Source organism: Pongo abelii, chromosome 5 (assembly GCF_028885655.2).
Source record: "Pongo abelii isolate AG06213 chromosome 5, NHGRI_mPonAbe1-v2.0_pri, whole genome shotgun sequence".
Classification (NCBI taxonomy): domain Eukaryota; kingdom Metazoa; phylum Chordata; class Mammalia; order Primates; family Hominidae; genus Pongo; species Pongo abelii.
Window position 1 is genome coordinate 166,947,964 of NC_071990.2, and position 72,089 is coordinate 167,020,052.

The 72,089-nt window shown below is 37.9% G+C and overlaps 1 long non-coding RNA gene across 1 annotated transcript; it reads left to right on the forward strand.

The window, feature by feature from the left end:
• Positions 1-24,692: 24,692 nt before the first annotated feature.
• LOC129060134 (uncharacterized) lies at positions 24,693-33,702 on the forward strand. The gene is made up of 3 exons (XR_008526561.2): positions 24,693-24,902; positions 33,324-33,382; positions 33,514-33,702. It is a non-coding gene; the product is annotated as an uncharacterized LOC129060134 (long non-coding RNA).
• Positions 33,703-72,089: the final 38,387 nt, after the last annotated feature.

The window sequence follows — 72,089 nt, forward strand, 5'->3', positions numbered from 1 at the left end:
TTTTGTTATATTTTATTCAGTCACCCATTCTATTTGAGGCAAATAGAAGGATTCCTAAAATAGTTTAGTAGCTTCCAGACTTCCAACTATTTTTTAGTTTGGAAACTTTTTGACAAGTTTTAATATATTTACTTCCATTTGTTTATGCTGACCAGATAATAATATTCTATCATCAAAATATGCCAAATCATTAAACAGCTTAAGTAGATTTTCTTCAAATGGAGAAACACCAAATAATTTTTTAAAGTTTTAGTTCTTGAAAACAGAAATCTTGATATTTATTTCATCAGGAGACTAAGAGATGTGAATGACAGCATTTCATAGGATATCTGACAACCCTGGTGTAGGTAAAAGGCAAAGAGGCAGGAATTAAGTTGGAAATTGAAAAAAGACTGTGAATAATGGCAAGCAAATTGTGAGCAAAGAAGAAAACTAAAATATTGCTCAAATTTATGTGACCAAAAAATAATGACACTAATAATCAAAATAGAATACCTAGAAAACTGATCTGAGTTAAAGATTGGGATACATATTATGAATCCCTTTTAAAATTTTAAGATTGAAATAGCAAAGTGTTTTTTAAATTGGCATACTATAATAAATAAAAATTGTAGGTCCCAAACTATATTTCTAGGTGATATGGTTTGGCTGTGTCTCCACCCAAATCTCACCTTGAATTGTAGCTCCCATAATTCCCATGTGTCATGGGAGGGACACAGAGGGAGGTAATTAAATCATGGGGGCAGGTCGTGCCCCAAACTGTTCTCATGTTAGTGAATAAGTCTCACTAAACCTGATGGTTTTATAAATGAGAGTTTCCCTGCACAAGCTCGCTCTTGCCTGCTGCCATGTGAGACATGTCTTGCTTTCCCTTTGCCTTCTGCCATGACCGTGACGCCTCCCACCCATGTGGAACTGTGAGTCAATTAAACCTCTTTCCTTTATAAATTACCCAGTCTTGGGTATGTCTTTATTAGTATTGTGAGAATGTACTAATAGACTGGGTACGATTAAGAATGCTAGTATTTGAAATTATGAGAATGACAAGCAATAAGAAAAACAAAGATGTATTTATACTTTTACAAATATTTACTGAGAACCTACTCTGTGCAGATACTCTTCCAGGTGCTGACCAACACCACTATTAAAAACAAGAAGACAGTCTAAATCCTCAAGAAATTTTATATTTCAGAGATAAAGTCAGATATTAAGCAGATGAAATTAATTATATTTGCTAAAATAAATGAATTTCTGAGATAAAAATAATGGGGATAGGGGACACTCTGGGAAAGCCTTGAAAGATGAGAAAGAAACAGTTATGCACAGAGCAGAGAGAAGGGGAAAGGCTTTAGAGGAAAGGCTCAGTACAGCAAATTCCGAAAGCACCAAGGAATTCACTTTGTGGAAGGGTATAGGAAGCCAAAGTGTTGGGAATGGTATGATCATTATGAGCAAGAAGGGAGATGGAAGATATAAAATAATCATATTTATGTTTGGGAGGAAAAATAGCAGGCACATTTTGCAGGTACTTGCAGGCTTTTTTAAAAGATTAATTTTAAGTGCAAGGTGCTGAGCTTACCTAGTAAGACAAATGACTTTAAAAGTTCAATCTGGCTTCTGCATTAGGGTTACGTTATGATCCAAATGCTCCTATCTCCACAAAATTCATATGTTGAAATTCTAACCTGAAAGGCAACAGTTTCTGGAGATGGGACCATTGGGAGGTGATTGAGTCATGAAGGTAAAGACCTCATGCTTGGGATTAGTGCCCTTCAAAACAGACAACAGCGAGCTGACCAATCCCTTCTACCCTGTACAAACACAGCAAGAAAGTGTCATCTGTGATCCAGGAGAAAGGCCCTCACCAGACACCAAACCTGCCAGCCCTCAATCTTGTACTTTCCAGCCTCCAGAACTGTGAAAAATAAATGACTGTGGTTTGTAAGCTGCCATTTCAAAGCTATTTTGTTATAGCCGCCCAAACTGATGAAAACAGGTGGATCCTGGAGGGGCAAAAATGCATACAAGGACAAAAATGAGGAAGTTATTGAAATATTTATATGAAAGAGAATATTGGCTTTGAATATGTGATCATAACAAACTCATCTCTTTAATCATACACACTGAGAACAGGGTCTGAGACCTGTTGTATAATTTAATGTATTGGGTCAGTCTGAGGAAGATAAGCAATAGATGAATAAGGTGAAGAGGGTTAATCAGAGAAGCAAGAAGTATGTTTATTGAAAAAATGCCCCTTAGAACCCAAGGAAGAGGAGAAGTTAAAGTAGATAAAATCCCTTCCTGTGGTACCCAGGGCTGGAACAATGGTGATGAGGTTTCCAAGGAAAGCATGGATTTAATTCGTATCATTACATAAAATTATTGGAAACTGATAAACCTGAATTAAAATGCTTCTCTAGCATACAAATCTGCCAATAATTTAAATCTAGAATATTTTCTCTGTCCCACTATACATTCAGTTACACTTTATTTCTGGACCACAGCATGCAGCAGTAAGTGGACTGCAAATTCCAGAACATCTCATCCACCATGTTCGAAAAAAGAGCCAGATGCAGACAGTGTAACATGATTTGGTCATCTTTAGACTCCAAGCCCTGAATTCATGTTGCATGAGTCACAGTAGATTAAACACTACCTAAAGTTCAGTTTATATTAATATGGGAGAGAGTAAAAAAAGACAGTGTCACTAACAAAGTTCTCATGCAAACATATTGGCCACAGGTAATTGTAACATATTTCATTGCTCAAATAGCTGAAGGATACTCATGCTTTTATTTTAAAAATGAGCTTTTTACCTTAGAACAGCTTTAAACGTACAGAAAAATTGTGAAGATAGTACAGAGTTTTCATACAACCCATATCAAGTTTCCTCTATTATTAATACCTTAAATTAGTACGGTACATTTATACAATTAATGAACAAATATAAATGCATTATATTAACTAAAGTCCATACTTTATTTGTATTCCCTTAGTTTTTACCTAATGTTCTTTTTCTGTTCCAGGGTTCCGTCCAGGATACAATATTGCATGTAGTTGTCATGTCTTCTTAAGCTCTGATTGGCTGTGACAGTTTCTCAGAATACCCTTGTTTTTAAAAATCTTGGTAGTTATGGCCGGGCACGGTGGCTCACACCTGTAATCCTAGCACTTTGGGAGGCTGAGGCGGGCGGATCACGAGGTCAGGAGATCGAGACCATCCTGGCTAACACGGTGAAATCCCGTCTCTACTAAAAATACAAAAAATTAGCCGGGCGTGGTGGTGGGTGCCTGGGGAGGCTGAGGCAGGAGAATGGCGTGAACCCGGGAGGCGGAGCTTGCAGTGAGGTGAGATCACGCCACTACACTCACTCCAGCCTGGGCGACAGAGCAAGACTAGGTCTCAAAAAAAAAAAAAAAAAAAATCTTGGTAGTTATAAGGTGTTGATCCGGTATTTTGTATAAAGTTCCTGAATATGGATTTGTCTAATGTTTTTGTCAAGATTAGACCGGAGTTATAGGTTTTCGAATGAAGACCCTAGAGATAAAATGCCATTCTCATCATATCATATCAACGGTATAAACTATGGACATGACCTATCACTGCTGATGTTAACCATGATCACCTGGCTGCGGTGGCATCTGTCAAGTGTCTCCACTGTAGAGTTACTTCCCCTTCCACACTGTGCTGTTTGAAAGGACGTCTCCATGCACCGCCCACACTTAAGGAATCAAGAGTTATGCTCAACCTCATTGAATAAAGATTACCTATACAGATTATTCAAAATTCTTCTGTATGGGGAATTTGTTCATTATCTTGTATTTATTAATTTATTCAATAACTTATTTTTATCAGTATGAAACCATGGCTTTTTATCTTAAATTTCGGTTGCCATCCAATTCTACTCATTTTTGTTTGTTCAATCTTTCCCATTTTGACGTGGGGACTCTTCCAGGTGGCTCTGCATCTCTTTGACATCCCCCTGTTATGGTAGGTTTGGGTTTTCTCCTTTTTTGTTATTTTTCATTTTTAGCACTGCCTTAACTCTGGCACTACCAGATGCACTATGTTCCTATTGTATTGTTTCTGCCCCATTTCTAGAATCAACCATTTTTGTAAGAAGCCCTGCTTCCTTTTCTTGGAGAATGCTACTAGAAACTAAGGTCCGACACTAGGTGTGCTTGCTAATATAGGTGTGTTATTGCTTTTAGGCCCCCTCGACTGACAAAGCAAGGGTATGTGTGTGTGTACTATTCTATGTATGTACATATATGTAAATTTGTATATGTAATTATCTGCATCTGTATTATGCTAAACATGAGTTCATACTGATGTCTCCAACTAATCCATTACCACATGGATCATTCTAGCCTCCACCTCTAACTTATATATAATCTTCCATCCCAATATCAAGAAACCTGGTTTTCACCATCAGCCATCCAATTACCTAGTATCCAATTCAGTATACCTGTATTACAGTATCAGAGTTGTTATCTTGTGGGAAGCAACTTTACCAACTGGAGTACAGTGTTTACATGAAGTTGCTCATGACTTTAGTTTTACAGACTACTGATTTCCAAACTTACATAGGTAAGCACTTTTTCCCCTATCACTTCAGTCATACAGTTTGATACATTTGTAATACGGTTACATTTTTTTTTTTCACATTCTGCATTCCATCTTGGAGGTCCCCGATCTCCTAAATTATACTTTTAAAATTTGCACACATTAAGGTGCACTGTTTATGCTACAAAGCTCAGTGGGTTTTGACTACCACATATTGACCATTACAGTATCAGGCAGAATAGTTTCATTGCTCTAATAAATCCCCTGAACTTCATGTCTTTAATATATTTCCTTTCTCCCACCCCCAACACCTCCAAGCCCCTGGAAACCACTATCTTATTTTTTAAATCATCACTATAGTTTTGTCTTTTTTGGAATGTCATCTATGAAGTATATAGACTTTTCAGACTAGCTTCTTTCATTTAGCAATGTGCATCTTCATTCAAGTCTTTTCATGGTTTGATAGCTTCTTTTTATTACTGAATAATATTCTATTGTATGAACACACCATGATATATTTATGAATTTGCCTACTGAAGGACATCTTGGTTGTTCCAGTTTTTGGTGATTATGAATAAAACTGCTATAAATATTCACAATTTATATAAATTTACCTACTGAAGGATATCTTGGTTGTTCCAGTTTTTGGTGATTATGAGTAAAACTGCTATAAATATTCATAATTCAATTTTAGTATAAAAACATGTTTTCAAATCCTTGGCTAAAGAACAAACAGTATAAAAGTTGAATTGCATAGGGCAGTATTAACTGTCTGTCAAACTGTCTTGAAAAGTGATTATTCAATTTTGCATTCCCATCAGCAATGAATGAGATTTCCTGTTGCTCTACATCCTCACTAGCATTTGGTAATGTTAGTGATTAAGATTTTGGCCACTCTAATAGATGTTTAGTAATATATCATCTTTCTTTCATTTGCAATTACTTAATGACAAATAATGTTGAGCATCTTTTCATATAATTATTTTCTATCTGCCTGTCTTCTTTGATGAGATTTCTGTTCACATCTTTTGGTTTCTTCTTAGTTTTAGACATTTTTTGTATATTTTGAACACAATTTTTTCTTTTTTGAGAGATAGGGTCTTTCTCTCACCTAGGATGGAGTTCAGTGGCACAATCATAGCTCACTGTAGCCTCCAACTTCTGGGCTCAAGTGATCCTCCTACCTCATACTCCTGAGGAATTAGCACCATAGGCATATGCCACCGTGTCTATTATTTTTTAAAATCCTTTGTAAAGATTGTCTCTCACTTTGTTGCCCAGGCTGGTCTCAAACTCCCGGCTTCAACTGATCCTCCTGCTTTGGCTTCCTGAAGTGCTGGGATTACAAGCAGGATCCACCACACCTGGCCAAATATCTTTATCATATATGTATATTGTGATTTTCTCTCTCTGTCAGTTATTTATTTTTTCATTTTCTTAAGAGTGCACTTAGAAGGGCACAGGTTTTTTTATTGTAATTTGGTACAATCTATCAATGTTTTTCTTTATAGATTGTATTTTTGCTGTTAGATCTAAAACAAATCAACAAACCTAGTTCTCTTACATTTTCCCTATGTTTTCTAGAAGTTTTGTATTTTTGCACTTTACATTTATATCCAGGAATCATTTATATTTGATATTTGTAAACGGTGTAAGCTTTCATTTTTTTGCTTATGAACAGCCAATTTTTCCAGCAGCACTTATTGAAAAGTTTATTCTTTCTTCATTGAATTGCCTTTGGTCCTTGACATTATTTGTGACAGTTCATTTCTGAGATCTCTGCTCTGTCCCATTGATCTATGTGTCTATGTGTTCACCATTTATATGCTCTCTTGATCATTGTAACATTACAGGAAATGTTGAAATAGGGTAGGGTTGCTCCTCCAATGTTCTTCTTTGATATTGTAGTGGCTATTCTAGGTCTTTTGCCTTTACCATATAAACATGAGAATGAGTTTACTGGTATCTACAAAGTTACATGCTGATATTTTGATTAGAATTTCATTGAATACATAAATCAAGTCGGCAAAAAATAATGTCCTAACAATATTGAGACTTACAATTCATTGATACAAAACATCTCTCCATTTATTCATACCTTTAATGATTTTCTTCATCAGAGTTTTGTAGTTTTTTTCACACATAAATTCTGTATATATTTTGTGAGATGTATAACCAAGTATTTCATTTGGTAATGATGTGGTACTGCAAATTTTATTGTTTAAATTTTAAACTCCAAGTATTAATTGTTTGTTAGTGTAGAGTAAACTAATTTACTTTATAATCCTGTGACCTTGCTATACTTGCTTGCTAGTCCCAGGGATTGATTTGTGTGTGAGTGTGTGTCTGTGTGTGTTTAGTAATTTCTTTGAATTTTGTACATAGATTATCATGTAATGTACAAACAAAAATTTCTTTTCAATACACACACCTTTTATTTCCTTTTCTTATCTCCAGTACAGAGCTGAATAGGAGCATTGAAAGTGGATGTCTTTGGTATATTCCCATTCTTAAGGGGAGACATCTAGTTTCTAAATATTAAGATAATTTTTGCCGTAAGATTTTTGTAAGGATTTTTTATCAAGTTGATTAAATTTATGTGTATTTCTAGTTTGCTGAGTTTCTATCATGAATCAATATTGGATTTTGTCAAATGCCTTTTTTTATCTAATGATATGATCATACAATACTTTTTCTCTTCTCTAGCCTGTTGATGTGGTAGATTACATTGATTGATATTTGAATGCTGAACTAGTCTTGCATCTCTGGAATATCTCCCACATGGTCATATTCTTTGTATACATCATTCAGCTTGATGTATTGCAGTTTTGCTAAGGATTTTTACATCTTTGCTCATAAGCTATATTAGTCTGTTGTTTTCTTTCATTTTAATGCATTTATCTGATTTTGATAGTGGAGAAATGGTTGCCTTGTTGAAAGAGTTAAGTATGTGTCTCTTTTTCTGGAGAGCCTATAGAAAATTGGTATAATTTTTTTCTTCAATATTTAGTAGAATTTACCAGTAAAAATATCTGGCCTAGTGCTTTTTTTTGAAAATTTACTAATTATTCATTCAATTTCATAATAGGTGTTTCAAAAAGACTTGCTCATATTACCAGTTTCTCCTTGTGGGAGTATGGAAGTTTGTGTCTGTCAAAAACTTGATCCTTCTCATCTAAGTTACCACATTTTTCGGCATAGAATTTTTCTAAGTATTCCTTTATTATCCTTGTAATGTCAATATAATCAGTAGAGAAAATACCTCTTTCATTTCATACATAGGTAATTTGGGTATTCTCAATTTTATTGATATTTTCAAATAATCAGCTCTAGGTTTTGTTGATTTCCTCTATTTTCATCCTGTTTCAATTTACTTGATCTCTGTTCTAATTCTCACCAATCATATTCTTCTGCATCTCTCAGGGTTACGATGATCCACCTTCTCTACCTCCCTCAGCTAGAATTTTGGATTATTAATTTTAGATCTGTCTTCTTTTCTAATATATCATTTAATGCTATATGTTTTTCTCTAGGTACTGCTTTGGATGCAGTCCACGAACTCTGATGTTTTACTTTCACTGTCATTTAGTTCAAAAAATTATTTCTCTTAAGATTTCTTCTTTAACCTGGGTGTTATTAAGAAGTATGTCATTTAATCTTTAAATCTGAAAATTTCTCAATTATTTCTGTTACACAAGTCTTTGTTAAATTCCATTGCTGTCTGAGAATTTCTATAATTCTTTTAAAAAACTTTAAAGTTCACATGGAACCAAAAAAAAGCCCGCATCGCCAAGTCAATCCTAAGCCAAAAGAACAAAGCTGGAGGCATTACGCTACCTGACTTCAAACTATACTACAAGGCTACAGTAACCAAAACAGCATGGTACTGGTACCAAAACAGAGATATAAAGTGTAATAATCACAAAATTAAAAAAAGTAAAAAAAAAAATTAGTAGGATATGTTTTCTCATCTAGAATGTTGTCTATACTAATGAATGTTTTATGAAGCCTCAAGAGGGGTGTGCATCCTACCAATATTGAATGAAGTATTCTATAAATTTCAATTAAATCAAATTGATTGATGGTACTGATCAGATCAACTATATCTTTACTGATTTTCTGTCTACTTGACCTATTAATTGCTGGAACAGGTGTTTATATCTCCATGTATAACAGTGGATTTGTCTATTTTTATTGCAGTTCTATCAGGTTTGGCCTCATTTATTTTGATGGTCTGTTGCTAGGTGTATACACCTTTAAAATTATTATCACTTCTTGGAAAAATGATCACTTTATCATAATGCATTTCCCTCTGTATCCTTGATATATTTTCTTGTTCTGAAGAGTGCTATGTCCACAATTAATATAGTTACTCTGGCTTTAAAAAAATTGGGCTGGGACACGTATCTTTGTCTATCCTTCTACCTTAAATTGATCTATGTCTTTATAATTAAGATGGACTTATTTTGGACAATACATAGTTTGTCCTTGTGTTTATTTTTATTTATCTACTCTGACAGTCTCTTTTAGTTGGTATATTTAGATCATTCACAACTAAAGTGATTATTGATATATTTATATTAATATGTACTATGTTTCTATTTGGTGCCCTTGGTCTTTATTTATCTTCCCCAATTATCTGATTTCACTAGTTTTATTTTTTTTCTTTTTTTTATTATTATTATACTTTAAGTTTTAGGGTACATGTGCACAATGTGCAGGTTAGTTACATATGTATACATGTGCTATGCTGGTGTGCTGCACCCATTAACTCATCATTTAGCATTAGGTATATCTCCTAATGCTATCCCTCCCCGCTCCCCCCACCCCACAACAGTCCCCAGAGTGTGATGTTCCCCTTCCTGTGTCCATGTGTTCTCATTATTCAATTCCCACTTATGAGTGAGAATATCCAGTGTTTGGTTTTTTGTCCTTGTGATAGTTTACTGAGAATGATGATTTCCAATTTCATCCATGTCCCTACAAAGGACATGAACTCATCATTTTTTATGGCTGCATAGTATTCTATGGTGTATATATGCCATATTTTCTTAATCCAGTCTATCATTGTTGGACATTTGGGTTGGTTCCAAGTCTTTGCTATTGTGAATACTGCCGCAGTAAACATATGTGTGCATGTGTCTTTATAGCAGCATGATTTATAGTCCTTTGGGTATATACCCAGTAATGGGATGGCTAGGTCAAATGGTATTTCTAGTTCTAGATCCCTGAGGAATCGCCACACTGACTTCCACAATGGTTGAACTAGTTTACAGTCCCACCAACAGTGTAAAAGTGTTCTTATTTCTCCACATCCTCTCCAGCACCTGTTGTTTCCTGACTTTTGAATGATTGCCATTCTAACTGGTGTGAGATGGTATCTCATTGTGGTTTTGATTTGCATTTCTCTGATGGCCAGTGATGATGAGCATTTTTTCATGTGTCTGTTGGCTGCATAAATGTCTTCTTTTGAGAAGTGTCTGTTCATATCCTTTGCCCACTTTTTGATGGGGTTGTTTTTTTCTTGTAAATTTGTTTGAGTTCATTGTAGATTCTGGATATTAGCCCTTTGTCAGATGAGTAGGTTGTGAAAATTTTCTCCCATTTTGTAGGTTGCCTGTTCACTCTGATGGTAGTTTCTTTTGCTGTGCAGAAGCTCTTTAGTTTAATTAGATCCCATTTGTCAATTTTGGCTTTTGTTGCCATTGCTTTTGGTGTTTTAGACATGAAGTCCTTGCCCATGCCTATGTCCTGAATGGTAATGCCTAGGTTTTCTTCTAGGGTTTTTATGGTTTTAGGTCTAACGTTTAAGTCTTTAATCCATCTTGAATTAATTTTTGTATAATGTGTAAGGAAGGGATCCAGTTTCAGCTTTCTACATATGGCTAGCCAGTTTTCCCAGCACCATTTATTAAATAGGGAATCCTTTCCTCATTGCTTGTTTTTCTCAGTTTTGACAAAGATTAGATAGTTGTAGATATGCGGCATTATTTCTGAGGGCTCTGTTCTGTTCCATTGATCTATATCTCTGTTTTGGTACCAGTACCATGCTGTTTTGGTTACTGTAGCCTTGTAGTATAGTTTGAAGTCAGGTAGTGTGATGCCTCCAGCTTTGTTCTTTTGGCTTAGGATTGACTTGGTGATGCGGGCTCTTGTTTGGTTCCATATGAACTTTAAAGTAGTTTTTTCCAATTCTGTGAAGAAAGTCATTGGTAGCTTGATGGGGATGGCATTGAATCTATAAATTACCTTGGGCAGTATGGCCATTTTCACGATATTGATTCTTCCTACCCATGAGCATGGAATGTTCTTCCATTTCTTTGTAACCTCTTTTATTTCATTGAGCAGTGGTTTGTAGTTCTCCTTGAAGAGGTCTTTCCCGTCCCTTGTAAGTTGGATTCCTAAGTATTTTATTCCCTTTGAAGCAATTGTGAATGAGAGTTCACTTATGATTTGGCTCTCTGTTTGTCTGTTACTGGTGTATAAGAATGCTTGTGATTTTTGTACATTGATTTTGTATCCTGAGACTTTGCTGAAGTTGCTTATCAGCTTAAGGAGATTTTGGACTGAGATAATGGGGTTTTCTAGATATACAATCATGTCATCTACAAACAGGGACAATTTGACTTCCTCTTTTCCTAATTGAATACCCTTTATTTCCTTCTCCTGCCTAATTGCCCTGGCCAGAACTTCCAACACTATGTTGAATAGGAGTGGTGAGAGAGGGCATCCCCGAATTGAACTCAGCTCTGCACCAAGGGGACCTAATAGACATCTACAGAACTCTCCACCACAAATCAACAGAATATACATTTTTTTCAGCACCACACCACACCCATTCCAAAACTGACCACATAGTTGGAAGTAAAGCTCTCCTCAGCAAATGTAAAAGAACAGAAATTATAACAAACTGTCTCTCAGACCACAGTGTAATCAAACTAGAACTCAGGATTAAGAAACTCACTCAAAACCACTCAACTCCATGGAAATTGAACAACCTGCTCCTGAATGACTACTGGGTACATAAACAAAATGAAGGCACAAATAAAGATGTTCTTTGAAACCAACAAGAACAAAGACACAACATACCAGAATCTCTGGGACACATTCAAAGCAGTGTGTAGAGGGAAATTAATAGCACTAAATGCCCACAAGAGAAAGCAGGAAAGATCCAAAATTGACACCATAACATCACAATTAAAAGAACTAGAAAAGCAAGAGCAAACACATTCAAAAGCTAGCGGAAGGCAAGAAATAACTAAAATCAGAGCAGAACTGAAGGAAATAGAGACAAAAAAACCCTTCAAAAAATTAATGAATCCAGGAGCTGGTTTTTTGAAAGGATCATCAAAATCGATAGACCACTAGCAAGACTAATAAAGAAAAAAAGAGAGAAGAGTCAAATAGACGCAATAAAAAATGATAAAGGGGATATCACCACCGATCCCACAGAAATACAAACTACCATCAGAGAATACTACAAACACCTCTACGCAAATAAACTAGAAAATCTAGAAGAAATGGATAAATTCCTCGACACATACACTCTCCCAAGACCAAACCAGGAAGAAGTTGAATCTCTGAATAGACCAATAACAAGATCTGAAATTGTGGCAATAATCAATAGCTTACCAACCAAAAAGAGTCCAGGACCAGATGGATTCACAGCCGAATTCTACCAGAGGTACAAGGAAGAACTGGTACCATTCCTTCTGAAACTATTCCAATCAATAGAAAAAGAGGGAATCCTCCCTAACTCATTTTATGAGGCCAGCATCATCCTGATACCAAAGCCGGGCAGAGACACAACCAAAAAAGAGAATTTTAGACCAATATCCTTGATGAACATTGATGCAAAAATCCTCAATAAAATACTGGCAAACCGAATCCAGCGGCACATCAAAAAGCTTATCCACCATGATCAAGTGGGCTTCATCCCTGGGATGCAAGGCTGGTTCAATATATGCAAATCGATAAATGTAATCCAGCATATAAACAGAACCAAAGACAAAAACTGCATGATTATCTCAATAGATGCAGAAAAGCCTTTGACAAAATTCAACAACCCTTCATGCTAAAAACTCTTAATAAATTAGGTATTGATGGGATGTATCTCAAAATAATAAGAGCTATCTATGACAAACCCACAGCCAATATCATACTGAATGGGCAAAAACTGGAAGCATTCCCTTTGAAAACTGATTTCACTAGTTTTAATCGAGAATTTTATATGATTCCATTTTCTCTCTCCTCTTTCAACATATCAATTATACCTTTTATAACAAATTAGTAGTTACTTAGAGTTTATAATATACATTTACAACTAATTGAACTCCACTTTCAAATAACGCTATACCACTTATTGAGTAATACAGGTACCTTATAACCAAGTACTCTTAACTCCTCTATCCCATCCTTTATAATGTTCTGGTAATCATTCCACTTATTTTTCTACTATAATCACACAACACATTGGTATTATTACATTAACCAAGCAGTCTGGGATTACTAGAATTAGGTCTTTAAGAATAAGACAATGAAAGATCGTTTTCCCTCTACTTATTCATTCTTTGATTGCTTTTCGTTTCCTTATATAGACCTCATTTTGTGACCTGTATCATTTTCTTTCTCGTTGAAAATATTTTTGAATATCTCTTTCAGTGTAGTCTCCTGGCAATGAATTTTCTCAATTTTTGTTTGTCCAAGAAAGTCTTTATCTCTCTTTCACTTTTGAAGTATAATTTTGCTTGATATAGAAATCTAGGTTGTTGAGGTGTTTTTTCTTTTTTTTTGTTTTAATACTTTAAAACATTTTCAGTATCCCCTTTTTTTTTTTTTTTTTTTTTTTTTTTTGAGATAGAGTCTCTCTGTCACCCAGCCTGGAGTGCAGTGGCACAAACTTGGCTCACTGCAACCTCCACCTTCTAGGTTGAAGCGATTCTCCTGCCTCTGCCTCCCAAGTCACCAGGATTCCAGGTGCCCACCACCACATCCAGGTAATATTTGTATTTTTAGTAAGACAGGGTTTCATCGTGTTGGCCAGTCTGGTCTTGAACTCCTGACCTCTAGTGATCTGCCTGCCTCCGCCTCCCTATGTGCTGGGATTACAGGTGTGAGCCACCATGCCCAGCCCGTTTTTGGTATCCTCTTACTTGCATGTTTTCTGATGAGAAGTCCAATATAATTCTTTTTTTTATGTATAGATAACGTTTTATATTTCTCCAATGTATTCCATATTTTCTCCTTGTCGTTGGTTTTCTGATGTTTGAACCTATTATGTGTAGGTGTAAAATGTCTGGTATTTGGCCTGAATAGTGTTCTTTGAGCTTCTGGTTTTGAGGTATAATGTCTGTGAATAATCTTGGAAAATTCTGGCCCTTATTACTTAAGAGTAGTTTCTACACTCTGTAAGATTTTTCTTCTTCTTCTCATGCTCCAATTACCATATGTTACTGTCCCACAGCTCCTGCATATTCTCTTTATAATTATTTTCTCTCTTTGCATTTCAGTTTGGGAAGTTTATATTGACATATCTTCAAGCTCACTAATTATTTCCTCATCTATGACAAGTTTATTGGTGAGCTCACCCTTTACTTTTGTATCTCTACCATAATAAAACCATATTAAAATATTTTCAGCATTCCTGTCTTTCCACTTTTTTTATTCTTTGTTCTTGGATATTGTCTGTTTTTTTTGTTTGTTTTCTCACAAAAGTCCTTAACATATTAATCACACTTATTTTAAATTCTCTGTCTGATAATTTCAACATCTGTGTTTGGTTCTGATGTTTGTCCTGTCTTTAGATTATGTCTTCCCTTGCTGTTAGCGTATCTTGTAATTTTTCAGTGAAACCCAGACACAAAGTACCCGGTAATAGGATCTGAGGTATTGTTTACTTCACTAATGGCAAGGAATTGGGCTGTGTTTAATTTATGATGTAGCTGTAGGTCCCAAAGATCTCAAATTCATGTAGTGTCTTTGTCTGCCTGTTGACTCCGGGCTTCCCTAAGTACTTTTCCTCAGAGAGACTTGGCACTTTGCAGCTCTTTCAGCTGCAGTCCACTGTTAACCAACTGAAGCTCTCTCTGTTGGTGTGGTGGCATGGCCTGGAAACAGAAAGCATCCTATAATCTCATGATTAAATCTCAGTCTTTCCTTGGATCTGAGTCTCTGGACCATGACCTTCAAAATTGTTTCTTAGCCTCCACCTTCCTGAAGTGTTCCTACCAGCTTATGTCTCTGGCATTTATGTGCCAGGTAAGTCTGTTTCAGCTGTAACTCTAGATTCTCACATTTCTCCAGATTTGTGGGTGGTAATCTGCCCTGGGATCTCACTTTTTTGAGGAATCCAATAAAAGTTCCTAACATTCACTTTGTTAATCCTTTTCTTTTTGTAAGGTTAAGAGTAGAAACTTCCACACTCTCTACATTTTAAAGCTGAAACTGGAAGTTCTAGTAGTCTTACTTTTTTTAAAAGAAATTAGCTGTAACTTCACCATGCACTGTGCCCATTACAATTTACCAGGGAATTGTATAATTCTGTAACAAAGAAAATCACCACAGTATCACATAACTTCACTTTCTGAGAATACCTGAAAGACTTCACTTTTCCTTCTGATAGTAGGAATGGGTTTTCATCTTTATTAGATTAATATGTCTTTGGGGGAATAAAATAATCATCTACAAAACGGAAAACTAGATGTAAAGATGCAGTGTTTAAAATTGACACTGAATGTAGAATCAGGCTAACCAATATTAACTATGACAGCACAGGAAAGACAAGGAGGGACAAAAACCAGGGACAAGAAACAGACATGAGAGGTGTACAACAGACATGAGAGGGAAAGCAGCTCAGTCATGTTGGAAGATGAGCTCTCCAAAGAATCTGATAAAAAAGGAACAGCAGTTCAGTCAGTATCAGAGATTCCAGCCCAGTTTACTGTTTTGTGTGAAGTTAGATGAGCAGCAGGTGATTTCACCAATGGCATGAAGGAAGACCAGCCTCAGGGCTCCACACAGCGTTAACGTTCAGGCCCAGAATTCAGTCTGGATTGCAGGGGAAGCATTTATTTAGTGTGAGGCACATCCACATTGTAGAAAGACTTGGAGACCAGAAAACATTTTAACTCAGGACAAGTAGGCAGAAAAGCAAATCTCAGAATTGGATAAATAGGCTCACCTCCACTTAAATCAAATCCTATGCTTTTGAGCTAGATATAACAAATGTCTTCCACATATGGCTACAATTAATCATGGAAATGGTGTGAGACTCATCTCATAAATATTAGATCATGTGGCCCCAGGGATAAAAAAAAAAATAAGACTATAGAGGCTGAGGAATACTGCCTGGTAATAAATATGAATAGGTGTTTTTACGCCTTTCACTGTATCGGTTCAGAGAAAGAGAGAGAGAGTTGCCCTTTTCATAACATTATTTTGTCATCTAATGTGTCTTTTGGCTCTTTGTACTATGTTTTAATATGACTCATCAAGCTACCTTAATGAAAAGACAGCTGACCAGGTATGGTGGCTCTCGCCTGTAATCCCAGCACTTTCGGAGGCCAAGGCGGGCAGATCACTTGAGGTCAGGGGTTGGAGACAAGCCTGGTCAATGTGGTGAAACTCCATCTCTACTAAAAATACAAAAATTATCTGGGCGGGGTGTTGTGTGCCCGTGGTTCCAGCTACTCGGGAGGATGAAGCAGGAGAATTGCTTGAACCCGGGAGGCAGAGGTTGCTGTGAACTGAGATCGCGCCATTGCACTCCAGCCTGGGTGACACGGTGAGACTCCGTCTCAAAAAAAAAAAAAGAAAAAAAAAAAAAAAAAAAAAAGACGGGTATTTTTTTCCCCAAAAGTCACAAAGGCTCATAAACCCATGACTTCATGTAAGAAATGCCTTTTTTTCCTAAAAAACTTGCAGTGTCATGTGCACAAACTCTAAAATTGTAAAGCTTAAAATTTAACAAAGGGAAACACTTTACATTTAAGAGGACTGGCCAGGCGCAGTGGCTCGCGCCTGTAATCCCAGCACTTTGGGAGGCCGAGGCGGGCAGATCACCTGATGTCAGGAGTTCGAGACCAGCCTGACCAACATGGAGAAACCCCCATCTCTACTAAATATACAAAATTAGCCGGGCATGGTGGCACATGCCTGTGATCCCAGCTACTCGGGAGGTTGAGGCAGGAGAATTCCTTGAACCCGGGAGGCAGAGGTTGTGGGGAGCCGAGATCTTGCCACTGCATTCCAACCCTGGCAACAAAAGCAAAACTCTGTCTCAAAAAAAAAAAAAAATCCATTTTGTAGGAAAAAAAGCAAAATATTGAAATTTATTGAAGAGTTTAAGTTAGAAAGCATTGACCTGAGGAAACAATTGCATTTTCTTTCATTTAGAAATCACCTAATTAAAAATAATACCTAATTAATAATTCAAATTAAAACTAGTACCAGTGGAACACATTTTATCCAAGATCAAACTCAGACAAGAAAAGAACTAGAAATAGCATCCACATCCTAATTTATCTTCTTCCAAAAATTTTAAAGTGAAAATAAAACTTCACAGCAATATAACATGACCAAGTGGATTTGAATGAATTCACTGATCAAATGAAATCAAATCAACTGATTTTCTCAATGAAAGAAATTATTTTATTTTTTCAAAGTAAGAGAAAAAATTATTTAATCCTTTCTTATGAATTAGGTCCTATATGCTACTGGATGCTTTTATATATTTTATTTCAGATGATTTTCACAAAAATCTTGAAAAATAAGTATTATTCCCATTTTACAGACAAAATAACTGATTTTGATTGCAAAGCTTATTCTCAATTTTATACAGAAAGTGAGGTAAAGCAGGTTTATATATTCAAATCTAACTGCTTGAATATAAAGTCTTCTCTTGGTCTTAATAAAATATTACTTTCAAAGAAACCAGGGACTAATACCATTAGCATAGTAACCAAATTAAATCAAGTTAATCTGCATAGCATCCCCAAAACATCTTTTTCTAATTCATGAACAATGAATACTCAGAAACAGATTAAAATGAAATGTAAAATTAACAATGACAGACAACCTAATTCAAGCATAAAATAAAAAGGACATTATATATATGGTAGATTAAGCTGCTTTAAGGCAAACTTAGTCAATTTCAACTCATATACAATCCACTTTAAAAAATGACTGAAAAGATTAGAACGATGTTTTAAAAGTACCTATAAATAAAAAAGATATTAATATTAACATCTAAAAATCTGTAATTTTAAAAATGTTTTATTAATACATAATAGTACATATACATGGGGTACATTTGACATTTTGTGACATGTATACAATGTGTGATGATCAAGTCAAGCGATGATATCAATCACCATGAGCATTTATCATTTCTATGCATTGAGAACATTTCAAGTCCTCACTTCCAGCTATTTTGAAATGTGCAATGTATTGTTGTTAGCTATAGTCACCCTACTCTACTACGAAACACTAGAACGTATTCATTCTATCTAACTGTGTGTTTGTACCCATTAACCAACCTCTCTTTATCCCCCCTCCACATATCCACATTCTTCCTGGCTTGTGGTAACCATCATACTCTCAATCTCCACGAAATCTACATTTTTAGCTCCCATATATGAATAACTACATGTGATATTTTTCTATGTCTAGCTTATTTCACTTAACACAATGACTTCCAGTTCTCTGAAAACCCCATGTTGTTGCATACCATGATTTCATTCTTTTGTGTGGACAAAATAGTATTCCTTTGTGTAAATATACCACATTTTCTTTATCCATTCATCCACTGGACACTGAGATTGATCCCATATCTTTGCTATTGTGAATAGTGCTGCAAAAATATGGAGTGCATGCATCCCTCTGATATACTGATTTCCTTTCATTTGGATGAATATCCAGTAGTGGGACTGTTGAATTGTGTGGTCATTCCATTTTTAGTTTTTTTTGAGAAACCTCCATACTGTTTTCTATAATGGCTGTACTAAGCTACATTCCCACCAAAGTGTATGAGAGTTTCATTTCTCTGCATCCTTGCCAGCATCTGATATTTTTTTGTTTTTGATGATAGCTATTCTAATTGGGCTAAATTGACATCTCACTGTGGTTCTGATATGCATTCCTCTGATGATCAGTGACACTGAGCATGTTTTATATACTTGTTGGCCATTTGTATGTCTTTTTTTGAGACATATCTATTTATATCCTTTGTTCATTTTCATTAGAATTGTTTATTTGCTTGTTTTGTTGTTGACTGCTTTGAGTTCTGTAAACATTCTGATGAAGGGTTTGCAAATATTTTATCCCATTCAACAGGTTGTCTCTTCGCTCTATGGATGGTTTCCTTTGGTGTGCAGATTTTCAGTTTAAATAAGTCTCATTTGTCTATTATTGTTTTTGTTGTCTATGCTTCTGGGGTCTTATTGGCCACAAAATTTTTGCCTAGACCAATGTCCTGGTCCTGTAGTGTTTCTGCTATGTTATCTTCTAGTAGTTTTATAGTTTTGGGTCTTACATTTATGTCTTTAATCCATTTTTATTTGGCTTTTTATATGGTGAGAGATAGGGGTCTAGATGAACATTTCTGTATATAGATAACCAGTTTTACCAACCACCCAAAACGGTCCTCAGACTCAGTGCAATTCCTATCAAAATACCAATGATATTTTTCACAGAAATAGACGAAAACATCCTAAAATTTATATAAAACCAAAAAACCATCTGAATAGCCAAAGCAATCCTGAGGAAAGAGAATAAAGCTAGAATCAGCACACAGCCTGACTTCAAAATTTATTACAATGTGATAGTAACCAAAACAGCAAGGAATTGGTAGAAAAAGCCACACAGACCAATGGACCAGCATAGAGAACCCAGAAATAAGTCTATGTATTTACAGCCAATTAATTTTTAACAAAGGCTCCAAGAACATGCTTTAGAGAAAGGACACCCTCTTCAATAAATGGTGCTGACAAGCTGCAATATTAATAGTACATTATATTAACAGCATATTATATTAATATCTTTAAAAGATTACTAAGTTTAAAAAATGATTCCTCTACATTGCTAAAAGTTCAATACAGGAAAATTTATTATATCTTCATGGTAATATAGAATGTTATTGCAAGATCTATTAAAAACCCAAGAAAAAAATGGATGTAAATATAGTTCTCAAGAGCAAATCCACGTTTCTCACTGTCCCGTTTGGAATAGAATTGTCCCAAGCCATGGCATCAGCTAACACCTGTGTCCTTGACATCTACCTCTCAAAGAGAATAAGGCTCTTAAAGAAAAAACAGATACTATACCATTATACCTTACTTTATGTGTGTTTACTGCACTGATATTTAAACAGCAAAAACTTAAAGAAGAGGGAGAGAAGAAAGAAAAGGAGAAAAGAAAGCTGAAGACAATAAGACATTTACTAGAGACTTTATGGTGAATCCATACAAATTTGCACTATGTATCCATTTAGAATGATAATACAGAGATAGTCATTCATTAATCAGAAAGGCTGTTCCTAATGTACATGGAACAATAAACAAAAATTACATATGTGGATAAATATATGAATAAAATATGTTTAAAATTATGTATACTATATATACTTTTATAATTATGTGTTATCCTGAACATTATATTTTTTCAAAGAAGATAAACTACCTATATAATTTAAAAATAATTAAAGTGAATACAATGTTGGACTATAGGATGAAAATTAAAAACTCAGAGTCCCTGGGAGTTTCAGGCCATTGTTATCCATCCTACCATTTGGGGAACTCACCTATGTAGAGAGCTCCCATGTCACTAGCGAATTTTAATTGTACTGCCCCCCAAATTTGGTATGCCAATTAAGGAGAAGAGTGATATCTCAGCTTGTAATTTCTAGTAATGCTTCTAAATTCAAATATCTCCCCAGTTATATTTTATTTAGAAAAATCTAGCTTAAAACATAGGAAACATAGTTATACTTAATTTGGAAAATATTGACACTGGATCATTGAATGACAGCTCACTGACCAGTTCATGTCATATCTCAACGTCATGGAGGACTGAAGCTAGTAGCTGACCTTCTGCACATCTCTCTAAACATTTCCTGTCTGTGCCACCTTGAGCTTTTAATAACCACATCGAGAGGGGAAGAGCAGGTCACTGATGCCCTTTGTGTGTTTGTTCCTTGGGAAAGGATTTCACAGCAGACACGTGAAAGTGGTGATTTACTGTCCATTAAAAGATGCTAATAAGCAGAAAGAAAAAAGTGCACCCAGTGGCTGCCCTGGCCCCTCAGCCCCGGATGTCTGCATTGTGTAGGTGCTGGGAGCTAATGAACCTTTTTATATTGCCAGTCATAAAAAGGGCCAATGGCTCTCTCTGCAGTAATGGACTCTACAGTGAAACCTGCCCAACGGGCTTCATGAGGAGCTATGAAAAAATCAATTGCCTCATTGAGGTCAGTGTCACATGGCTTTGCAGCAGGATAATCTAGTAGAGGTCAATCCACTGCTATTTCATGAAAATTAAAGATTGGCTTTAAAACTGTGTGTTCCCCTTAATTTTAAAAGAAGAAAAAATACACATTTCCCAGTCAGTCATGGCTGTCTATATCACAAGTCAAAAACAATGAGAAATAAAAGGACAGCAGAAATAAATAAGGAAGTTAATGATTGTTTTGTTCCCGTCTGTATAAAAACAATAATAATTTATATTTGCATGGTACTTTCAAGTCACTGATCATTTTTTAACAGCCTTGTGAGGTAGGAATTTTTATCTTTGTTTTACACTTGAAGCTCAGATCATCCAGCCAGGGCTGAACCTAGATTTAAACTCAGCTCTGTTATTTCTAACTCTAACTAAAGTGTTTTTATCTTTTCTCTTTTTGTCCCCTTCTCCCATTTCAAGTGCATGGTCCAGACAATATGCTCCTTTGTCTCAGGAAACATTTATGGCAGGAAAGAAAAATCAGGTGCTTGGAATCAAAGGCCTTCCTTTTCCTTGGTCCCCTCTTTGTTTCCTTCCTTCCTTTTACTTTTTCTTAAAGCCCAGTCCCATTAAGATGACTTTGTCCCAGAGAGAGGGAGAGGTCAGGAACAACCTTGGAAGCAGAAAAAGCAGAAAATCAGAGATTTTCCTGACACCGGGAAAGTGTTCTGGCTAAGACAACCTTAGCAGCATCGATGCCCATGTTTTGGAATTCAAGATATGATTAAAAAGAGAAGAGTTGGCAAAAGGTGTCACAGAAGCTGAATAAATAAATGAATAAAGAAAGCAAAAGCCAACAAAGAAATAGAAGCAGTTATTGGAAGTAACAACGAAGTGGGCTGAAAAATGAAAAAGTCCACATCCTCATCCCCAGAACGTGTGGAGGTGACCTCACATGGCCTCACAGATCTGATTAAACCAAGGATATTGAGATGGAAGTTTATTCTGGATGATCTCCGTGGTTCCTAAATATAATCACATGTGTCAGTCTAAATATAATCACATGTGTCAGTCTAAGAGGGAGGCAAAGAAGATTTGGGTATAGAAGAAGAGATGTGGACATGAGAACCAGAGGATGAAGTCACGTCAGGGAGGGGTCACTGCCCTCAGGCAGACAGCAGCAATATCGTGGTGATGGTGACAGACACCTTGAGGAACAGGCAAGGCTGTGCGAATGCTTAAGTATGAGAATTTATGCTCCAAACACATGTGACCTTTACAAGCATTACATAAAAATCTCGGCTGTCAAAATTGCTGATACAAGGATTTATGTTGGAATTGTTATGTTTTTCTTGTAGAATTGACCCTTTATCATTATGTAATGTCTATTTTTATCCCTGATGATAGTCCTCATTTTGTAGACTATTTCATTTCAAATTGATATAACTAATCTAGCTTTATTTTGTATCCTTTTTGGGGTTTCTGTTTTGTTTTGGTTTTGCTGTGTCCTCATATGAGAAACAGAAAGTGTGTATGTGTTGTTTGTGTGTGGGTGTGTGTGTGTCTCAAACAGAAAGAGAGAGAGCCTTCAAGCTCTTCTTAAGAACTAATCCCATTATGGCCCCCTTCCCCAATGACTTCATCTCACCCTAATCATCTCACAAAGGCCCACCTCTAATTACCGTCACACTGGGTATTAGAGCTTTGCCAACATATGAATTTTGTGAGTACACAGTCAATCCACAAAACATAATAATAGCTTTTCAAAAATTTCACATCTGATATTTCCAGCATTTCTGTCACATCTGAGATGGATTCTGATGATTGTTGTGTCTCCTCAGACTGTGTTTTTGCTTGCCTCTTGTTGCGCCTCATAACTTTTTGCCTCCAACTGGGCATGTTTTGTCACACAGTAGCTACTCAAGCATTTTTTTTTTAATGCTTAGACATAAGCACGTCTTTTCTTATGAGTTACATCTTTCTGCTTAGCATTGGCCATTTCCTTTGCTCTGCTATCCAGAGAGACTGTCCCTGCAGCTCTTCCAGCTCTATTCCGCACAATTTATTCTCAACGCTTCTTTGCATGGTACTAGACTGTGCAAAGGGGGCATTTTCTGGTGTTCTGATGAAGTCTCACTCTTAAGCAGATGCTGTGATTCTGGGTCTTAAGGTGTGGTCTTCACAAGCATTATAGCCCTCAGGTTTAAGTGGGGCTGCCAAGTATTTCTCCCCATCACCCAGGGGTAGAGCATTTGTTATCTTTTTCTCTTTCCCCCATCTTCAGTGGGATTTCCACCAGTGTCCTCAATCCACCGTTTTATTGCTTTTTTTCCCCCCGCAGATTGAAAATGTTTCTTAGGAGAGAAGACAGAGATGGCTCTGGACAGAATTTCTGTGGTGGTGAACATTCCCTTTCCCCAGACTGCACCAGGAGGAAGCTTTGTAGGGATTCTCCTTGATGCTCCCCTTGAGTGTTTGGAGAGGCTTCTGAGAAATGCTTTGTGAAAAGGAAAGTGTGCAAAATGCACCTGTGAAAGTGTAAATCCCCTCCCCTACATCCGTAACCTACAGGATTTTCATCATCTCAGGATAATCCACACTCAGCTTTAGCAACTCATTGAGAGCTTCTATCTGCATCTTCTGACCAACTTATTTCACTGACATCTGTTCCAGTTGAGCAAATTTTGGGGTTCTGTTTCTCCCTGTGACTTCAGATCTCTGAGGAATTCAAGAAAAGGTATTATTTGACCAGTGTTTTTAATGTTCTGCTGGCAGGAACAATGCCCTTGCTAATAGCAATCAATTGATCAGGACCCTCCCACTAGCAAACACCATCAGCCCCCCTCCCTTCTTGGAGTTGCCTCCTTGCTGATGCACTGACTTGACAACAACAAATATAAGTTGGCTAAATTGTTACCAAAATATTTTAAATGTTGTCTAGTTAAAGCAAAGGGCATCCTGTTTCTCAAAAATAATTAATTTGAATGAGAAAAACAAAGATAGTTTTTGTTTTGTTTTGTTTAATTCTGAGTCGCATATCAAATTAAGGCTACCCGACTACAGATTCAACAAAAGCCAAATCCTGTTTTATGATGTTTGGTAACACACTGTTAAACAACTGCTCATTTGATAATGATTGTCCTTAAAACCCTTAACATCTAATGATAGAAAATTGTTCATCTTATACTGACCATTACGTAAAACACAAAATTATTCCTTTTTTACATTGATTTTATTCCTTCAAGAAATTTGTGCACCATATGTTAAGATAATGCCCCAGTGCACAAAACAGTGCCCTATAGGCCAACACAAATGAATTTGTCTCCAAAGAGGAGGCAAGAGATTCTTTGCATTGGTTTCTGCTCTAAATAAATTTATTTCTGAGGAAAACTGAATCCCATTTGAAAAACTAGCTAATAAGTTTAATGCAAACAGGAAACAAATGTTTGTTTCCCATTGACGTTATCTCAAAGAGTTGAATTAATTATAAACTATATATTACTCTACGTGATTCAACAGGGTTATTATTTTCTGTGTTAGGTTATAATAAAAAGTTCAATAAATTGGAATTTCAACAAATAAGGTTTCTAATCTTGCCTCTGTCACTGAGTTGCTGAGACAAAGAGTTGTACTCAATCTTTTAGATTCATTTTGACTCTAGACGTGATTCTAAATAGGTAAACTAACTAATAAAACCACTTATGATACTCACACTTCATGCTGTGTCTGGAATTGGTAGGTTCTTGGTCTCACTGACTTCAAGAATGAAGCTCTTAAGGTGGCACATCTGGAGCACATCTGGAGCGCATCTGGAGTTGTTTGTTCCTCCCGTCCGGAGTTGTTCATTCCTCCCAGTGGGTTCGTGGTCTGGCTGGCCTCAGGAGTGAAGCTGAAGACCTTCCCAGTGAGTATTATAGCTCATAGAGGCGGTGCAGACCCAAAGAGTGACCAGCAGCAAGATTTATTGCAAAGAACAAAAGCACAAAGCCTCCACATTGCAGAAGAGGACCCCAGCATGTTGCCACTTCTGGCTCCGGCAGCCTACTTTTATTCCCTTATCTGGCCCCACCCACATCCTGCTGATTGGTCCATTTTACAGAGAGCTGATTGGTCCGTTTTGACAGGGTGCTGATTGGTGAGTTTACAGTCCCTGAGCTAGACACAAAAGTTCTTCAAGTCCCCACTAGATTAGCTAGACACAGAGCACTGATTGGTGCATTTACACTCCTTGAGCTAGACACAGAGTGCTGATTGGTGTATTTACAATCCTTTAGCTAGACATAAAAATTCTCCAAGTCCCCACCAGATTAGCTAGATACAGAGTGCTGACTGGTGCATTTACAAACCTTGAGCTAGACACAGAGTGCTGATTGGTGTATTTACAATCCCTTAGCTAGACATAAAGGTTCTCCTAGTCCCCACTAGACTCAGAAGCCCAGCTGGTTTCACCTAGTGGGTGCCGCAGGCTGAGCTGCCTGCCAGTTCCATGCAGTGTGCCCACACTCCTCAGCCCTTGGGCGGTCCATGGGACCAGTCGCCCGCGGATCATGGGGCAGCGTTTGTTGGGGAGGCTCAGGCTGCGCAGTAGCCCAGGACAGGAGGAGGCTGGGACATGGCGGGAGGCAGGTCCGGAGCCCTGCCCTGCGGGGAGGCAGCTGAGGCCCAGCGAGAATTTGAGCGCAGCGCTAGCAGGGTGGCACTGCTGGGGGACCTGGCGCACCCTCTGCAGCTGCTGGCCCTGGTATTAAGCCCCTCACTGCCCAGGGCCGCTGCCCACCCGGAACTCGTGCTGGCCCATAAGCACCGGGGGTTCCTGCTGGCGCCTCTCCCTCCACACCTCCCTGCAAGCAGAGGGAGCCGGTTTCGGCCTCAGCCAGCCCAGAGAGGGGCTCCCACACTGCAGCCGCGGGCTGAAGGGTTCCTCAAGCATGGCCAGAGTGGGCACCGAGGCGAGGAGGCACCAAGAGTGAGCAAGGGCTGCGAGGGCTGCCAACACACTGTCACCTCTCAATGCTAAATACTGTCATGACAATAGGGCAATGGGTGAGACTAAGAGCACAATTTCTGCCAATAGCTAATGCCAGCAAAACTGAGCATCAGCAAGTAAATGAGGCAACGTGGAAAATATGAAATTAGTTTAAAATACATGAAAATAAAATTATAAAATAAAATAAATGATATTATTGAATGCTCATGAAGGACTTTAACCAAATAGAATGAAGAAGTGACACACTTCACGGTTGTTTCCCCAAAGTTTATTTTTAAATGAGATTTTAACTTCAGAACAATTTTAGATTTACAGAAAATTATAAAAATATACAGATTTTTCATATACCTGCATACAGTTTCTCTTATTATTTACATCTTAAATTAATATGGTATGTATTTTGCAATTACTGGGCTGACATTAATGGATTAATAAGTAATAATTGTATTAATAATCAATAACAGTATTTTATTATTAACTAAATGCCATATTTTATCTGACTCCCATAGTTTTGCCTAATTTCCTTTTTCTGTCCCAGGACCCATGCAGGATGTCACATTACATTTAGTTGTCATGTCTCCTTGGCCATGACAGTTTCTCAGACCTTCCTTGTTTTTGATGTTCTTGACGATTTTGAAAAATACTGGTCAAGTATTGTGCACAGTGTCCCTACACTGGGATTTGTCTGAGGTTTCCTCATCATTTTACTGGCATTGTGGGTTTGGGGGAGGAAGGCTACAGTGATAAAGTGCCAATCTAGTCACATCCTGTCACGGGTACATGCTATCCACATGACTCATCACTGTTGATGTTGGCCTCCATCATCTGGCAGCAGTAGTGTTTGTCAGGTGTCTCCACTTTAGAGTTACTCTTTTTCCCTGTTTTCAGACTGTATGCTTTGGAAGAAAATAACTGTGTAGCCAGGATTTAAGCAGCAAGGAGCTATGCTCCGCCCCCTTGAGGGCGTATTTCCAATGGTTTACCGCTGGAGACCATGTTTTTGGTGTTGGAAGATTCCCAGACTCTGTCATCCAGAATCAGAGTTATTTTCTACCGCTAATAGTGAAAGTATCTCATCTCATCACTAAAATAAACCTGGTTTTCATGTTTTATCATCTTTCTGAGATGCAATATAGAATCTGTTGATGTTTGAAATGAGAAATGAGAATCGCATGCATACAGAATTTTATGGTCAGTTAGGCGACTACTTGAGAGAAGGAACGTGGCATTATACCCCAGCCCTAAGGAGTTAAAAATGTGGCCTGCTATTGACGATAAAGGCAGAGTCCATTTCAAATCTCAAAAGCAAACACATGGAAACTACCTCTTTTCCTAGTGTTTTCAGTGTTGTTTCAATGGGCTTTCGGATATCAGTGATATTTTGTTCTAAAATGAAAGAACAGAACAATTCAATATTAATCTAATCTGAGACTGATCATGCTTCACCATATGGGACTCCTTACTTGTATTTTTAGAATGTGATGCAGATATTTGATAAAAGCTAAGGCAAGTAAACCCATTTTATAAGTCTTGGAGGCTTACACTGCTGGGGTGATAAAATTAATCAACATAAATATTCTAAGACAAAAAAGAAGACACATCCCTTCAGGAACAGATCATGAGAGGCCAAACCCTAATGCATATAGCAAAGCATTTATAATGTTATTCTGCTTTTCCTATAGTGGTTAATTAATTCAAAGTACACTTAAAAGATTAAACATGTAGCATTTTCTTCTTGAATTACTACCTCCCTTCTCAGTTCTAAAATGCTGTCAAATATTAAACACATTTATCTAATAATAGCTTTATCAGGGAGAAGGGAACTATTACATTAAAATTACATATCTATATTTCATTCATTTTAAAGAAAAAATTGATCATAGAATTTGAATTTTTTTAAATTTTAATTGTCACAATGTGTCACAATTATTTTATTTCTTAATTTCTCCGAACAATGGCATTGTTTAAAGATAAATACGTAACTTCTAGGAAACAATCAACATATTTTTAATTAAATTATTTGCTTCATAATTTACATTTCCTCACAAAAGTGTAACAAATCTAGAATAAATGATAATCTAAATTTTTAAAATATGTAATATTTTAATGAACAAAGTAATTTCCATGTTTTGGTATTTTGTTCTGTTTTAAAGCTCTTGCAATAACATTTTTGTCTATTTGAAATATTTTGGTGAGGTTTGATGTGACATATTTTATACTTGGTAAAATGTACCTCTTTAGGTTTTACAGTTGATGAGTAAGGACAAATGTACACAGTTGTGTAATGACCATTAATATATAGAACCATCCTATAGCCTATGAGTATTTATGTGCAAGTCTTTGTAGAAGCATAAGCTTTCATTTCTACTGGGCATATATTTAGGAGTAAAATTGGTGGGTCAATTAAATTTAAGCAAATTATTAATATGGTTGGAATAAAATCTATGACTTTGCTTTGTTTTCTATTTCCCCATCTATTCTTGGTTACCTTTTCTTCTTTATCTATATTGTTTTAGATTGAATGAATATTTTATGATTTCGTTTTATCTCTTGTGGTGGATATAAGGTATGAAAAATACGTGTTAACTTACCACAGTCCAACTTCAAATAATATTACACCACTTCACAAAGAGAATAAGAAGTTTACATTTTACTTCAATTTCCTCTCCCAAGCTTTGTGCTATTGTTAAATTTTACTTCCAGCTATGATACAAGCGCTTTAATAGATTGTAACTACTTTTATTTAAATAATTATCTTTGAAAGCAGCTACAGATAACACAAACTATATTTTATGTTTATCTTTATTTTTACTGTTCCTCGTGATTTAGTGTTTAGATTCAAATCCCCATCTGTTTTCATGCTCTTGTGCCTAAAGAATTTTCTTAACATTTCTTCTAGTACGTGTCTACGGGTAATGGATTATTTCAAATTTCATTTCTCATCAATAGTCTATGTTTCATCTTAATTACTGAAGGATTTTTTAGTGGGTACAGATTTTTGAGTTGATTGTGTTTATCTCCCCTATGAGTATGTTTAAGATTTGTTCCACTGCCTTTGGTCATCCAGTGTTCCTGATTAAAAAACTGCTGTAAGTCTTCCACGCCCCATTGTGTGTAAGGCTCCCTTGTGCTTTGACCTCTTATCTTTGGTTTCCTAGAGTTTTCCTATGTTGTGTCTAGTTGTGGAGTGTTTTGTTTTGTTTTGTTTCATTTTTAGTAGGGAGGTTTCTGAGCTTTTTGTATCTGTGGTTCAGATTCTTTCATTAATTTCACAAAATGTTTACTCACTACCCTTTGTGTACTCTTTTGCCTCTCTCCTCCTTTTGGAATTCTAACTCCAATTATGTTAGACAATTTGGATTTGTCGCATGACCCTCGGATGCTCCATTCTATTCTTTCATACTATTTTTTCTTTGTAATTCAGCTTGAAAATTTTTATTAACCTAACCTTTAAGTATACTAATTCCTTTTTTTTATAGTCAGCCTACTGGTTAGTCATCAAATAAGTTCTTCCTGTCTGACATTATGGGGATTTTTTCTAGTATTTCTATTTTATTCTTATAGTTTTCAATTTTCTGCTAAAATTCTCCATGTATTCGTTTGTGTTGAACTATATATTTCTTTCCACTGTATCTTTTAACACAATAAGCATACTTTAAAGTCCCTGTCTAATAGCTCCAATATCTGGGTCTTCTCTGAATCTTGTTCTGTTGATTGCTTTATCTCTTGACACTTGATTTTTTCTCCATCATTGCTTAATATCCTTCTTATAATTTTTATTGACTCTATGATACCGTATAGATTAAATGGTAGAGACTGAAGTAAGTTTTATTCATAGTCAAATATGGGCATATCTCTTCTTCTCTAAGGCCATTAGGGTAGATGTTTGGCTCAGTCTCATCAGTTGAGTTGGACGTGCAGGTCACTGTTGCTTTCCTTACCTGCAAAGCGCCACAGGATTTAAGTTTGTTCAGCAGTGGATTGCTGCTGCATTGTGCTTAGCAGTTGGGCCTCAGGTGACAGAGGTTTCTTCTTGGTGTTTCAGCTCTATCATCAGCTTTCAGAAGTTCACTCTGATCTTTCCTCCGTTTGGGGCAAGACTTACCCTCAGGAGCTGCGAGCTGCACCTTCTCAATGTTCTTGACCCCAGTCCAGTGGCAGTCTAGCTCTGCCTTGTGTCTGTGCTGGCTCTTGGGCAGTAGGGATCTTCCTCCCCTGACCCCAGAACCAGCAGGTACTTCCCTTGTGTTGCTGCATAACCTTGGTCCTCAGAGATTTCCCTCCCTCCTCTCCCAGGGGTAGAGGTCTTTCCATTCTACCTTCCTCCCCGCTAGGGAAATCCTTGCTTGGGGCCTGGGGCAGGGAGGGTTTTACCCCCGTTCACAGCTGCAGATGTCTTTCACTCGAAGTCCTTTTGCAGAAGCAGAGAAATTGGCATGGGATCTGGAGGTTGGAGGTTTAGCTGGACAACCCCTTAAAAGTTTTCACTCCATGTAAAAAAAGGTTCTGGGGAAGTGGGTGATGCTTCTCAGTTGCCCAGCGGAAGCAGTGATGGCCAGCATTCCTACATCGGCCACAGCAGAGGTGCTCCTGTCTCCTGCCCTACTGGGATCTTCCTTGTCAACACCTAATGGAGGTCTATGAGAAAGCAATTGAGAGTAAGCATGGACTCTTACATCCAAAGCTTCCAATTTAAACTGTCATATTTGGCATTTAGGAATTTGTTAAAATTGCATCTGATTTCTTCTTATCCACATATAAGTTTGTCCCCTCTTTCTCCCATGCTCTGCCAATGCACCCCGGCTGTCCTTGGAAGGTCTCCTCAGGCTTCATAATACAAAATACTTGGCACTCTGATGGGTTCAAGGAAAGGTACATTTGTAGATTTTATGACTTAGTCTAATTCTTAGGGTGAGAGTGGCATTCTCTTGAAGCTTTCTGCTAAGTAGAAGCATAGCTCCTTCTCTGTTTTGCCCTGGTTGTAGTTATTGTCAAGGATGAAACAGAGGACTCAGTGCCCTCTTGCATATTTCACATGCATCATCTTCAGATTCTTCTACCTAGGGCTTTTAAACCACAGACTGTTAGAGAAATAATTGTTTCAATATTCAAACAGAAAGCTACAGGTAGCATTTATTTTGTAGTAACTCAAAGGAATAGCAGTCCTCTGATATCTGAAGTCATATTTAACAATGCATTTCTAAACCACAATAATATCACAGCTGGTCTGACTCTGGCTATGAGAAAGTCCCATCAAGTTATAAACAGTTTAAAAAGTTGCATTTAATATATAACAATAGGAAATAAATTTATTTTTTGCTCACTATACTCCTTAAATCCTCTTTAAACATATTCCTAATTTCTCACCCCTGAAGTAAATCTCAATCAGATTGCTTAGCCTTGCAGGATCCTCCTGGTTTTCATCAAGTTCAATCTGGCATAACAAGTTCACAGCTCTAAAATCCACTCATGATTAAGTTTCTCTACTTTCCCCAGCTTGGGTCTACTTTGGGCTTAAAAGCCATTTGTGTGGTCAGGAGTGGTGGCTCATGCCTGTAATCCCAGCACTTTGGGAGACCGAGGTAGGTGGATCACCTGAGGTCAGGAGTTCGAGACTAGCCTGGCCAACATGGTGAAACCCCATCTCTACTAAAAACACAAAAATTGGCTGGGAGCAGTGGCTCACTCCTGTAATCCCAGCACTTTGGGAGGCTGAGGCGGGCAGATCACGAGGTCAGGAGTTCAAGACCAGCCTGACCAATAAGCTGAAACCCCGTCTCTACTAAAAATACAAAAATTAGCCAGGCATGTTGGCAGGCACCTGTAGTCCCACCTACTGGGAGGCTGAGGCGGGAGAATCTCTTGAACCTGGGAGGTGGAGGTTGCAGTGAGCCAAGATCATGCCATTGCACTTCAGCCTGGGTGACAAGAACGATGCTCCACCTCAAAAAAAAAAAAAAAAAAAAAAACCGATTTGTGGAACATGTCTTCATTTCCCTTTTCAATCCTAGCCACCTGTTCTACACCTTGCTGCTTGTTTTCTTGGACCACTCAAGGCCAGGGTGAAGGGGAGAGGAGATTACAGTAGTGTGATGGCTGTAACTCCAAAGAACAAAAACGACTGTTTCTCAGTGCTTGCTGATTTCAGTGGCATAAGTACGCCAGCAATGGCTGATTTTGTGCTACAAATGAGACATCACTAAATAAGGGAGGAAAAGAATGCACACAGTCACCTCTCCTGAGCTCCAACACACACTGGATCAAAGGAAACATACCGTTTCCCTTGTCCAGGGCAGATGTAATCTGCTGGTGGTGCATTGTACACGGAAGCAGCATGATTTTGAAACTTGTGTGGATCCTTGTGATTCCCTCCCTCGTCATCATGAACAATGCTCCTTCCCAGCTTATGACTCCCCCCTCATGGGCTTCAATTGTTCCACCATTTTTCCTTCTGAAGTGGTACAAATGAGCAGTATTTATCCACTGCGTCCAAAAAGCATGCATCACTGGTGGACATGCAGCTTGCTAACAGTGCCACCCTATTTACTCAGCCCTCCCATGATGACTGGCCAGCCATGCACGGTCATTCATGTTTAATCTCTTCGGGACTGAATCAACTACGGTTTCTCAAATAAACAGAAAATTACCCACTCCCTTCCTGCAAGGAAAATGTGGGGAATAAATGATATGCTGACGTTTCTCTCAGGGAGATGCTCACTGCCAGTTCATTGACGGGACACTTTCCATGGCCTGGAGGTGAATAATAGGCTAATCCTGGCAACATCAGCACCCAGGCTCTAAGAATTTCATGAACAGATAGTTCATCATCTTTACTTGGGACCTGAGGGATACCCGGCAGCTCTTATATTGCTATTTCATTTTGAGGGCTTCATAAAAACCAAACAGAAAGAGTCCTATTTTAACACTCATTCTAAGTCCTATGGCATTATATTTCAGTTTAAATGCATACAGAAGAAAAGTGAACTGAGATATACATAAAGAAAAAATATAAGCCATTTTTGTAAAGATATCCAGAAAGTATTTTGAAGGCAATAGCTTTAGAATGCGAAGCACACACGCTGTGCTATTCCTTGCTAACAAATGTATTTTACAGATGTTAAATGAGAAATAATTGCCTTAAATGGTGAAGTTTTTTAGTTTTCCTTTTTTTTTTTCCAATTCATGACAAAGTGGTAAATGTGAGGCTCAGTGGGGTGGACTGAGAAATATCAATTTCTGAATATTAATAGAAAACTCTCTCATGAATAGATTTATACTGTAGCCCTAAACATGTTGCTGTCTTTCATTTGTTTCATTTTCTTTATTTATAAAATGCAGGTAACTGAAGAGAAGAATTCACCAAAAGACTAGCTAAGAAATTAAATAAGAAGATTAAGGTTTGTTACTTCACCCACTCTCATTCTCTTTCTCAACCTCCCCTTTTCCTCTCTCCTTGTTTTTACCTCTAAACTTGTCCTCACTAGTTTGTTTTCTCATCTTTGCTTTTTCCATTTATTTTTAACCCCAGTTGCTGTCTGCTTTCTTCCCACTTCTATGGAATTCCTCTCACATCCACATGAGCCGTCTGCCGAACCTTCATCCTCCTTGACCTGTCTTCATTACTTGATATGGAGTCATCTCCTTCCTCCTGATACTTTGTCTCCTTTGCATTGGCACTACATTCTGTTTATCTCACTGAGTAAAAATAATAGCTTCGTGACTTCTTCTCCTCAGTCTCATTACTGGATTTTTCTGTGTCTCACTTTTCTCATCATTAAAGGGGGAATAATAATAGTACCTTACTCAGAGATGGTTGCTGAACATTTAATAAATCGCTCTATGGAAAGAACTGAGAACAGTGCCTTTCCTACAGCCAAAGTCACATACATGCATACTCACTCATGTTTTCACCATGCTAAGAGTAAAAAATGCAACAATAGCTAATATTAATAGAATGTTTCTTCCATGCTAGTCACAGTCATAAATTCTTCAAAGATAACAATTCACAGACAAACATAAGCAATATAATTTAATTGTCATGATGTTACTGGAAAAGAGGTCTCTACCCAGACTCCAAGAGTGAGTTCTTGGATCCTTGTACAGGAACAGATCTGGGGTGAGTCACAGAGCAGAGTGAAGTTACGATGGTTTGAGGCATCTCCACTACAGGGTAGGGTGTCCTCAGAAAGCAAGAGGAGGAATGCCCCTTCCTCAAACATAATTCTTGCTTCTATAGGAGAGCAGGGTGAGGAATAGTGTGCCTTATGACAAAGGCTGTGATCAGCTTGTGACAGGCTGTCAGTATTGTCGTATTCTTATGTAACTATTGGTTTCAGCAAGAATTTATGGGTGTACTGTTATCTTCAAAGTGAAACCTATTCTTAAACCAGGAATGCTTTTTGTTCTAAGGGGCTTTATTTAGTTGGTTAGCATCATTAACTTGTTCCCTCAACCATAAATATCCTGTGACTAAGACAGCCTGACTTCCCAGGAATGTAACCTGGCAGGTCTGGTGTTGTTTGAGCTTTATTCAAGATGGAGTCACTCTGGCTTGGATGCCTCTGACAGCAACAGTGTCAGAAAAGATGTTCAGTTATCACAGTTTTACGGATCAAGAGACCAGAGCCTATGGCTCACCCAAGGTCTCAATGCCTGGGAAAGACAAAACTCTGGGGCCTTTAATTTGCCTGACTGCCATTCCAGGGCTCCTTCACAAGCTCTGTTTTCCACACTGCAATGTCTGTAACAATGACACTTTTTTCTCTCTAAATATTTCAAATTCCTTTCTGCGTTTATTATCTCAGTTGCTGCCATTACCAGTCATGCAGTTACAATGTCTGGAAATATCCATGAATACTCAGTCTCCCTTTAGAGTCCTCATTCAATTAATCAGAGAGTCTTATTTATCTAATCTCTGCAATGTCCCTTTACTTCATCCTCTCCTCTGCAGATCTCTGCTGCTACACTGCTCAGACCCTCATCATCTCCTGCACATCAAATGGGCTTTCCCCTTTAGCAACTCCACCCTTCCACCCTATTCCTGGAAACTGCTACCACAGTGTTGATTATAAAATACAGATATGATCATATAATTATTTCCCATTCTGCATGAAACTCCAGCACATGGTTCTCTCCTGTCTATAGAGTAAGTTACAATTCTAAAATTGGTGCACTGGCCCCTCACAAACAGCCTAGGTGTGCGCAGATGGACTGATACGTTGAAACATGACAGAGAAATAGATTTCTTGATGACACATGTACCAAAAATAAGCAAATTCCTTTTTTGCCACCATAAACTACCCCATGAACTTTCTTGTCTTAAATTCTTTTTCTTCCTTTCTCTTCTGGAAAAAAATCCCAAATAAGTTGATATATAACTCTAAAGTAAACTCCTGTAGCTTTCTCTGCAGGACTTTGTCCATGACCATAGCAGTCATCATCATACTGCAGATTTTAGTGAGATCCCCTGACCTCACAGGACAGGTCAGTCTTTTTCATTGTTGGGATCCCAGTTCCTAACTTACTGACTGACTGGCATTTAGCAGACAATAGATATATTTAGCAGACAATAGGTACTTTCAGGTGTCCCTTTGTGGTAGCTTTCATTTTAGGTGCCACTGGAAGAAGAAACAGAGATGGAAGGAGATAGAAAGTAAAGGGCCCATGCTCTCAGACTGCTTCCTGGCCATTCAGATGAATGGTTCCAAACAAGTGCTGCAGAGATGTAAGGCCATAAGCATGTTCCAGGAATGTTAATTTGCACAGAGGTATATGCACATTAAATAGGCTTTCTCTTTTAGCAACTCTATCCCTCCACCCTATTCTCCGAAACTGCCACCAGAATGTTGATTATAAAATACAGACATGATTATATAATCCTTCCCCATTCTGCATGAAAATCCAATATGGTTCCCTCCCATCTGTAGAATAAGTTATGATTCCAAAACGAGTGCCTTGAACAATGGCCCCTTTAGTTCCTTCCAATTTCCAGAGATAATGAAGTGAAAGCATCAAGGGAGGGAAGCAATGCTTCACACAGAATTGGTTTCCAGTAAGCTGATTACCTCTTCATTTTCCAAAGGGCATTTTCTCACACGTGCTTTTAGAAAGAATTTGATGTGGCTGGGCACGGTGGCTCACTCCTGTAATCCCAGAACTTTGGGAGGCCAAGGTGGGGCGGATCACCTGAGGTTAGGAGTTCGAGACCAGCCTGACCAACATAGTGAAACCCCGTCTCTACTAAAAATATAAAAACTAGCCCAGTGTGGTGGTGGGTGCCTGTAATCCCAGCTACTCAGGAGCTGAGGCAGGAGAACTGCTTGAACCTAGGAGACGGAAGTTGCAGTGAGCCGACGTGGTGCCACTGCACTCCAGCCTCGGCGACAGAGTGAGATTCCATCTCAAAAAAAGAAAAAATCAATAAGAGAAAGAGAGAATTTGACATTAGTTCAGGATAGATTGCTTCCTCTGAAGCAGCTCTCCAGTACTAGGTACACAGTCACAGGCGCACATTCACGTGCGTGCGCACACAAGCACTTGTGCATATGCATGCGTGACTGTATATGTACATGCACATTCCTGACACAGCACACATGCACCACACATGTGCACACACAATGAGCTCATGCTTACACGTGCATACACACATATTTTCACATTCACACACATATACAATACATAAAAACTCATACACACACCTGTGCATGCACACACACACTCTCAAACTCACACTCAAACATGCACCCTCACATACACACACCCACACATATGTTCTCACATTCACACACATATGCATACAAAAAAGCTCATCCATACTCACGGGTGCATGTACATGCACCCACAGAAACTCTCACACTCACATTCACACATGTACATACATATACACACTCATACACAGAAACACATATATGCACTCATGCAATACAATTTCTCTCTCTCACACACACACATAGACAAACATGTACACTTCACTGCTATCTCCTTCTGGAAGTGAATTCTTGTTTCTGGACACAGTGTAAACTGAGCATTAATTCTTTCCTCAACTGGTAAAAAGCGAGCCTCAATATAGAAAGTAAAATTAAAGCTGTGTGTGGTAAATTTTCTTGATATTTGAACATTTTTCTCTCAAAAAGGTGAAATATTTCCATTCCCACGCAAACTGTTATTTTCAGGAGAAAATTCTGTTTTCCCACAGAGACAGTGACTCATCTTCTTCAGGTTTGAGTTTATGTTTAGTAAGACACTTTCCAGAGGCAGCTGGGCAACATGAATTTGTCTATTTCTCCCTGGTATCAACAGCAAGAAAATGTTAGCATTCATTAGTGACTAAGAACTGCACAATAAACACTGCGTGATTAAATGCTACATTGTTCACATATTTTAAAGCAGTCTTCATCTTAGCCACTATTGCAGGTAGCTTCCCTTGTGCCTGTTTAGGTGAGCTTGCCTTTACATCGTATGACAGTCTGCCATATAGTCAAGGGTCTTGTGTCTCTGAGCAAGCCTCAGGAAGTTCTGTGATAAAGTTAAACATTGTCATAGAGGATGTGTGCCTTATGTCCTCCCACCTCTACTCATGAAGTTCACAGTAGCAGACCACAGACCCATTGCTGGTCCATTTTAGGCAAATTAAGAAAAGACACATTTCCCCTAGAGCAGGATTTCTCAGGCTTAGCAACACAGACATTTGCAGTCAGATTATTTTTGTTGGGTGTGGAGAGTGGAGGGCTCTGCTTTGTACACTGTGGGCTGCTAGCAGCATCCTTGGCCTCTTCCTGCTAAATGCCAATAGTAGCTCTCTGCAACTGTGAAAACCAAAAATGTCTCCGTACATCTCCTTCCTTAAATAGAATCTATTTATCTTCTGAAAATACATTTTCAGAAGGAGATACAGTGTTATGGCCTTGTCTGTAAACAGACAAAACTCTCATTTGAGTCTAGACTAAATATCAACAATAACCCCCCCTCTTTTTTGCATCACGTATGGTACTTTTCCATGACGGTTTCATAATTATGTTCTTATTTTATCTTTACCACAGTTTGATAAACAGGATATCAAAGAGAAATGCTGGGTATTTTCCATGAATACGATTAGATTGTATTATCTACAATCTTAGATTAATTCTGCATTTCCCATTTAAAAAATATAAAAACATGAAATCTTAAAATACAGAGTATGTCTTATTTTGTCAATAAGAACCAAGTCTTTTGAATAAAGCATATATTTATAATATCAAATTTTTCCATACTTCCTGAAGTCAAAATCAACAAGCCACTGGACTCTAAATGTAATTTGTTTTTTTGTTAGGAACTGGCCAATAAATGATTAGTTTCCACTTCCCCCAGTAACCTTTATATTCTACCCTAGAGATAGTATTTTCAACAATTCTATCCTAGTCCACAATTAGGGGTCTCTTGCTGAAAGTCTGTCATTAGTTCTATTTTATCTTCTGGGGAACCAATTCACACAAATGTGATTAAGTAAATTATAGCATATTTATTAGATTTGAAGCAACGAAAACTATGTTTATAGATTAATGACAAGGGAAGATGTAAAGAAAATCCAAAATATTATTGCCTTATCTCTACCTCTATCTACTTCAGTATCTATGTTATCTATGTCCACACTTATATTTACATTGTTCATATGTTTAGGGAAACTCTTATGTAAATAAAAGAACGTATTATCCTGGACACTCAATAGCTTTCTTAACACCCTTTTCTCACTCTGCATCTCCCAATCAAGTGTCTTCTTAGCATCTGGCTCACCCACTCTGGGTGGTCCGGGGGGAATCAGGGGTCAGGCCTGGGTTTTACTGTCTTCTCCTTCGTCCTTGTCCATTTCCCAATCCCTTCTCATTGAATGCAATCTCGGAAGTACAGATCTATTTTTAGGTTACTAGTATCAAAATAGAAAAAAATACATAAAACAAATCACAAAGAATATTTTTGACAATATTTGCGGTCTTTTCATAATACCACAAAGTTTATATCATCAGCTATAATTTTATGTACCTATACAATTAAATCTCATGCAGGTATTTCACATACATACTATCTAATAATCAATTGCGAGGCAGATTCTTCAGAGGTACCAGTAAGTCTTGCTTTGCCACAGGATCTAATACTGTTTAGACATACACACAGAAAGCCAATTAGAGCCTGTGAGAGGTTTCTTTTTAATTAATTTTGATTATGTATTCAGTGAAACCTATTTCTATTTCCCAATGCACAACTTTTTTAATGACTCTGTCTAATGCTCATGTGGTTTCTTCTGTTAAATTGTTTCCTTGTAGCATTTTCTTTTCTCAGTATGTTAGAAGAAAAAATTCTACAGAGAAGAAGGGTTTATTGTATTTTAAATTTATGTTCATTGCTGGCTAGATGCCCAAAGGGCATTTGATAAATGCCTTCTCATAAATCAAAAAATAAATAGGTGGACAAAGATTCCCCGGTAGCCTATCAGACTAACGTGGCCATCATTGTTTCACACCCGTAATCTGCGCAGCTCATCAGCGATGGTCTTATCTGACATCGCAAATCAGAGCTGCAGATCCATGTAGTGATTATTGTATATTAGCTGTTTCATTAATTATTCAGTCATGTCAAAGGACTTTTACTAGGAATATTTAAACATGAGGCCCACGAAGGAATGTTGATGTCTGCTGGGGTGGATTTATAGCTGATTGAATACCATACAATGGTTAATGGCAGTAGGATAGAAAGTTTTTCCATCTTCTCAGTTTCTTATCAGTAAAATAGAAGGCAGAAAGCATGCCCATTATGCACAAAACTTTTAAAAAATGGCTATTACAACAAAATGGCAGATTTGATATTCATCAGAGTTTTTTTTTATACTTTAAGTTCTAGGGTACATGTGCACAATGTGCAGGTTTGTTACACATGTATACATGTGCCATGTTGGTGTGCTGCACCCATTAACTCATCATTTACATAAGGTACATCTCCTAATGCTATCCCTCCCGCCTCCCTCCACCCCATGACAGGCCCTGGTGTGTGATGTTCCCCTTCTTGTGTCCAAGTGTTCTCATTGTTCAATTCCCACCTATGAGTGAGAACATGCAGTGTTTGGTTTTTGTCCTTGTGATAGTTTTCTGAGAATGATGGTTTCCAGCTTCATCCATGTCCCTACAAAGGACATGAACTCATCCTTTTTTATGGGTGCATAGCATTCCATGGTGTATATGTGCCACATTTTCTTAATCCAGTCTATCATTGATGGACATTTGGGTTGGTTCCAAGTCTTTGCTATTGTGAATAGTGCTGCAATAAACATATGTGTGCATGTGTCTTTATAGCTGCATGATTTATAATCCTTTGGGTATATACCCAGTAATGGGATGGCTGGGTCAAATGGTATCTCTAGTTCTAGATCCTTGAGGAATCGCCACACTGACTTCCACAATGGTTGAACTAGTTTACAGTCCCACCAACAGTGTAAAAGTGTTCCTATTTCTCCACATCCTCTCCAGCACCTGTTGTTTCCTGACTTTTTAATGATCACCATTCTAACTGGTGTGAGATGGTATCTCATTGTGGTTTTGATTTGCATTTCTCTGATGGCCAGTGATGATGAGCATTTTTTCATGTGTCTGCTGGCTGCATAAATGTCTTCTTTTGGGAAGTGTCTGTTCATATCCTTCGCCCACTTTTTGACGGGGTTGTTTGTTTCTTTCTTGTAAATTTGTTTGAGTTCATTGTAGATTCTGGATATTAGCCCTTTGTCAGATGAGTAGATTGCAAAAATTTTCTCCCATTCTGTAGGTTGCCTGTTCACTCTGGTGGTAGTTTATTTTACTGTGCAGAAGCTCTTGAGTTTAATTAGATCCCATTTGTCAATTTTGTCTTCTGTTGCCATCGCTTTTGATGTTTTAGACATGAAGTCCTTGCCCATGCCTATGTCCTGAATGGTATTGCCTAGGTTTTCTTCTAGGGTTTTTATGGTTTTAGGTCTAACATTTAAGTCTTTAATCCATCTTGAATTAATTTTTGTATAAGGTATAAGGAAGGGATCCAGTTTCAGCTTTCTCCATATGGCTAGCCAGTTTTCCCAGCACCATTTATTAAATAGGGAATCCTTTCCCCATTTCTTGTTTTTGTCAGGTTTGTCAAAGATCAGATAGTTGTAGAGGTGTGGTATTATTTCTGAGGGCTCTATTCTGTTCCTATTGGTCTATATCCTATAGACCTATAGACCTATCCTATAGGTCTATAGGTCTATTCCTATAGACCTATTGTTCTCTATTGGTCTATATCTCTGTTTTGGTACCAGTACCATGCTGCTTTGATTACTGTAGCCTTGTAGTATAGTTTGAAGTCAGGTAATGTGATGCCTCCAGCTTTGTTCTTTTGGCTTAGGATTGTCTTGGCAATGCAGGCTCTTTTTTGGTTCCATATGAACTTTAAAGTAGTTTTTTCCAATTCTGTGAAGAAAGTCATTCGTAGTTTGATGGGGATGGCATTGAATCTATAAATTACTTTGGGCAGTATGGCCATTTTCACAATATCGATTCTTCCTATCCATGAGCATGGAATGTTCTTTCGTTTGTTTGTGTCCTCTTTTATTTTGTTGAGCAGTGGTTTGTAGTTCTCCTTGAAGAGGTCCTTCGCATTCCTTGTATGTTGGATTCCTAGGTATTTTATTTTCTTTGAAGCAATAGTGAATGGGAGTTCACCCATGATTTGGCTCTCTGTTTGTCTGTTATTGGTGTATAAGAATGCTTGTGGTTTTTGCACATTGATTTTGTATCCTGAGACTTTGCTGAAGTTGCTTATCAGCTTAAGGAGATTTTGGGCTGAGATGATGGGGTTTTCTAAATATACAGTCATGTCATCTGCAAACAGGGACAATTTGACTTCCTCTTTTCCTAATTGAATACCTTTATTTCTTTCTCCTGCCTAATTGCCCTGGCCAGAACTTCCAACACTATGTTGAATAGGAGTGGTGAGAGAGGGCGTCCCTGTCTTGTGCCAGTTTTCAAAGGGAATGCTTCCAGTTTTTGCCCATTCAGTATGATATTGGCTGTGGGTTTGTCATAAAAAGCTCTTATTATTTTGAGATACCTCCCATCAATGCCTAACTTATTGAGAGTTTTTAGCATGAAGGGCTGTTGAATTTTGTCAAAGGCCTTTTCTGCATCTATTGATATAATCATATGGTTTTTGTCCTTGATTCTGTTTATATGCCGGATTATGTTTATTGATTTGCGTATGTTGAACCAGCCTTGCATCCCAGGGATGAAGCCCACTTGATCATGGTGGATAAGCTTTTTGATGTGCTTCTGGATTCAGTTTGCCAGTACTTTACTGAGGATTTCTGCATCAATGTTCATCAGGGATATTGGTCTAAAATTCTCTTTTTTTGTTGCGTCTCTGTCAGGCTTTGGTATCAGGATGATGCTGGCCTCATAGAATGAGTTAGGGAGGATTCCCTCTTTTTCTATTGACTGGAATAGTTTCAGAAGGAATGGTACCAGCTCCTCTTTGTACTTCTTCATCAGAGTTTTAATGCAAAATAGCTCTGCAATTAGAAAGGCCTCCATCCAAATCCCAGTCCAGAAATGCAATATTCATATGACTTTGGTTATGTTACCTAATCTCTCTCTTCCACAAAATAATCACATAAAAAACTGAGATACTGGGCTCCTGTGTGAGGAAACAAAGTGTAAAGTTTCCTTGGTGGAGGTGGAAGCTCTCTGGCCAAATCTGACAGCATTTCTATTCCAAATATACTTTTCTATCTCAATATCACTTTTGGAAAATCTTAATGATTACTGTATAGAGATTCAAATAGAAAAAGTGAAATGGGCTTTATTCACAGATAATATGTTTGTATAAGTAGAAAATTCAAATGAATTTACCAAAACTATTAAACCTAGTAAGTGAATTGTACAAAGTGGCAAAACTACAGGCCAATATACAAAAGTCAGTTGTGATTTTATATACAAGCATTAAACAATTAGAAAATAAAATTTAAGACAATTTACTATTTACAATAATCTCAAATATATAAAATGATTAGAAATAAATCCACCAGAAGATTTTCAAGCTCTCTTCGAAAGAGTTTCATGCGTTGTTGAGTACAATTTAAGAAGTCCTAACTAAAGTGAGATATGTACCATAATCATATTAGAAAACATAATATAGTGAGCAAGTTACTTCAACTGAGTTCAAGACTTATGATAAAGCAACATATCAAGACAGGATAAGATTTGAATGAGGATTAATGAATATATTATGAAGCAGAATAGAGTCTAGAATTAGATTAATATGTAATAGAAAAATTGATTTTCTGCAAAAGCATCAAACAGTCTAACGGGAAAGGAAGGTCCCTTCAACAAACAGTGTTGAAACAACTCCAAGTCCAAATTCATGGAGGGGGATGTGCCAGATTCTAATTTACATTATTTTTTCTCTAGGTGTAAAAAAGTGAAATAAATACATCTTCAGAAACAAAGTATTGTGACAGCAGATGAGACTCATATGATTCTAGACTAAATATCAACATTCCCATTTTTGACGTCAATTTGTGGTATCAGCACTTTTCATTACGGTTTCAAAGATGTTTTCTTATTCCATCTTTACTGCAAACTTTATATCCTCTATTTTTTTTTTAGCCTCATGATATTGACTTGGCACACATAATCATGGAGGTAAATTGTGAGTCTTTTCTATGTTATAATTAGGTTATATCATCTAAAAATTTAGACTGATCTTAAATTCACTATTAAGGGGATATGAAAGTATAAAGCCTTAAAATACAAAGCAAGTCTTGTTTTATCAACCAGATTCTAGTATTTTAATTAAAATACATATTTCTAACAATGAATTCTCCTGTACCTCTCAGAGACCAGAGCCACTACCTCTAAATGTTTGCTGTTGTTGTTGTTGTTAGGAACTGGCCAATAAATGGTCATTTTTGTGGTCACCATACCTGAGATGAATTGAGGTTGATCATAGATTTAAATGGAAAAGCTAAAACTATAAATCTAAAAGCTAATGACATTTATCTTTGTTCAATGTGTATTTTATCCCTATCCCCCTATGAACATGTAAAGAATGTTTTCCCACTATAGCATACAGACTCTGAAGTTTTTTCTTTGTATATTGTTCATTGTTAAGACTTAACAAGTATTATTAAAATATTAAAATGTATACTAAGTACTATTCAGCAATGAAAAGGACTAAAATGTTACAACATGTTCCATGATACAACACAGATGAACTTCAGTGTAAGTGAAAAAGCCAGACGCAAAAGACTTCATGTTTGCATTAGTTTCCTACTGTTGTATAACAAATGACCACACACGTTATACCTTGGCACAGGACCGCTTCATCATCTCACATTTTCTGCAGGTTAGAAGTATGGACACGGCCTCCTAGGTCTTCCGCTCAGGGTCTTGCAAGGCTGAAATCCAGGGTCAGCCTGGCTGGCTCTCATCGGGAGGCCCCAGGGAAGAATCTGCTTTCTAGTTCATCCAAACTTCTGGCAGACCCAGCTCCTTGAAGCTGTAAGAGTGAGCACCTCACTGCCTCGCTGCCTCTTGGCAGGAGATTCTGTCAGGTCCTGGAGTCCACCCTTCAGTCCCTGATTGGGGCCTCTTTCAACTCAGAAGCCAGGAAGGGCTCAGCAAATCCCCTTAGTGCTTCAAACACCTCCTTGCCTTTCCCTCTGCTCCCAACCATAAAAAGCGCACTGCTTTTAAGGGGCTCATGTGATTAGCTTAAGCTCACCTGAATAATCTCACTTTTATTGTAAAAAGTACCATGATCATGATTATAACTCCAAGGAGTGAGGGTCATAAAGGCCACCCTAAATTCTGCCTACACAATATTAAATTATTCTACTTATATGAGTGTCCAAAAATGCAAAACTACAGATACAGAAAGCAGTTAGTAAGTACTTGGGGCTGGAGGTAGAAATGAGGATGGATGGCAGATCCACATGAGGGAGCATTTTGGGGTGATGGAAATGTTCCAAGACTGGATTATGGTGAAGGATATAGAACTCTATAAGCTAAAAACACCTAAATTGCACACTTGAAGTGGATAAATTTATGGCATATAAATTATAGAATTATAGAGCTCTTAAAATAGTTAATATATTGATGAGTAAGAGTCTATATAAGCTATATATATAGTATATATTCTGCATATATTTAATATACCTACATATGTACAGATAAATGTATTATATAGGTATTCTATATATATATATATATATATATATATATATATATATATATATATGTACACATACACACACCAATATAGAGACCGAGGTGTGTTTATGTGTGTAGTGACCTTGGGGTAGTCAAGGATTTCTTAGAAAATACAAATAACCATAAAAGACAATTTACGACTTAGACTTCAACAACATTGAAAAAGGAGATCAAAGCACTTCTGAATAAAATAAATAGGTAAGATAATTAATAGATGAAAATATTCTCATTACATATATTTGACAGGTGACTTGCATCCAGGATATATTAAAAACTGCTATAATTCCATATAAAACACAAATCACCCATTAAAAATCGACAAATGACTTGTACACATACTTCAAATAAGAAATATGAGTTGCCAGTAAGCATCTATGCAAGGTTCACAGCATCACTAGTCATCAAAGAAATGCAAACTCTGCCCACTCTTAGATACTATGTCATACCCAGTAGAATAGCTACAATAAAAAGACTGTCAATGCCAAATTTTGACAAAGATGCATAGAGGCGGGAACGTTATTGCCAGGGGGAACATAAAATGTCATAGCAATTTTGGAAAAGCATTTTGCTTTTTCTTATACAATAAAACCCTACACCTATTCTATCACTGGCAAGTTTACTCCTAGTTATTTACACAGTAAAAATTAAAATTTATGTCCTTAAAAATGTTGCTAAGATCATTAATAATAATTTTGGTGATATTATATAATCCCTAGAAAAATACCTAAATATTCATCAACAGAAAAATGGTAATTATAACCTGCTACGTTCATACAATTAAACGCACCAATAAAAATGACTGAATTACCACTATCCATTAAAACCTGAATAAATATCATAAGCATATCCTTGAGTGAAAGAAGCCAGACATAGAATGAATCCATTTCTATAAAGTTTAAAAATAGGGCTGGGCACAGTGGCTCACGCCTGTAATCCCAGCACTTTGGGAGGCCGAGGCGGGTGGATCATGACGTCAGGAGATCGAGACCATCCTGGACAACATGGTGAAACCCTGTCTTTACTAAAAATACAAAAATTAGCCGGGAGTGTTCCTGTAGTCCCAGACACTCAGGAGACTGAGGCAGGAGAATCACTTGAACCTGGGAGGTGGAGGTTACCGTGAGCCGACATCATGCCCCTGCACTCCAGCCTTGGGTGACAGAGTGAGACTCCTTCTCAAAAAATAGGATAAACCAGTCTATGGTACAAAACTCAGCGTAGAGTTCAGTGTAAAGGTTACCTAGAGAGTAATACTTAGACAGGGCATTGTGAGAACTTCCAAAGTGTCAGTTACAAGGCTAGATTCACTATGTGATAATTTATTGAGCTATATACTTACGATTTGTGTGCCTTTCCTTATGTGTGTTAACCTTCAATAAAAACTATCTCAAAAAGAGTTGTGAATAAAAGGAATGAGAATACAAGCCTTAGACTTGGAATAAATATTTGCAAAACACATACATGATAAAGGACAAAATATACAAATAATGCTTAAAACTCAACAGGAAGAAAATGAAAACCCTGATTTAAAAATGGGGAACAGATCTGAATAGACAGCTCACCAAAGAAGATCTAGAGATGGCAAATAAGCATATGAAAAGATATTCAATATCATATGCCATTAGGGAATTGCAAATTAAAACAGCAATGAGATACCACTCCATACCTGTTATAATGGCCAGAATCCAAAACACTGACAGCCCCACATGCTGACCAAGATGTGGAACAACAAGAATGTTAATTCACTGCTAGTGAGAATGCAAAGTGGTCTAGCCACTTTGGAAGACAGTCGTCCAGTTTCTTACAAAACTGAACATACTCTTACCATACAATCTAGCAATTGTGCTCTTTGGTTTTTATTCAAGTGAGTTGAAAATATCTGTCCACTCAAAAACCTGAAAAGAATAATAATAGAAGCTTTATGTGTAATTGTCAAAACTTGGAAGCAACCAAGATGTCCTTCGGTAGGTAAATGGATAAATAAACTATGGTACATCTAGACAATAGAATATTATTCAACCCTAAAAAGAGATGAGCTATCAAGGCATGAAAATATATGAGAGAACATTAAATGCAAATTACTAAGAGAAAAGTCCAGTCAAAAAAACTATATACTGTATAATTCCAACTATTTGACATTCCAGAAAAGGCAAAAATATAGAGACAGCAAAAAAATTCAGCAGTTATCAAGGGTTAGGGGTGAGGTGGGAGGGATGAGCACACAGAGCAAACTAAGTTTTCGGACAGTAAAAGCAGTGAAAGTACTCTGTGTAATACCATCATGATCGATCCATGCCGTTTTGAATTTGTCAAAATCTGTTGAATACACAAATCCAAGACCGAGCCGTCATGTACATTCTGGACTCCGGGTGATGAAGTGTCAGTGTAGGTTCATCAATGGTAACCAATGCACCATTCTGCGGGGGATGTGATGGTGGGAGAGGTCGTGCATGTGTGGGGGCAGAGGGCATATGGGAATTCTGTACATTCCACTCATTTTTGCTGTGAACCTAAAATTGCTCTAAAAAACAAAATCTTTTTTAAAAAATGTGTGAGGGAAGAATTAAAGACATGACATGAAAAAGGCTGCCAATGACCAAAAGTGTGGCAATTTGGGTATCTTCAAAATGACTGTAATAAACTGAAATACAAGGAATGTATCAATGCCCATAAGGTGACTGTTATGATTTAAAATAGACTAGGAGAGAAAGAGGTAGATACAAGAAAAAAGAAACTGTGTGAGGGTACCCAAAGGTGCTGCTTATCACTAAAGTGTCCCCACAAAACAGATCCTGGGGCAGGGATTTGCGTGTAGTTTACTTGAAAAACAACCAAGAGTGAGGAAGTGATGGAGAAAGGAAGTTTATAGAATGTCCGCTACTAAGCTGGTTATCGTCAACGGACCTTAATCCCACTGGAGAACCCTTGAAACCAGTGTAGAACAAGTGCCTTGGAGATGTCCCACCTGGGGGCAAAGGTTCTTGGATCTTGGTTCACCCATTCCTGCCATGTGTTGGTTAAGGTTATTGATGGGGAAGGACTTGGCGGCATTCATTCTGCTGCACTCTGCTTCACTGTGGTGCAGGCAAAGTGAGATCTGGTCATCAGCAAAGGTTGTCAGGAAGCAGCTGCAGATTCTGGTTGGAAGGAGGAGAATCCTGTGCTGAACTGCCTCAGCCTAAAGGACCTGGGCATCCCGAGGTCCACCATAGCCACCAACTCCTCACTAGGTGGAAAAATAAAGGAAAAGAATCGACATATTTCTGTCCTTCTTTACGAAATGTAACTGACGGTAATAAAAAAAAAGCACTAGCCCGTGAGAGAATTTTTATGGAAAAATTTCCACTGATAAATAAGAAATAGCAGAATAAGAAAATAACCATTTTGCACACTAATAATAAATTCAGATTATCCGTGGGTGAAAGATGGCAAGCTTTTAAAGGCAGTGCCAAGTGTCACCCTGAAGCCAGTGATCAATGTTGGCATGGCTGGAAGGTGCGCCAGGCATGCCGTGAAGTACACAGCCCCACCCATGAGTGTTCTGCATTCTGAAAAGTTAACCTCCAATCTAATCAATCCTTTAGAGACTGCTTTAAGTTTACAGTCAATTCAGAAGATGGAGGAACAAGTTCAATAGCCACACGAAGCAATCAATAACTCCAGAAACAGTTACATTCTACAAGGGTACTGGCCCAGTTACTTCAATTCAATGGCATGAAAAAAAATATGATGGGGGGATTGTATTATATTAAAAGAGACCTAAGAGATTGAACAAATATGATGGATGAACTTTCTGGAATCTGCTTCAAATAAACCAAATGTAAAATATGATTTCTGAGATCATCAGAGAAACTCAAGTATGAAATAAATACCAGATGGTACCAAAGAAATCTCTTTATTTTTTGATAAATGTGATAAAGACATTATGGTTAAGTAAGGAAATGTCCACATATTTAGAGGTAGATATACTAAATTTATAGCAGTAAAATCATAAAACATCTGGAAATTTGCTTTAAAATACCTCAGTAGTGTATATGTGAGTGAGAATCTGTGTGTGTGTGTGTGTGTGTGTGTGTGTGTATGAAAGAGAGAGAGAGACATAGAGGGAGAAAGGGACCACATGCAAAGAACACATAGACCACAAGTATGGCTAAATCTAGACCTTGTTTGGATTTAAGATATATGGAACTTCTTTGAAAATGTTCATTAAACATGTAATTCTAAAAATTGAGTAGTCGCTGCTGGCTAGCTATGATGGAGCAATACGATTTAGATTTTGCCCTCCACTTGTCCTATGGACAAAATATATGAATCAACATTTGCAGATATTAGACGACAGTCATCATTTGACCATGTATGATCCCTTTGAGAAAGAAAGAAAACAAGGTGATTCTTATATTCACAACAGATTTATACATAGAAGCACAGTTCTGAACATGAAGCAGGGAGAGGAATCCTAAAAACGAGACAGCAGTACCCTTGGGTAGAGGAGAGAGAGATTGGACTGGAGGGTTCTGAGGAGGTAGACATTTCCAGAAGTTCCAGAAGAACTCTGGAGAACAGAATGTTACCGAATACCCACACTAAAAAATGCTGCCCAAAGAACCCTGAGTCTTTGCTTAATACTAACGTGGGCATGTTCATGCAAAGAATGGCTGGACATCTGTAAACAACACTGTCCTACAACACACAGAAGGCTGGTAACTGTTCAAGTCCTCAACACACAGAAGACTGATAATGTTCAAGTCCTCACCTACCAGTGTTGAGTGGCTTTGATCCACTTGATTCAACAGAGACCCCAAAAAGGCATTCCTCAATAGCCGTATATGCTATCCCTATGTCGGCAGCTAATTTAGACATGCTCTAACAAAAATTGAAACAAGGCTTGAAGGACTCAAACTAAACCATAAGTAATTTACCTGCCTACAAGAGTCAAGCCTAGAGCTCTTTAAAGGATGGGAGCAATTCAAACATTCAGCAAATTTAAATTCAAAATATTCAACAACATCAAAAAATACTAGACACGTGCCAAGAAACAAAACGCTGTGACATATTAAGAAAAAAATTACATTTTCCATTTATATCTTTTGATATATTAGAGGAACCACGAATTCATGCTGTGTACTTCCATGGCCACAATCCTAGGCCATTTCTTTTTTGCTAAACTCTACTTCTACCTGGAGAAATATAAGTAGCATACATTTAAGCAGCCAATACAAGCCAGTAAGTCGTTTTCCTAGTAAATCTCTCTTGACAAACGGAATTTTTTTTCCTAGGATTTCTAGACCTGTACCAATTTCACTCAAAGCTCTTTTAGAGAATTTCAGTCAATATTGGCCTATTCTTCAAAAATGTTTGCCTTTAAGAAGGTATTGTTTGAGTGAGTATGTATTTTGCATCTACAATGTTAAGCTCTCGGGGTGGTATCCTATGGGTGTAGCTACCCCCAAATATACGTTAGCTTGATTTTACCAAAGAGCATCCATAAGGTGCTCTTGGCAAATATCAGGGTTAACTCTTGCAGGTATATGTGAGCCCGTCAAGCTACCAATTGGTTTCAAGCTGCCAACTATTCTTTACTTTGATGATTACCTTCTATCCACAAAATGATTGTTTATAGGTATCAGAAAACACATTTCTATGACAAGTCAGTTAAGTGGCAAATCTTTCCCATCCATTGTACCTAGGAATATTTCTCAATAGATGATCACTAAGGTTAATAGTTACTCATTGGTTCTTGGCTGTGTTGTCGAGCTTTAAGTCCTTGGATAAAATCAAATTTCCAAAAAAAGAAAGTACTTAAATATATAATAATAAATCTATGAATAACATAAATTTTCTTGTTTTTACAACTATTTAAAGCAATTTTAAAAATTAATGTGGATTTTAGATTGTGAAGAACATAGTACTAAAGACATAGGCACTCTGTTATTGGCACTGCTCAGCTCTCACCTGGAGCACTCTGTCTGATCTGAGTTGCCAAGTTTTATAAGGAACACTGCCTAACTGGAATGTATTCAGAAGAGGCTGACCAGGATGGAGAAAATTTCAGACACTGTATTATATCAGAAATGTTTGACTTGAGATCAACAAAGCAAGAGCATTTTGATGGCGCCATCCTTTATGAGAATAGGCCATCCCCACATCGGAGGTGCCAAAGTGAGGAATGCTCATGGAGGAGAACATGCCCAGGGTGTGGGGACCTTGTTTTGTATGCCTGTCACATTTCCCAGCTAGAATAATTAGGCACATTTTACATGCACACTGATCATCTTCGGATTAATGAAGGAAGGAAAAAAGGAAGGATAAATAAATTTTCTTTGAAAGCTAAGTTTCTGTGACTCCAAAAATTTTTTGTGTTTTTAAAATTTCTAATCATTTTACAGAATCCCTCGAAAATCAGGATCAAAACAAGGTTCAATACAGTATTAGAATTAGAATTCTCCAGAGAAAAAGAATCAATAGTATAGATAGGTAGATAAAGAAGATACATAGATAGATAGATAGACAGATAGATAGAGAGATAGATAGATACACACATATAAAGAGATTTATTACAAGGAATTGACTCACCACAATTATGGAGGTTGGCAAGCACAAAATTTACAACTGCTCTTGCCAAATATCAAGGTTAACCCTTGTAGATATATCTGAGCCCATCAAGCTACCACTTGGTTTCAAGCTGCCAAGTATTCTTTACTTTGATTATTACCTTCTATCCATAAAATGATTGTTTGTAAGTATCAGAAAACATTTCTACAACAAGTCAGGTAAGTGGCAAATCCTTCCTGTTCATTGTACGCAGGAATATTTTTCAATAGATCATAACTGATGTTAATAGTTACTCATTGGTCCTTGGCTATGTTGTTGAGCTTTAAGTCCTTGGATAAAATCAAAATTTCCAAAAAGAGTAATTACTTTAATATATAATGATAAATCTATAAATAACTATGAATTTCCTTCTTTGGGCAATTATTTATAAGGCTGGTGTCCCTGAATAAGGCGGCATTCTCCAGCTGACTGCCTTCTGACTGGAACTGCACCCCTAGCTGTCCTCAGTCTTCAGCCTGAAGGCTGCTTCTAACTCAACTTCTCTCCCTCCTCATATCCCCCCTCCTCCTGCTCTGTCTTGCTCAGCTTCCCTCCTTTTTCTTCCCCTGATTATTCTTCTCTTGCTTTTGGGTAGGATTAACTGCTGTTCTTACATTTCTGAAGAAATCTAACATATTGAGAAACAATTGTACTCTAGCTCATTTCAAATGAGATAGGAAGTTGTCATAAAACTAGAATTCCTATATTTTTGGGGGTATTTTTTATTTTAGTTTATTTATTGTGAAGTTTGCGTGAGTCAAATCAAGCAAAAAACGTTTACAAGTTAGTATATGCAAAGATATCTGAAACTTAAATGGGAATAAAGACATGAGCCCTATTTGTATCAATCACAGGAGTTTAGCTTTTATATTTTTATATTAGAAATATTTTTAATATTGATATTATTTATACCATGTAGACATTCACCATCATTTTTCTAATTATGGTTTTCAATTATATTGATTCATGTTATTATTATACTTAATAACTGCATAATATTTCACTTGGATTATTAATTACTGATCCTACAAAAAGACTACCAGAAAAAAAATTGACTAAAGTTTTGATTAAAATTTCAGTTCAATCCAAACAATCATTCAAGTAACCATATAAATAAAGCTTAATTGTTAGATGGTTAATGAAAATGTATTCCTCATCTTCCTCTGCAAAATAAATATAAATCAAAATTTATTATGAGAAACTTGAGGAAGATGACAATTTATTATTACCAAAAGAAAAATATAATGAAAAATTTTAAATATTATTTCCAAGACAAGAATCCTGAAGAACATTTGGCTGAAATATAAATTTCTATTAAAGACAAGAGTAAGCAGACCTCATCCAATTTTGTTTAATATTGTTTGCCTTTCATGGAATCATTACAAATAATGGCTCTGGTTGCCAGCCAAATTACAGGACACCCAGTTAAATTTGAATTTCAGACAAATAATGAATGATTCTGCAGTCTATATTGAGTATTAGTATTCCTCATTTAAATGTATCGCAAATCCTGCTTGAGACACACTTATACTAAACAATCATTTGTTGTTCATCTGAAATTCAAATTTAACTAGGTGTCTTCTATTTTTATTTGCTAAAATGGTGACCCTAACGATGGCACCACTTAACAATTCCCTACAATCTAGAATCTGTTATTCTCACTGATTTGTACAGCACTTCATGTCCAATCCAACTTCAACTGCACTTTTGATAATCTTGGTGTTCTCAGACACTTAATTTCCAAATATTTCTCACCTTTACTACCAAGTCCAACAAAAAATGGTTTATGAGTGGCAAGTGTGGGCATGAGAGTGGAATGTACTAAAGAAAGATAAATGTTGAGGGAAAATTAAAATCCATCATGCCTTTCTCTGTCAGAAGTAATTAGCAAATCGTGTCCTAAAACTGGCCACTAAACTCTGCTTTCTGGCTAATATAATCTGAATGTCTGTGTCTCCCTATAATTCAGGTGTTGAAACCCCATCAACAATGAGATGCTGTTAGGAAGTGGGGGTCTTTGGGAGGTGATTGGGTCATGAGGGTGGAGCCCTCATCAATGCCATTAGTGCCCTTATAAAAGAGGACCCACAGGGCTGCTTTTCCCCTACCCTGTGGGGGGATACAATGAAAATACTGTGGTCAATGAACGAGGAGGCAGGGCTTCAGTAGAAACTGCATCTGCTGATGGCCAAATCTATAACTTCCAGCCTCCAAAACTGTAAGGAATAAATTTCTGTTGTTTCTAACCCACCCAGTCAATGGTAATTTGTTGCAGCAGCCTGAAAGGTTGACGAGGTTGGCATAGAAAGAGAAAAAATGTAAGACAAATCTGTAAAAAGATGCCAGAAAAAAGCAAGAACAAAAGGAGTCAGAAGCAGTTAGTTTAAACTCATCAATTGTAAACAAAATTGAAAGAAAGATGCTGATGAGGAAAAGGGGTGAGAGAATTTCAGACATCATAAAATCCTCCTAAATATAAGCTGTCTAGATGAACCACATAATGGTCTATGGCATAATCACCACTACAAGAGAAATTTGCCAAAATCGTTTTCCGGCCAGATGTGTCAGTCATGGTGCTCTGTGCTCTGAGTAATAATTTTCTGTACAATTAACACAAAACTGTTAAAAAATGCTCTGACTTTCCAGGTTCCCTCAGCATTCAGTGTTGTAGTATCAGGAGTGAAGGTGTCAAACATTGTAATGTGAGTTGGAAAGGAATGAAAATAAATTTATACAACAAAAAAAGACATCTAAGAATAAGGATATAAGTAGGGTGTGTTTTGTACAAGATTACATAATGCAATTTGAATTGTTCCTCATTTTGATGTTTAATTATAGTTTTTATTGCCCTCATAAGGAATTCAGCTGGTAAAATAACAGCTGAGAAGAATTACAGTTCTCTAAAAACTTTCAACCAATCCAATATAATGTATCTACATGATCGTAGGGAAAGAACATGACTGTTGGATTTCACTTTACACTCTGTCTTGCTCTGTGGAAGAATTTTGCTTAGGCTAAATGGGAAACTTTGTAGAAGTGAGCAGGAAGGCAAGATGAAATCAGAAAAGAACCATTTTCCTCTGCAACTGCCTGAGGCTACTCACTTACATCTGTAAAATATGCATCAGCTGTTAATGGAAATGTAGCGTCCTCGTGAAGGCAAATCAGAATTCAAGTGTGTGAAAAGCTGTCAGCTGCATAGCCCAAGAGCCCTATAATATTAACCTCTATGCAAGTTTAAATTGTACCTCTGGAAGTGAGATTACTGAATAAATGTCCCACCCCGCATAAGAATCAGAGAAGGATTGAGAGTTTCTATGCATTCAGAACACTTCTCAAACAGGTCAATATATATGGAACTGAAAATTTTAGTCTTGCAAAAATCTGAAGTGCCATATAATGTTTAGGGTATTCCAAATTTAGGAATATATGCTATATGTGACCAGATTTCAAATAAAATCTAACATAAGAAGTTTTACAATCAAGCTGGATGAAAATAAAGAGAAACACAGAGGACATATTTGTGCATGCTGTCTTTAGTATATTTTTCTGGTCAAATAACCTGTGCTTATTTAAAAAGGGTAAACAAAAACTACCATTAGTAAGCAACTTTTTATAAAATATTTCTATTTGTAGAATTCTAAAGACATTGTCCTGGAGGAAAGGGAGAGTAGAAAATCTCTCACTAAAAGTAGATTGAAAAATTATGTTCCCTATTCCCTGGAGAAAAGTTCCCACTACCCATTTAAGATGAAACATGAAATTTTATTCATGGAAACCTTCCCATTCTCAGGGCTCTTAAATTAAACTTTAAACTCCATGAACTTCTGATGAAGTCATACTCAAATATTCAAGTATAAGATTATGCATGCATATGAACTATATAAGTAACTATATGACTTAAAATCAAAGTCAATTTTACTAAGTAAAATAAATCAGAATGTCACCAGAATATTGCCTTCACCAGCAGCTCTGTTGTACACCATCACCCTGATGGTGTCTGTTCACCTTGGCCTGTCTTCAGCGACAGTCCTGTTAGTTGTGTGTAACCAAAGTCCCCTTGCCCCTGATGTTTCCCCAGCATTTTCCGTCCACAGACCCCCTACCCTGCTCTGTGGCTATAAATTCCCCTTGCTGAGATGTATTCAAAGTTGAGCCCAATGTCCTTCTGACTGAAAGCCGCCACTGCAGTGGTCCAGGACCTTGAATAAAGCCAGCCTCGGCCGGGCACGGTGGCTCATGCCTGTAATCCCAGCACTTTGGGAGGCTGAGGTGGGTGGATCACAAGGTCAGGAGACCAAGACCATCCTGGCTAACATGGTGAAACCCTGTCAGTACTAAAAATACAAAAACATTAGCTGGGCATGGTGGCACGTGCCTGTAATCCCAGCTACTCAGGAGGCTGAGGCAGGAGAATGGCATGAACCCTGGAGGCGGAGCTTGCAGTGAGCTGAGATCACGCCACTGCACTCCAGCCTGGGCGACAGAGCAAGACTCTGTCTCAAAAAAAAAAAAAAAAAGAAAAAAGCCAGTCTCAGCCTCACCATGTGTCTTAGTCTATTTGCATTGCTATAAAAGGCTACCTGAGACCGGGTAATTTATAAAGAAGAGAGGTTTATTTGGCTCACAGGTCTGCAGGCTGTACAGGAAGCATGGTATTGGCATCTGCTTCTGGTGAGGCCTCAGGAAGCTTCCAGTCATGGTGGAAGGTGATGGGGAGGCAGCATGTCACACGGCGAGAGAGGGAGAAAGGGGCAGGGGCAGGCTCCTTTAAGCAACCAGCTCCCGTGTGAACTCAGGGCAGTGAGAACTCACTTGTTTCTGTGAGGAGAGCACCAACCCATTTATAAGGGATCCTCCCCCAGGATCCAAACACCTCCTATCAGGCCCACTTCCAACCCTGGGGATCATATTTCAACATGAGATTAGAGGAGACACACATCCAAACCATAACAGGCTGCTTTACAAGCAGCATGGAATAATTTTTCTTTAACTTCTAATATAGTTTGGCTTTGTCTCCCCACCCAAATCTCATCTTGAGCTGTCATCCCCACATGTTGAGGGACAGACCTGGTGGGAGGTGATTGGATCCTGGGGTGGTTTCCCTCATGCTGTTCTCATGATAGTGAGTGAGTTCTCATGAGATCTGATGGTTTAAAAGTGGCAGTTTCCCCTGTGCTCCCTCTGTCTCTCTCCTGCCACCACGTAAGACATGCCTTGTTTCCCCTTAGCCTTCTGCCACGATTGTTAGTTTCCTGAGGCCTCCCCAGCCATGTGGAATTGTGAGTCAATTAAACCTCTTTCCTTTATAAATTACCCAGTCTCTGGTATTCTTTACAGCAGTGTGAAAATGGGCTAATATAACTCCATTAGGTGAAGGGGTGGACATTGGTTTCGTCTTTCAGAAACATCTCTGAGGAGAGTCTGAAGGTGTTCAGCACTGAGGGAGTAGGGTTGGGTGTGGGCTGAAGTCGAGAGGAGGAGAAGGTCTTCTTGAGGTGCTGCACTCTGGGACCCTTCTCCCACACACACCACCATCAGCCTCTAATCCAGAAACCTGGAGGTTTGTTTTGTGGAAAAACTTGACCTGGAGGCACAGGGATTTGAGCAACCAGCCATAGCAGCGGCCTGGGTGAGGTGAGAGGTTCAAAACAGGGAGATTAAATTCTATAACTGAACCACAGAGACTTCAAAACCTTTCCCTGACCAACTCTTAAAGTGCCGGCCACTGGTTTATATCACTCCAGACAAGATATGGGAGGAGTCCCCTCCAGAGAGACCCAATAATCACAGGAAAAAGAACCCTTTCCAAGCCCTGCCCAGCCCAAGAAACAGCTGTTTTGCCGGCCAATTGCTCTGAAGATGAGCCCTGCCCTCGGCTGCCCTGCCCAGCACACAGAGCTATGAATAGGCTTTTTAGGGGTGTACTCTGAAATATGAACAGAGAAAGACACCAAAAGCAAACAAACAAAAACAAAAGCCAGCAGAATTTTTAAGCACCAGAAAATGCATTACTTCATTCCTTGAGAGATGAGAGCTTACCAGTCATCAATTGACACCACAATGCTGCACTGCCAAGATGTCAGTGCATGTTTTCTGGCAATCAACAAATCATGGTGCAATGAGCCATACCAGAGCTGCTGTGGAAATGTCTAAGAGGACTACAAGGGAGGGGAGGCCAGTAAAGGGATGGAGGAAGTGGATTGGAGAAGAAGAGCCTGAAACTGGGGAGTCCAAGAGCAGGATGAAGGGAGTCCCTGAACAGCAATGATCATTAGAGGAATCCCATATGAGGTGGAAATGTTCTGCTCTTAGTGTCTTCACTCCATATGGGGAGAGAATATTCCAGCACCCTCACAGTGCCCATTCTTTGGTCTGGGGAAGCTGGGGGAGTCAGTTGTGGGGAAGATTCTGCAACAGATACCCACAGCAGTGACAGCAAATGCTGGCAGCTCACTATACTTCTCTCAGTGAGTCCCTGCTTGCAAGGAGATCTCAGCAATGCACCTCTGTGACCAGCACACAACCACCAGACCTATGTGCTTGTTCTGCTATGTGCTAAGGACACAGCACAACAAACATTCATTTCTGCTCATGAGGCTGGGTTCTGATTGCATTACAGTGAATGTGCCCTGGCTCAGCATGTGATAAGGTTTTGTTGTGTCCCCACCCAAATCTTGTCTTGAATTCCCATGTGTTGGGGAGGGGTCTGGTGGGAGATAACTTGAATCATAGTGGGAGGTCTTTCCTATGCTGTTCTTGTGCTAGTAAGTCTCATGAGATCTGATGGTTATTATAAGGCATTTTCCTGCACAATTTCTCTTTTTGCCTGCTGCCATCCATGTAAGACGTGACTTGCTCTTCCTTGTCTTCCACCCTGATTGTGGGGCCTCCCCAGCCATGTAGAAATGTGAGCCCAATTAAACCTCTTTCTTTTATAAATTGCCCAGTCTTGGGTATATCTTTATCAGCAGTGTGAGAATGAACTAATACAGTAAATTGGTACCAGTAGAGTGGGGTGTTGCTGAAAAGATACCCAAAAATGGGGAAGCAACTTTGGAACTGGTTAACAGACAGAGGTTGGAACAGTTTGGAGGTCTCAGAAGAAGACAAGAAAAGTGGGAAAGTTTGGAACTTCCAAGAGACTTGTTGAATGGCTTCGACAAAAATGTTGATAGTGATATGAACAATAATGCCAAGGCTGAAATGGTCTCAGATAGAGATGAAGAGCTTGTTGGAAACTGGAGCAAAGGTGACTGTTATGTTTTAGCAAAGAGACTGGTGGCATTTTGCCCCTGCCCTAGAGATTTGGGGAACTTTGAACTTGAGAAAGATGATTTAGGGTATCTGGCAGAAGAAATCTCTAAGCAGCAAAGCATTCAAGAGGTGATTGGGTGCTGTTAAAAGCATTCAGTTTTATAGGGGAAGCAGAGCATAAAAGTTCGGAAAATTTGCAGCCTGACAACGCAATAGAAAAGAAAATCCCATTTTCAGAGGAGAAATTCAAGCCAGCCACAGAAATTTGCATAAGTAACAAAGAGCTGAATGTTAACCCCCAAGACAATGGGAAAAATGTCTCTAGGCCATGTCAGAGGTCTTCACAGCAGCCCCTCCCATCACAGATGTGGAGTCCTAGGGGCAAAAAGTGGTTTCATGGGGTGGGCACTGGGTCCTTGTGCAGTGTGCAGCCTACAGACTTGGTGTCCTGCGTCCCAGCTGCTCCAGCCACGAAAGGGGCCAACACAGAGCTCAGGCCATGGCTTCAGAGAGTGCAAGCCCCAAGCCTTGGCAGCTGCCATTTGGTATTGAGCCTGTGAGCATACAGAAGTCAAGAACTGAGGTTTGGGAACCTCCACCTAGATTTCACAAAATGTTTGCAAATGCCTGGATGTCCAGGCAGAAGTTTGCTGCAGGGGTGGGGTGCCCATGGAGAACGTATACTAGGGCAGTGCAGAAGGGAAATGTGAAGTCAGAGCTTCCACACAGAGTCCCTACTGGGGCACTGCCTAGTAGAGCTGTGAGAAGAGGGCCAGCATCCTCCAGACCCCAGAATGGTAGATCCACTGACAGCCTGCAATATGCACCTGGAAAAGCCACAGACACTCAACACCAGCCTGTGAAAGCAGCCAGGAGGGCAGCTATACCCTGCAAAGCCACAGAGGTGGAGCTGCCCAAGACCACAGGAACTCACCAACCCTTGCATCTGTGTGACCCAGATGCAAGACATGGAGTCAAAGGAGACCATTTTGGAGCTTTAAGATTTGACTGCCGTGGTGGATTTTAGACTTGCATGGGACCTGTAGCCCCTTTTGGCCAGTGTCTCCTATTCAGAATGGCTGTATTTATCCACTTCCTGTGCCCCCATTGTTACCTAGGTAGTAACAAATTTGCTTTTGATTTTAATGGCTCATAGGCAGAGGGACTTGCCTTCTCTCAGATGAGACTTTGGACTATGGACTTTTGAGTTAATGCTGAAATGAGTTAAGACTTTGGGGGACTGTTGGGAAGGTATGATTGGTTTTGAAATGTGAGGACATGAGATTTGGGTGGCACCAGGGGTAGAGTGACATGGTTTGGCTGTGTCCCTACCCAAATCTCATCTTGAATTCCCACGTGTTGTGAGAAGGACCTGGTGGGAGGTAAATGAATCATGAGGGCAGGTCTTTCCTGTGCTGCTCCTATGATAGTGAGTAAGTCTCACAAGATCTGATGGTTATTATAAGGGGAAGTTTTTTGGCACAAGTTCTGTTTCTGCCTGCTGCCATCCGTGTAAGATATGCCTTGCTCCTCCTTGCCTTCTGCCATGATTGCGAGGTTTCTCCAGCCATGTTGAACTGTAAATGCAATTAAACCTCTTTCTTTTGTAAACTGCCCAGTCTTGGGTATATCTTTATCAGCAGCATGAAAACAGACTAATATAGCAGGGCTGCTTCAGCTTCTGCAGTCAACTGCGTGCTGACTGGGCCACTTTGCTCATCTTGGCTGGACTTTCTCATTTGTGACACATTCTCCAGCAAGTTCACATGTGTATGTTCTCAAGATGAAATCAGAGGAGTGAGAGGGGAGGCAGAATACACAAACACACACCCATGCCTCTGCTTGCATTGGGTTTTCCACCATCCCCCAAGTCAAAGCAAATCCACAGCTACCCTAAGAGTCTGAGAGGAAGGGAACAGCAAAGTCACTGGGCCAAAAGCATGGACACAGAGTGGCCACCAGTGGTCAGATCTCCACCCGAATTACTCACATGTCCCCCACCTGCAAAGCATCCTCATCCTCCATCCACAGCCCCTAGAAGTCTCATCCTACCACCAATCCCAGCATCAGGCTTCAAGTCAGGATCTTGTGATTGACATCACCTTGATATTCAGCTGCTGCTATACTCCATCCAGAGGCTTGTGATCTAAAGACAAGCTACCTGTCCCCCACGTGTCCAACGTAATAAGAAGACAGGCGCAGGATCATCAAAATAAGCATCGTAGCTCAAATAAAGAAAATGAGCAGCATGCGTAGACACTGGCCTGCAGAGTTCCAAACCCTCACCCTCAATAGTTGGCAGGTCCCATAATCCAAAAGGAGGAGACAGTCTTTTCTTAAAAGCTCGGTTCTGCACCCTGGAAGTGGCTTTCCAGTCCTTTGGCCATCCTCTCCAGTGCCCTTCCATTCCCATCTTCCTTGGCCACTGCCAGATCCTTGGAAGATATGCCTTTTGAGTAATTGTTTCAGGCTGCTTCCTATCTGTTTGGAAGGTTGGGAGCCAAAGCTATGAATGACAACTACTTTTCAGCCTGGACTCATACACGAAATCAAATTTACGATCAAAGTTTGAGGTTGAAAAAAATTCAAACGTGCAAAAACAAAAATTTAAACCTCTCACAAACTCTTTCTTAGGTTGTTTCTGTAGCATGTACTTTCCCAAATCAAGTTGATAAAGAGAAGGCCATGATTCAGGGAACAAGGGGACTTACACAGGGTAGAGGCAAGCAGTGTCTGACAGGTTCTGATGTGCGGTGGCCCAGCCATCCTGGAGAAGCGAGGGCTGCCTGGCAAATTCTATGTGAATAAAGAGGGGAGGCTGCTTTTCATCTTTTCATGTTGTTTAATGTGTTTGTATTTTTACTTCAAAAGCCCTAAAAGACCAATCACAACAACCTAGGTGGTCACTTCCACACTACTTCATGCTCCTCTCTCTGTAGGACTGTGAGCAGACAATTTCCACAGGGACAGGTGGGAGGCAGAGATTTAGGCAGCAAATATTGTACAAGGAACAATACAAATCTACTCAACAAAAATCACTTGGGGTCAATGTTGTGGGTGGTCCATGTTACTGGAATAGGGAACTCTGGCTGGGCAGTGAGAAGTAAAATCTAACTGGGAAGTCAGAAACAAACTCTAGAGAAATAGCGACTTTCTTTTCTGAAATCAGATAAGGGGAGTGAAATGATCAAAGGAGATCTTCCAAAAGGTTAATGAGATGATAAAACTTATTAGATAACAAAAATATAGCTTTGAAAGAATAATATGACAAATCCAACCCTGTAAATATTACAATAGTCCATGAAAAAGACTTACACTATAGTGATGGCAAAGAGAATGAAAAGGAGATAAAAATGTGGCAGATTCTAGAATAGAAATGTAAATAAATCCTTAGATACACTAGAGTAAGGAGACAGTTACGAGGGACTGGCTATACTAGAGTGAAGGCTCTGGCCGGAAACTATAATGTTCTGTGCACAGCACCATAGAATCTGGAGAAAGAAAAAGACAATTGTGCCAAATAGCCAGAGATTCAACAGGCAAAACACAAAAAGCTTGATTTTTTAAAAAGATATTCTGTTTTTATCATGACAGAGAAAAAAGAAATGAGTAGGTCAGAGTAAGCTACTCCAAATTTTTATTAGAAAAGAAGGAGAAATCAGTGGGAAGGTCCAGGTAAAATTTTTTAATTGACATGATTTTTTTTAAGTAAGTTGTATCATGTATATTTAAGTTATATGACAGCAGTCCTCAACTTTTCTGGCACCAGGGACTCATTTCATGGAAGACAATTTTTTCCATGGATCGCTGTGGAGTGGCAAGGGGTGAGGGGGTGTGTGGGGGCAGGATGGTTACAGGATGAAACTGTTTCACCTCAGATCATCAGGCATTAGATTCTCATAAGGAGCACACAACCTAGATCCCTTGCGTGTGCAGTCCACTATAGGGTTTGTGCTCTTATGTGAATCTAATGCCCCCACTTATCTGACAGGAGGTGGAGCTCAGGCCATAATGGTTGCTAGCCTGCAACTCACCTCCTGCTGTGTGACCCCATTCCTAACAGGCCACGACCTGGGGACTGGGGACCCCTGATATACAACATAATGTTACAAGATTCACATGGAGAGAAGAAAGTTACTAAAATGAAGCAAATTAATATTATCTATTCTGTCACAGTTACCTTTTTTGTGGCTAGAGCAGCTAAAAACTCCTCATTTAGCATGAATCGTATAAACAGTACAATTTTACAACTTATATTCCTCATGCTGTGCCTTAGATCTTGAGAGTTATTCATCCTACAGCTGCCATTTTGTATCCTTTGAGCTACATCTCCAATTTCCTCTCTTCCCCTGCCTCTGGTAACCACTGTTTTGCTCTCTATTTCTGTGTGTGTGTGTATGTATGTATGTATGTATGTATGTATGTATGTATGTATATATGTGTGTGTGTATATATATATATAATATCTATTTAATTCCACATATAAATGAGATCATGCAACCATTTTCTTTATGTGTCTGGCTCATTTGACATAGCATAATATCTCCTAGGCTAACACATGTTGTGGCAAATGGTGAGATCTTGTTCTTTTTCAGGGCTGAATAATATTCCATTGTGTATATGTACTACAGTTTCTTTATCCATTCGTCCCTCAATGGACACTTAGGTTGTTTACATATTTTGGTTATTGTGAATGCTGCTTCAATGAACATGGGAGTGCAAATGCCTTTATGAGGTGGTGATTTCATTTCCTTTGAGTATATTCCCAGAAGATTGGATGCTGGGTCATATTGTAGGACTATTTTTAGTTTCTTTAGCAACCTCCATACTGTTTTCCATAATGACTGTACCAATCTACATTCCCACCTGCAGTGTACAAGAATTCTCATTTCTCCACACCCTTGCCAACATTTATCTTTTGACTTTTTGATATTAGCCATCCTAACGAGTATAGGTACCATCTCATTATGATTTTGACTTACATTTGCTGTTGATTAATGACGTTGAGCATCTGCTCATATGCCTTTTGGCCATTTCTGTGTCTTCTTCTGAGAAACATCTGTTCAGATTTTTGCCTACTTTTCAGTTAGGTTATTTCTTTTTCCACTATTGAGTTGTGGGAGTTTTTTATAAAATTATAAAACTTTGGATATTGACCCCTTATCAGATAAAGAGTTTGCAAATATTTTTCCCCAATCCATAGCTTACTGTTTCACTTTGTTGATTGTTTCCTTTGCCATGCATAAGATTTTTAGTTGGATAAGGGCCCACTTTATTTATTTTTGCTTTTGTGGTCTGAGTTTTTGGTATAATAATTTTTAAAAAATCATGGCCAAGGCCAGTGTCCAGGAACTTTCCCTTGTGTTCTCTTCTATGGGTTGTACAGTTTCTTGTCCCATATTTAGATATTTTATCCATTTTGAGCTGATTTTTGTGTTTGGTGCAAGATAAGTGTCCAATTTCATTGTTTTGCGTGTGGAATCCAGTTTTCCCAGCACCATTTACAGAAGAGACTGTCCTTTCCCCATTGTGTCCTCTTAGTGCCCTTAATCAAAAATTAGTTGACTGTTTATGTTTACATTTATTTCTGGGCTCTCCATTCTGTTCCACTGGGCTATCTGCCCCTTTTTATGTTCACAAACCATAGTATCTGGTGAACAAAAAGACTCATAACAAATATTCAGAGATTCAATCTACCAAACACAAAAAGCTTAATTTTTTTAACTCTTCTATTTTTTTAATTAGAAGGAAGACAGAAACCAGTGGAAAGAGTAAACTACTCTAAGTTTTTAATTAGAACCAAAGGATAAATCAGTGGAAAGGACCAATTAAAGTATTTGTAACTCATATGACATAGCTTTAAGTTAATTTTTTCATTTAATTGGAAATTGGAGAGGACATTAGGGGATATTTTGAATGAACAAATTACACACATATGTAATTTCAATATCAGTTATATGAAAATAATTATCTTAAATTGTTTGAATATTTTTCTAATAGGTACTTTAAATGAAATTAAGCATTTGACCACATGGAGCATCAATTAAGCTTTGAAATTGAAAGTTATATAGAGAGAGGTATCTAGGAGATTATCTTAGCAAAGAAAAAGGTGCATGGGAGGTAAGATACAAATAAATAAAAGACAAAGCTCCAACCTTACAGAAAGAAGAAAGAAAAAGGGGCTATGCGACATTAAAAGGAACCTCTTGTCTATCTTCCAAAGTTAATAACGCTATGGTAAATTTTGTTAATAACGCTATGGTAAATTTTGTGACAATGTATTGCATGTCATAAAAATAATATATGTATACATATTCAATAAGAGTGGAGAATCCATAAACATTATATTATTGAGATTTATGGCAGCCTGGACAATTAAGAGCTAGAATATTAGAAATGAGTTCCTTCAAGAAATTTGGGGCTGAGGAGCCCAGTACAGGAAGGCTTTCTGGCAATGTTGCCAAAGCATCTACATTAAACTTGCATAAACATTGAGAATAGTGAAACCACATGGCCTTGGCTTCTGCTTCTGAAGATGTGTTAAGTCAGTTGAGCTAAAGCTCAAGAGCCACTCCCTCACCTCAAAACTATGAGAACAAGAACAAGGAGGCCAAAACTGTTTTCCCCTATCTTCCTTTCTAAACACAATAAAAAACCCTGGAAATGATGCAAGAAGCAACCAAAGGGGAACTCTGAAGGTAGAAAGGGGAAGAGCTGGTGAGGAGCCCAGGACCAGGAGAACAGAACACAAAGCAGCAGAATGTCCAGGGACCTCCTACCCACCAGAAGACAGTCACCAGGCTTGACATTTCTGATCCCAACCTGAAAACAAAAGGAGGTCCAAGGCTGCTCCTTCCTTCAGGGATAAAACCTTCTAATCAGTACGAGAAGGCAAGCTGGCACCTTTGTCAAGAAGATGAATCAGAAGCCCCCTGACAAAAATCTAGCAGTGGACTGCTGTTTCCTCTTTCTAGCACCTAGCTGTCAGTTGCCCTTGCTGCCATGAGTATCACTAACCCTTCATTTATTTTTTCACTCTCTGAGATGTGTGTGTGTGTGTGTTTGTGTGTGGGTGTTTGTGTGTGTGTGTGTGTGTGTGCATGCCCAATTCCTAAGAAGAAGTCATAAAATCACCATGGTGCCATCGTTCCTTTGTCTGCAGGAAGAGATACTTCCCTGCTTCACCAAGAGACACTGAGCAGCCAGTCATCACTGACAAAGAGGATTCTCCAGCCACAGCAGCCCAAATGGAGAAAGGTCACTTCATCACCAGTTTCTCTACCCCACCTGGTGGTACCTGGAGGCCTGGCCTGGGGAATGTCCTTCCACTGCCTCAGGCAGCACCTGCAGGGACCAGTGGGAGTCCCAATAGACTAGATAAACCAAACAGATGAAATAGCACCATGGAGGTTCTGCAAACTAAAGTGATACTGTAACCACAGCCCACAAGACATTCCCGCAGATAAATCTTGAAAGTGGTTAGAGCAAAGAGATACATTTCCTATAGGAGTTCACCAATATGGATGACAGCAGAATTTTCTTCTGAAAGCCTGGAGACCACAAGGAAGTAGCACAACATTTTTCAAACGTGAAAGCCAAAAAAGCTGTCAACTGAAAGCTGTGTAGCTGAGAAAACTGTTTTTCCTTTAGGTGTGTAGGGGGAATAAAGACATTCTCAAACTAAGTAAAGCAAATAATTTGTCACTAGCAGAACTTGCATTAAGGAATAGCTCAATGAAACTCCTGAAACAGAAAGAAAATGAGAAAATGGCAGACGTAAGCACTAACATATCAATAATTAATAGTTAAACAAACGATTACATTCATTTCATGGAATATTACTCAACAATGAAAAGAAACACCCTAATGGTACACACAATAATGTGAATGAATCTCAGAGAGATATGTGGAACGAAAATGTCTAATCCAAAAGGCCACATATTACATGATTTTATCTATATGACATTCTTGAAATGACAAAAACTATGAAAATGGATAATATGTTAGTGGTTGCCAAGGGTTTGGAATGGAACAGGGGAGAGAGTAGGAAAGGATGGAGGTGCATGTGGCTATAAAGACAACATGAAGGATCCTTGTGGTGTTGCAATTTTTCTGTGTCTTAATTTTAGTGGAAAGATCATCCTAGATGCACAATAAAAATGCATAGAACTAAACAAACACAAAAAGATTAATGGAATGTATTAATGTCAACTAGTTGTTATAGCGTACTATGATTTTGCAAGATGTTCCCACCTGAGTAAAGAGTACATGAAATCTCTCTGGATTATTTCTTAAAATGGCATGACAATCTACAGTTATCTCAAAATAAAAGGTTTAATTTTTTAAGTGATGGGCAATATGATACATTTTGAGATATGGAAGTAAGCAAAAAAGGATTCTGCTCCCATTGACATTATATTTAAAGGTACTGCCAGACACTGTGCTTTCAAATATGTATAGACTTAGAAAAAAGAAACTACTAGAACCTACTACAAAGGCTAAATAAAATACATTAAACATCCCTACAATTGAGGAAGAGCAATTTCTTATGAACATATCTGAGCTTATAAGAAGTTGCTCTCCCCAGAGGATGCACAGATCAGATTTACAAGGGAACACCCCTATCACATGCACCTTGTGAGTGCCTGCTGATGCTAGGACACAGGACTCAGGACTCAGGATTTTAATATCCATATATCCAAGTGGGGATGGCAGGTACACTTGTTTCTGTACAAGTGTATAGGTGATATATAGTCGGAACCAAACACATATGAAAATAAATGAGCCACAAAAAATTGTTTTCTCCAATGAATAGAAGAGAAAATCTAACTAAGTCCATCTCAACCTTGAGTGAAGTAGGGAAATAAAACATTTCTTAGATATTTAAAATACTGCTAAGACCTCACCTGGGGGTGAAATTTAGACTACCAGAATTATCCAGGATTCCAAGATCAAGAAATAAAGTGCTTCTGAATTAATAGCCCTCTAGGACAACCTGAAGAAACAAACTCAAAAGCTTTTGAAGGAAAGCACTCTCTACCACACCCTTCATATGATAAAGCTCAAAATTCAAATAGTATACACCTGTTTTAGATTTAAAGGCAACAGAAACAAAAGTAAAAAGTATAGCACCCAAACACTACAGTTAATGGGATTTCCAATTATCAAATATAAAATAACTATGTTTATAAAGTTAAGCCTTATAAACATAGTTATTTTATATTTGATATTATATTGATTTATATGTTTAAGTTTTATAAAAAGATAATTCAATTAAGTGAGAAAAGAGTTCAAATATAAATATCCAGGCAAGTCAAATATGTATTTGATGAAATTTTTTAGAAGACAAATTAAGAGAAAAATAGTGACATGAAAATGGGTCTTGGGCGGTGCATGAAGGCTCACGCCTGTAATCCCAGCACTTTGAGAAGCTGAGGCGGGTGGATCATCTGAGGTCAGGAGTTCAAGACAAGCCTGGCCAATATGGTGAAACCCCATCTCTACTAAAATACAAAAATTAGCCAGGCATGTTGTCGGGCACCTGTAATCCTGGCTACTTGGGAGGCTGAGACAGGAGAATAGCTTGAACCCAGGAGGTGGAGGTTGCAGTGAGGTTGTAGTGAGCCAAGACCACACTATTGCATTCCAGCCTGGGCAACAAGAACAAAATCCATCTCAAAAAAGAAAAGAAGAAAAGAAAAGAGAAAAAGAAAAGGAGTCTTTAGAAATTACAGCAAGCTGCCTACAACAGACCCACCCAATGGATAAAGACAGTCACAGACTCAAAGTAAAGAGGTGAAAAAAAAGGCATGCCATGAAAACAGAAAACAAAAATGAACAGGAGTCACCATACTTATATTAGATAAAACAGACTGTAAAATAACAACAGTAAAAACAAAAAAGACACAGTTATTATACAGTGATAAGAGATTTGATTCAACAAGAAGATATAACTATCCTAAATATGTATGAACCCAACACTGGAGCACACAGATTCATAAAACAAATATTACTAGACCTAAGAAAAGAGACAGACAGCAATACAATAATACCATGGAATTTCAGCATCCCAGTCATAGCACTAGACAGATCAACAACCAAGAATCTCTGGCCTTAAACTGCACTCTAGACCAAACGGACCTAACAGATATTTAAAGATTATTTTATTTAAAGCAATGAATATACATTTTTGAGATGTTCTCCAAAATAGACCATATGCTTAGCCATAAACCAAGTCTCAAAAAACTCAAAGAAATCAAAGTCCTATCAAGTATCTTCTCAGACTACAATGGAATAAAATTAGAAATCGATACCAAGAGAAATTCTCAAACCTATACAAATACATAGGAACTAAACAACTTTCTCCTGAAGAATTTTTGGGTAAGCGACAAAATTAAGGCAGAAGTCAAAAAAAGTTTGAAATGAATGAAAATAGAGATATAACATACCAAACCCTCTAAGACACAGCAAAAACATTGCTAAGAGGAAAGTTTATAGTGTTAAACACCTCTATTAAAAAGGTAGAAAGATCTCAAATTAACTACCTAACATCACATTTCCACAACTAGAAAAACAAGAACAAACTAAACCTAAAGCTGGAAACATTAGAGCAAAACTAAAATAGATAGAGACCAAAAAATAAGGGACAAAGGATCAATGAAATAAAATATTGGTTCTTTGAAAAGATAAACAAAATTGATAGCCCAATAGCTAGATTAACCAAGAAAAAAAGAGAGAAGATTCAAATAAGCACAATTAGAAATAATAAAGGTGGCATAACACCTGATACCACAGAAATATAAAAGATCATCAGAATATACTACAAACATCCTCATGCGCACACACTGGAAAACCTAGAGGACATGGATAAACTCCTGGAAACATACAACCTCCCGAGACTGAACCAGGGAGAAAAAAAAAAAAAAAAAAAAAAAAAAGTCTAATAGACCAATAACAAGTAAAGAAATTAAAGCCATAGTAAAAAATCTTCCAACAACAAAAAAACCCACTAGACAGAATCACAGCCAAATTTTTCTAGACATACAAAAGTGAGTTGGTACCAATCCTACTGAAACTATTCCAAAAGATCAAGCAGGAGGGAATTCCCTACCTTATTCTTTGATACCAGTCTTACTCTGCTATCAAAATTAGACAAGGGCACAATTAAAAAAAAGAAACCATAGACAAACATTCCTCATGAATATAGATGCAAAAATCTTCAATAAAATACTAGCAAACAAAATCCAACACCACATCAAAGAGATAATATACCATGATCAAGTGAAATTTATCCTAGGAATGCAAGGATGGCTCAACATATACAAAACAATAAATGAATTCACCACATCATAAACAAAATTTAAAACAAAAACCACATGATTATCTCAATAAATGCAGAAAATGTATTTGATAGAATCTAACCTCCATTCAGGATAAAAACAACCATAAAAAATGTAGGCATTGAAGAAACATATCTCAAAATAACAAAAGCCATATATGACAAACCTACAGCCCGCATCATACTGAATGGGCTGCAGTTCAATCTGGGCCTGAATATCCCTCCACCCCAGTGCCACAGATCTCACAAAATTATTGTTAGAATTAAATTATGCACAATTATATATTAAACATATCATATATTATTATGTGCATATATTATCTAAATTAATTTTCCTAATATTCACAACAATTTTTATTTTAATACAACATGTAAGAAAATTGGAGCACCTAGGGATTAAGTAACTTGCTCAAGGTCATACAATTAGTAACAGACAAAGCCAAAATTTGAAACAAGCAGTTTGCATCCATAACTCATGCTGTTAATCATAATACATATGGCCTCTCAATAAATGCAGAAAACTTTTATAAAGTTCAACTTCATTCATTGTTTCAATATGACTTGTATTTTAAATAAACTAGAAATACAGGAGAGTTTATTTACTAACTACACATAGATAATTTCTACCAAAAAAAAGCATATGAAATGGTGAATAGCGGATGGCTTCCTTTAAAATCATAAGAAACAATGCACAATATTAGCACTTCTGTTCAAATTAATTTGAGGACTAGCATTTCAGTAACACCAAAGTTAAATAAGTAAGTGTGTAGGTATAAGAATCATGAATAAAATATCAAAAGTGTCATGTGTATAATTTTTTTGAAAAATCACAACAGTATCTACAGAAAAATTTCAAAACTAACATCAATTCAGAAACTGATGAAAAAATAAATATACTGGAGAGGATGTGGAGAAATAGGAACACTTTTACACTGTTGGTGGGACTGTAAACTAGTTCAACCCTTGTGGAAGTCAGTGTGGCGATTCCTCAGGGATCTAGAACTAGAAATACCATTTGACCCAGCCATCCCATTACTGGGTATATACCCAAAGGACTTTAAATCATGCTGCTATAAAGACACATGCACACGTATGTTTATTGCGGCACTATTCACAATAGCAAAGACTTGGAACCAACCCAAATGTCCAACAATGATAGACTGGATTAAGAAAATGTGGCACATATAAACCATGGAATACCATGCAGCCACAAAAAATGATGAGTTCATGTCCTTTGTAGGGACATGGATGAAGCTGGAAATCATCATTCTCAGTAAACTATGGCAAGAACAAAAAACCAAACACCGCATATTCTCACTCATAGGTGGGAATTGAACAATGAGAACACATGGACACAGGAAGGGGAACATCACACTCTGGGGACTGTTGTGGGGTGGGGGGAGGGGGGAGGGATAGCATTAGGAGATATACCTAATGCTAAATGACGAGTTAATGGGTGCAGCACACCAGCATGGCACATGTATACATATGTAACTAGCCTGCATATTGTGCACATGTACCCTAAAACTTCAAGTAGAATAATAATAAAATAAAATAAAATAAATTTTAAAAAAAGAAAAAATAAATATATAAAATCTACTTCTTCCATATCTAGTCATAATGGAGCCATCAGAAGTAGATTTATTCTTCTGCCCTGAGTATTTGAAAAACTGCCCA